General features: G+C 38.1%; 1 pseudogene across 1 annotated transcript; it reads right to left on the minus strand.

Annotated features, from left to right (window-relative positions):
• Positions 1-3,626: 3,626 nt before the first annotated feature.
• LOC311617503 (small ribosomal subunit protein eS1-like) lies at positions 3,627-55,881 on the minus strand (annotated as a pseudogene). The gene is made up of 2 exons: positions 55,631-55,881; positions 3,627-4,154 (listed from the first exon to the last, which is right to left on the minus strand). The product of its transcript is annotated as a small ribosomal subunit protein eS1-like (transcript).
• Positions 55,882-72,089: the final 16,208 nt, after the last annotated feature.

Below are 72,089 nucleotides of genomic sequence, written 5' to 3' on the forward strand. Positions count from 1 at the left end.
TCCATAGGATAATTGAAATTCAAGATAGAAAAAAAAATTATATTGGCTAGGAGTACAAAGCCAAAATTGGATGAAAAAAATAATTGTTGCTCAATTATAGTAGACAAGAGGCCCTGTGCACAAATTTGTGCATAGGTGGAATCCTTCTGGGTGGCCTGCAGATATCGAGCCTCAGCTCATGCCCCAGTCTCACAGCCCCATAGCCCCATCTGGCACTCTGCCTTGGCCTGGAGTTGCCCCCTCACTTGTTCCACCAAATCACCTGAGGGGTGATCAATTGGAGCCAGGCCCTCTGCCCTACTCCCTCTGCTCCTGGGAGCCAGTTAGTGGCTCTGCCCCCCCCCGCCCCCCCCCCCCCCCCCCCGACATAGCTGGTCGCCATCTTCAGGGTGATCAGTAGGGCGATAAGTCCCCCACTCACACCGCCCACTCACATGCTCCACCATCCTGCCACAATCCCATTCTCGTTGGGGCCCTCCTGCCCACAGCCAGTGCCACATCACCAATGCCAACCATGTTCCAAACCACTCCCTGGTAGTCAGCACATGTCATAGTGAGCAGTCGAACTCTTGGTTGAATAACCACCCAAGGGGAACATTTGAATATTAGGCTTCTATTATATAAGACGAGAGGCCTGGTTCATGAAAATTCATACATTAGGGGTCGCTCAGCTCAGCCTTCCCCTTCTCACAGTCCAGGAGCCCTCAGGGGCAGAAGACAACCTGGCAATCAGGGGAAGGTGATGCCAACATCACAACTCTTCTGCTGCCACTGCTGGGAGTACAAACCTTGGCCGATTCCTGGTTACCTGCCTCAGGCTGGCCCTGGGTGTCTGTGCAGCTGCCATCCGAGGCTTGCTGCACCTTGGTCTGGCCCAAGGTGGCTGGGGCGCTGAGGGAACTGGGGGACTCCGGAGGCAGGTGCGCAGAGTGGCTGGACTCTCCTGGGGGTGGGCCCAGCTGTGCTATGCACCTGCCACCCCAGTGGGGCTGAGGGGACTGGCACCACCATCTTGTGGCTATGGGCACCGCCATCTTTGTGAGGGCATGACGGTCAATTAGGACATTCCCTCTTTATTAGATAGGACACTTCTTGAAATAATGTTCTATCTCATTGATTTTGTCCTCTTGAATCTGTCACCAACATATCAGTCTCTGGAACTGTATTTCCACTATGTGATGCTGATAAATTCAAAGTGAGACATTTTACCCAACATTTGCCTATGTGATGCTGATAAATTCAAAGTGAGACATTTTACTGAACATTTGCCTTGGAAGAAATGTGAAACTATTTGAAATAAATAACCCACAGAAGAAATGTGATTTTGGTCATGTGACATTGCTTTCTAGTGAAGTGAATATGCCAAGGTCTCTAGTGTGTAGTTTGGATCCTTCTTATTCTAATAGTTGGACAGGACTCAGATTCTGTTATTTAATTCAGTTCTTCCCAGGCTTATTTAAACAAGAGTCATTTTATGTTACATGCAGCTAAAACAAACTCAACGAATTCCGTCTATGATAGCAGCTGAAAAAAAAGTTATAATACAAACTAGAGGCTCAGTGTACCATTTAGTGCACAGGTAGGGTCCAGCCCACCTGTCCTGATTAGGGCCAATGGAACTGGGTCAGCTGGGGAAGAAGAGGATGTGAAGGTTGGCGGGCTGGCCCCACCCTCTGGTCGAACTCCCAATGGAACTCTGGGTGGAACTCCCAGTGGAGGGAACAATTTGCATATTAGCCTTTTATTATATAGGATGGGCATTGGCCAATGAACAGATGACATCCAAACACTTACCAATTGCAGATTATACACTATATAAGCTGTTATGGAGATTACAACAAAATAATACTATGTCCTATTCAGCATGTATTTTTATTTAGAAATTACAAATAAAAAGTGTGAAGGTGAGAGAGGTTACAAGACTTTCCCAGGACCTTGTGACTAGTGAGTGGCAGTGGGCTTGGTGTCTAGGTTTTCTGAATTCAACTCTTAATTATTTTTCTCACTGTATTATGTAACTATAATTATCAATTCAAACAGTTTTGAAGCATTACTTAGATTTTGATACTTAAATTTAAAGTTAAATAAAGTATAACAAATTCATCCCAATGAGCTTTTAATAAAACAATAACAATATGAAATCTATAATGCTCTAAAATTTTGTATTAGAAACTCCATTCTTGTTCTCACACCTCTTTCTTAAAAACTGCCCTTTCCATAACCCTTAAGTGTGCAGCCGTGTGTTTCACATAAACTCAATCCTTTGGCCTTAGTTTATAGAATCAGGGACAAATGTCTAGCTTAATCCAGGCCTATCTGTTTCTCTCTACCAGGAATTGTGATTTAAAGCATACACACTAAGTTCCAGGCATAGGACCTGTACGAGCAAGTAGATTCAGGAGCTGAGATGGCAGTTTGGGTTGGACATTAAGACAATATACAGCGGAAACCGGTTTGGCTCAATGGATAGAGTGTCAGCCTGCAGACTGAAAGGTCCCAGGTTCGATTCCGGTTAAGGGCATGTACCTTGGTTGCAGGCACATCCCAATTAGGGGGTGTGCAGGAGGCAGCTGATCGATGTTTCTCTCTCATCGATGTTTCTAACTATCCCTCTCTCTTCTTATCTGTAAAAAATCAATAATAATAATAAAAAAGACAATGTCCAAATTCTCTGAATCAGCAGAGAATTCTAATCTGTAAAAGTAAAGAAGGTGAGCAGAGAAAAGCAGAAATGACCGACCATTCAACCTCCTAGAAGAGAGGGAGAAATTAAGTGGAAGTAGATGCTGCTGTTACTGTCTGTCTACTTCCCAGGTCTCTTTCCATGGAAGATGCAGCTTTACTTGCTGTTCTCAAGTTCTGTGCAAAACCCCTATATCCTTCCTCCGAATCCCCTTTCAGTGGAAATGGCCTTCTGTAATAATATGTGGCCTGCTTATGAAAACATTTAACAATTTTTGGCAAGTGACACTAAAATGTAATATATATTCACCTAGCAATAATAAGTGAAATACGAGTTTATGTCTCTACAGGTTTTATTTTAAGTGACATTTGATTGTATCTTCAATCTCATATACATAAATATTGATTTATTTTTAATAGATATTTATGAAATGATTCATGAAGTAATTTCCTATTATTGAGGCATTACAAAGCAAATGAAGCATATATAGCTTTGGCAAACCATAAATATTGATTGCAGGTTGGCAGTTCTCCAGACAAAGTAATCATGATCCTCTCTGTATTAATTGTCTGGGGCTGTCAAAAAAAATATAGGCAAGTTTGATGACTTTAAACAATAGTAAATTTATTACCTTATAAGTTATTGAGGCTAGAAGTCCAAATCTCTCTGAAGGTCCCAGCAGAGGAATGGTTCCATGTCTGTCTCTTAGTTTCTGCTATTGCTGCCAAGCTTTGTATACAAATCACTTCAGTCTGTGCCTCTGTTATAATATGGTATTCTCTGTCTGTCTCCATCTGTCTCTTCTCATAAGGACATCAGTCGTATTAAATTAGGGTGGGCCCAACTTAATTTATCCCCGCCCCCCCCAAATATAATCTGTCACCATTAAAAGTCTGAATTTTCAACAAATTCTTGGACTGGAGGCTCATACTCATCAGTTTATTCAACTTAGCCCCTGCTCATCCCCAGTAGCTTTTTAAAACTGCTACCTTCACTATTAATCTCCAGGAGTTTTCTTAATTCAAACTTTGGCTTCTTCAGCATTTGACTTTTCTTATACAGATATCATGGAGTGAATAAATGGATTGTCAAGTCTTTTCTATATCTTTTCCAATGCTAGCAGGAATCAATTTATTGACCACTTCTTTCAAGTCATTTGTCTGCACCTCTTGGGTCCTGATTTTCATCACCTCCTTCCAAATTTGGCAGGCCTATTGCTGCTGCGCATAAAAGGCTTTCTGAATTTGATTATTGTGTGTTTCAGTGAAACCAACACAGAACAGACAAAGCAAATAAGCATCAGTAATCTTGACATCAACATGTACTTCAATCATGGTCTGCCATTTTTTTGGGTCCTTGAACCATTTTTTTTCCATGGGTAAGATCCATGCCAGGAAAATTAGTCAGGCAGTGTTTGCTTTGGACATCCTCAGCAATTATATTAAATTTTCTAAATGCAACTTCATCTGTTCTGTGAATCAGACATCATTCCTTGTGATAAGAACTATAAGAATAGGTGATATGACCTGGAAAGAAATGAAAGTCGGATGTGTTAGGATAAACAGAAAAACAGTAATACAGTCAAGCTAGAATTGAAATAAATAAAAAAGGCAATGTTGAAAACAGGAATGTATAGGACAGGCATGAGAAAATCAAGTAAAATGAATTTAGGGAAATGGTAACTATGGAAAGGAAAGGAGATTTTAGTAAACATAATGGAGTTCTTGAAGGAACGATGGAAAAGTATATTAAAGGTTACAGAAGAAAGCTTTCCTCAGACGGAGTCTTATAAAAAGTTGATCCAGGTGCATGCAACACTGATTCATCCTGGTTAATCTTTTTGGACTTTAAAGATTTCTTGGGGGCATTTGGGCCACAAATCACATACAGGAAGGGAAAATCTCCATAATAGCATTTGATGTGAGAAGGCAGTGACAAATTCTACAAAAGTGCTTGGCAATAGTCATATTTTGCAATATGCACAAATACATGGGATATAGTGTTTGTGAGCTCTTCTTTAAAACAATTTAAACTTTGTAGTTAAGCAGAAATCCTTAATATTGATTCAAATCCTTATTTTTCCACAAATTTTGTGCTTTGGGGTCTTTGAAAATAAATCTCTCCTATCCCTAGATGAGGCTCTTCTATCTTGTCTTATTCTTCTAGAAAAGCTTACATGCTTTAATCCATGCTTAATCTTTTGCATACTATGTCTAGTAAAGACTGTTTGCTGCAGAGAATGTTAGTTCTCCCAATAACAATTCTAAGCAATCTATAATCATTTCTCATTGCTCTGTGTTATCATCATTACCATAATTTCAAATATATCAATTACATATCAATTAAAATTGTATATCCTGTTCCATTTGTTTCTCTGCATGATATTTCACACTACATCCATTAATTGGTCTTTGCATTGTGGCTTACTATAAAGAATGTGTCTCTGTTATTATTTTATTTTTAAATTCAAATTAGCTCTTTATGTACTTTTTTCTTGTTTTTTTACAAGGAGCAATGTGTATTCCAGCCAAAATTTTGATTGTAAGAGTATTGAATTTGTAGATAAACTTGGAGGAATTGCTATTTTTTTTGGTGTTAAATCATATCTCTATTGAATGTTATATCTTTTCATTGCTAAAATACTAATTTATGATTTTTGTTAGAGTTTTAACATTTTCTTTACATCTTTCATCTTAAAAATTAAATTTGCATAACATGTCTTCTATATTTTTTCTATCAGAAAATTGTCAGAGTAAAGTTGACCCTTGAACTCTGTGAATTATTTTCAATTAACATAAAGTGTGCCCTCCGTATATTTAGTTTTGAGTCCACAGAGCCAACCAATTGTGGATGTGGGGGACAACTGCATGTCTTATATTGCACTATCTAATAAAAGATCAATATGCAAATTGACAATCACACCAAGACACAAAATGGCCTCCCCCATGTGGTCAAAGATGGCTGCCCCCATGTGGACACAAGATGGCTGCCACAAGATGATCTGCAAGAGAGGGCAGTTGTGGAAAGTTAGGGGTGACAAGGCCAGCAGTTGGGGGTGACCAGGCCAGCAAGAGAGAGCAGTTGAGGGGGCCATGCCTGCAGGTGAGGGGAGTTAGGAGGCAGCAGTCCTGGATTGTGAGAGGAATGTCCTACCATTGGGATTGGGCATAAAAGGGCAGTTGGACATTCCTCAAGGGGTCCCAAATTGGAGAGGGTGCAGGCTGGGCTGAGGGACACCCACCCTGTGCATGGATTTCATGCACTGGGCCTCTAGTTTTACATAAGGGATTTGAGCATCTATAGATTTTCTTTATCCATGGGGGTCCTTGAACCAATTTCCTGCTATACCAAGGGCATTGTGTGGTTATGATTTTGTGAAGTTAGAAGTTATATGTGGATTTTTTACTGCACAGTGCATGGTGCCTCTAACACCCTTATTGTTTAAGTTTAACTCTATGTAAATATTTGGCAGAGATAATAATAAATGTATTAACATTTATTTCTCAAACCAAATATATTTCTTCCACTAAAAATATTATGTCTTTCTAAAATAATCTTAATAACTATAGAAAAATCTAGAAAAATACCAAAACACATGAAAATAAAACAAAATTTATCTATAATTTCTACAAGCAGATATAAATTTCCTATTTTTATAGATTCAAAATAATAGCATACTTTTAATACTATTCTTAAATTTGAAAATTCAAGGCACTTCAAACATAGTGGCTCTAATTCCAGGTTATTTTTATAAGATGGTTATAATTTTTCTTTCCTTCTAAAAAGTAACAGCTTAAGTTACTGTGACATTCCATAAGAGAAATAGTACAGGAATGATATTATGCCACATATAGCCAAATTGAGCCATAATTAGTTGGTTTCTGGTGCTTTATAAGCATTCACATTCAATGCAGATGATTGGCTAGGTTATAAGAAAAAAACAAAGAATGGCATGCAGTCCTGAAATGTAAAATTACGTCAAGTCAAAACAAATAAAAACGTTATAATGAATCATGTCACCTTTCCTATGTTATAAATTTGTGAGAATAAAAGCTTAAAGGTCTAGTGATAGATACATTTTTAACTTTTAACCATGGAATTGCTATTAATTATGAATTTCTTTTGATGAAAAGATCAAATAGTATGGGTATAGAAAAACATATTTACAATCTGTATTATACTAGAACTCTGACACTTATTTTAACATTTGAATGGAGTTTCTAGTGGTTTAGCTTTATTTTTTGTTTGTTTTGAAAAATTGCCACATATGTATAACTTGAATAATAAAACTATATATATATATATATATACATACACACACATATATGTATATGTATATGTATATATATATAAAACATGAATAATAAAACTATACATCATAACTATTTCTTTTATCTAAATTTTTATACTGTATAAACACTCTTACTATTCCCTTGGGATATGTTTCTCAACAGCTCAAAAAATGTGTTAGAAACACTGTTAGAGGCTTAGATGTCCTCTTTCTTTTTCTTCTTATCTATTTTTGAATCATGACTGACAGCTGCTATCAGAGATAAGTTGTCATTCATAGTGTATGAAATTTAGAATCATTTTATCAATAAATAAATATTTGGGCATTTTGATGTTTACCACAACAAAACAGCCATCCCTGACCAAAAGTCATTGAAGACTGGAGACCTACCTTTTAAAAAGGAACAAAAAGTACTATGTATTTAGAACAAACATCTAAAAGATAGACTGAACAAAAGAAAATACTTTGAAGGAATAAATTCTATAGAAAGCAAAAACACAAGTCATAAAGGAAAACGTTAATTTGCTTACAATTAATACAAGGCTTTTACATTTATTTTTATTTATGAAACACAGGATACTATAAACAAAAGGGCGAGCCACAGAAAGGAAACAATTTTTCTAAAGCACACAAACAAGGTGGTTTTGCTGTCCAGAATTGACAAAAATTTCTCTGTTAGTTAAGGACAAAAAAAAAAAAAAAAAAAAAAAAGTAAATAGCAGTATGTTGCTAAAGCAGTGAATCAGGAAGTGCACATACAGGAAAACCAAATGGCCAGTAAACATATTTTGCTCCAACTCATGACTAATCTTACTAGATTAAAATAAAAAAAAAAAACATTCCAATATTGGGCACTGATTTAAAAACAGGAATTCTTATTTGCTGATGAGCAGGCTGGATAACATTGTAGTCAGAACCTGGGTCAGGGCATCCGACTCTAGTGTTTCAAAACTGTTACAACCTTATAGTTTTGTCCCTGGAGCAAGCTACTTTATCTAACTGGCAAGCAACTCCCAGTGGGTCTGCTGCATATCTGCAGATCTTGTGAGGGGAGCACTTTGCTTAGAACCATCTTTTCAAGGATGCTTGTATAGTAAACAGCCTTTGAAGATACAGTGTCTTCCTCTGGAGCAAGGGGCAGGCATGCTCACAGAATATTAGTAATGGTTTCCTTAGCTCACTGTTCCTCTTGTAGGAGAAATCTACTGCATGTGCAGGTATTGTATTATCTGACCCTCCTTGCGAAGCCCTGTGGGAACTGGGTTTAGGGAGTTGGTGCTAATATGCTGGGTACTACTATTACTACGAGCAATAAACTGTCTTACCCAGGAGTCTCTTGTCTTCTCCATGTGTCTGTGAATCTTTGGCCAGCTAACTTTTTAGCTTTTAAGTAAGGTGAACTCTCAGACCTTCACAGTCCTTTGCAAATGTCTCTTTGCCTAATTTATTTTTCTCATCTGTAATGGAGTGTGTGTGTGTTTGGGGGGGGGGGGAGAGAGAGAGAGAGAGAGAGAGAGAGAGAGAGAGAGAGAGAGAGAGAGAGAGAGAGAGAGAGAGAGAGATTTTCTATACATAGGACATTACTTTTTTTTTTTAATCTGAATTGAAATGTGAAATGTTTAAAAGAGTATTTGGTATAGAGAAAATGCTTAATCTGTTTCTGTGTATAGGAAATTCACAACAATACAAAGCATTACTATATATTTTTTATAGCTGTATACATATGTAATAATAGGTTTTAAAAATATGCCTAATGGACTTCAAATAAATTGTAGTCATTCATTCTGGGAAGGCAAGAGGGGGTTAAATTTTTTCATAGGGTGCCTCAATTCTGTCTATTATGTTTTAAAAATTATCTCTATAGCAAATCGAAAAATAAATATGTTAAGATTTTAAAAGGCCAGATGTTGTATACATAGTTTTTCATTTTGTTGCCTGTATTTTAAAAACACTTTATATCCTTAGTTGGTTTGGCTCAGTGGATAGGGCATCTGCTTAGGGATTGAATGGTCCCAGGTTCAATTCCAGTTGAGGGCACATGCCTGGTTTGTGAGCTCAGCTCCTAGTAGGGGGTGTGCAAGAGGCAGCCAATCAAGGATTCTCTCTCATCATTGATCTTTCTCTCTCTCTCTCTCTCCCTCTCCCTTTCTCTCTGAGTTCAATAAAAATATATATATTTTAAATGATGCTGTGGGATGTCTCAAGGTTAGGTTACAGGAACTGTGAAGCTCCTACCCCATTTTCTGGAATACTCATTCTTGGAACCCTGAGCCATCATGGAGACAGACACACCACTCAGGATCTTGCTGTGATTAAGTCAAATGTTGGTATGTTGAGTCACCCCAGCCAGACAGGTGAGAGAAGAAGCCTACCTTATTCCTGCCCTCAGCCATTTAGTCATTTTCCCCCTCCCACTCCTGTCCCCCCTGAGACCCTTGACATAGTGTATCAGTGGCAAGCCATCAACACTATGTCCTCTTTCTGTTCCTGTGGACATAATATAATGGTTTTTGTTACTCACTAAGTTTGCATATATTTGTATGTGGCAATAGATAGAATCAAGCTCCTCTTTAAATACCTGGTTTGATAGGTACAATGGTGGTATAGCTGAGGTGAGTACATGCATGATTTAAACATATTCAATATTTGTTCAAAGAACAGGAGGAGTCCTACACACAATATAATTAGCACAATAGATGGATAAGAATGGAAGAAAATAATCGAAGAAACAGAAAACATATTCATAGCTGTATTGAACATGTTAATGTAGCTAGACACGGAATAACTGTCAGGAAATAAGGAGGACATTTTGTGATCAAATATCTTCGAACCAAGATGATCATAAGTGAAATGCTTAAGCATTTCATTATTACAGGCAAGGACACAAATAGGCCAATTTATTTCATAGACCAGGGTTGAATCAGGTTTTATTTTGGAGTGTTTGAGACTTTAGAATTTTCAGCACTTGAAATTATATAGACAGTGTGTACCAAAACATGTCCACACACATTGATTAATTATAAAGGCAATGTTTATTAAAATACACTTCATTTTCAAAATTGAGCTATCAGCTGTTAAGTGTGCATATTTTTTTGTGGATTGCTTGTTTTGCTTTTAATAGGTGGTTGGTAACAGGTGTCCTGTGAGTTTTCCAGTTTGAAATGTATCCTGAATCACACTTGACCAAAGAGATTTATATATCTTATCATTTTATATTGAATGCATTCTGAATTGCTTTCACTGAATAGCTCTATTTTCTGTTTTCAGCCAGCAAAGCTTTAAAATAGAGCTTTTTAAATTTTATATGATGGTGGCATCTCAGGTGCTGTTGTGGACACTGGGTAATATGTAATGAATACCCGCAAGAGAAATGTCGCCCACACTTTATTACCAGCAAAAGATGCATTTCTTCTGAATAAATGAGCCCATGGTGTCATTGAGGTTATTCTTCACCATTTTCTTTGACCACAGAGAGTGAAGAACCAAATTTTGGCCCCAAATGAAAATGTGTACAGGAGCATTTGTTCTTTTAAAAATTTTTGTTAACTATTCGATTTCTTTTTTTTTTTTTTACTTTATTCTAAATGCTTTGCTTTTTTTTTTTTTTTATCCTGCTATCAAACAATATTAGCACTGCCTCAAATTCACTTTTGCAATGATTTTCAGAAGGAAGAGTGACAAAAGAAAGGAAACCTAAAGTACATTAAGCCTGGTTTTGCTTACTACTCTTTATGAAAATATGGACAAAGTACACAATGTTAAGAGAAAAATCACATAAATAATTTAAGGGATCAAGGAAAATAAATACAAAGGACAAGAGAAATCAGGGAACTGTAAGAGAAAAGTAATAGACAACTTACTTTCTCCATTTAAACACATAGAAGTTTTTGCAAAGTCTTCTAATCTTTTATACGCTACATCTGTGACCTTGGGCGCTTAAATAAAAGGAAATCATGAATGATGGGTCATTGATGGCAATGAATAGAATTAGAATGTAGGTGAAGATTTTGTGCCAAGAGCAAAAGGTCTCAAGAAATGTAGAATTTTTGACCTAGCTGCTAACACTAGGAAATATATAGCTGGCCAGTATGAATAAAAAATGAGGGGATTTTTCATGAGATTGAAAAGGATGAATGACATTGTGAGAGGAATTCTGATTTGTCTGCTCTTATTTCCTGACCCTTGCATGTGCTGAGGGAGACATTGGGAACTTGAGGTTGGAGTAATGAGCATTAGAAAAATGCTATAATGGATGCTAGATCCTCTGGGAGAATCAAGGTTCCTGGCAGGGAAAAGAGAACGAGAATATTGTATAAAAAAGAAAGAACGAAAGATTTGAGGAAACTTGCTGATGGTACAGAGCTGCATAGAAGCATTATGAAGGAATATTAGTAGGAGGTAGGGATAGACAATATCACAAGAGAAAAGAAAAGGTATGTAGGGTAAGAGAAGAAGCAAGTTAGGCAATAGAAGTGGCTAAAATTGTGACAAGTGACCAAGGAGGTGGGTGTCCTAGGTGTAGATAGAATTAAGTGGCCTATGGGGATTGGAATAAAACTCTATATAAACATATTTTTGGTGCTAGGACTGTTGTCAGAGAGAGGCTGGTTTTCACCTTTAGCTTGTTCCCTACCTGATGGCTCATTTAAGACTAACATGAGCGCTGGGAGGAACACTGCTTTTATCAGCCTCTCTCTAGCATATTGATGATCAATGGCCTTCAGTAGGCCTTATTGATGGAGGAAGCTTAATCAGTTGGTTAAGAAGGACATACAATTTATTTCTTGTAGCACAGGAAGAATGAGATGATTTTGTTGTAATTAGCCAACACTATTTAGTATTTATTATGGACAAAGAACTAGGTTGTGCTCTTAGATTGATACCTAGGGCAACCATTTTTTAAAATTGCTAAAAATCCTAAAGTTAGAATTATTTACAAGTAAGAGTCTAGAGTCAAATAAGATCTAGAAGGTCATAAAGACCTTCATAAAATAATAAAAATTAGGACTAATAATAAAATGCAAGAACTACGTCTGTCTTTAAAAGGGCTATTTCGGTGACTCCACAGTATGTTTTTTATTTCTTGACTTTTGACGGAGTGTCTCAATTTGAGCTGAGATAACAGAATTATAGACTGGGTGGCTTAAAAGACAGGAATTTATTTCTCACAGTTCTGAGGCTGGAGATCTCCAAGTATCCAAACACAGAGGGTGCCAGTGTGGTCAGCTTCTGGTGAAAGCCCTTGTCCTGATTTGCAGATGAAGGCCTTGCTGTATCTGCCTATGGGTCTGTGTGTGTGTGTGTGAGAGAGAGAGAGAGAAAGAGATCAATAGTCTCTCTCCTTATTCTTCTTAAAGGGCTCTGCTCTCATGACCCATTTACCTTCCAAAGTCCCCACCTCCAGACACCAACACATTGGGGATTAGGACTTCAACATATGGATTTGGGAGGAAACATTCAGTCCATAGCACAGAGTGCCTAATCATTATGATGCTAAAATTTTAAATTTTACTGCAATTGCGCTTTTCTGTAATATAACTTTCATCAAATCTTTGTTGTTTGTATTTATTGTAATAATATATAACATACATTGTACAGTATACTTATATATTTTATAATATAATAAAACAGAATATAAAATGAATGTAATGTAAATAAAATAAATAATTAAATAATATGTATACCAGTATCCTAATATATAAAAACCCTGGGTCCATCACATCCACAATGACCAGGAGCTTGACCAACTGGAAGTCAGTCCTGCAGTCAGCACTGGGTTGCCTTGAGACCCAGCAGTGACTGCTGAGGGGGGTGTGAATCAGGCCTGGAGAGAGGCCTGAAGAGAGAAACAGAGTCTGATTCATAGCATCTGTGGCAGCTGTTCAGTAGCATTTACCTCTCTCTTTCTTTCAGGGCCTGGTCAGCAGCTGTGGCTCCATTTCTCTCCAGGGCTTCACTGGGGCTGCTGATCAGCCCCATGTTTTTGATCAGGCTCCTTTGATAGGCACAGAGACACTGACTGGCATAGAAACTGGCCAATCAGAACCAAATCTGGGTCATCTGTGAGAAGCCAATGGCTGCCTAGGAGATGGAGCTTTTGACACTGACTGGCATAGAAACTGACCAATCAGAACCAAATTAGCCAGCAGAGGAGGGGAGTTGGGGGCAAGATTTGACTCACAGGAGAGGGCAGTTAGGGGTGATCAGGCAGGCAGAGGCAGTTAGGGGCTATCAGGCTGACAGGTGGTGGTCGTTGGTCACAATTTAATGCCCAGGGGTCTTGATCCAGCATCTAGAAGGGTTGAAACCTGGAGAAAGGGCTATTCATAGATTAAATATGAGTCCAGAGACAAAACATAATTTTGAAAGGCATTATGGGGATGCAGAGGAGCTTGGCTAAAGAAATCAAGTTGTCCTTGTCTCAGGACCCCTTGCTTTTTTATTAACACACATTGTGTTAAGGCACTTCAATGGATAGGATTTCATACAGAATCCATTGTCAGATTGGGGAATTGTCTTTGGCTGTTTAGGTGTTTGGCCAACAGGAGGCAATAACATGTAGATTAAGATGCCCTGAGCTATCAGGCAGCAAACAATCAATTTAATGCATCCTTTTCAGGTATGGGGAAATGTCTTCAGCCATTCCACCAGACGATAACATGTATGACTCAGCCCTTATTGAGTCTCCAAGTTCCATCAATCTTTCGATGAAATTCTTGCAATTATGACACCCTGGAACTAGCTCTGGCAGGCAGGGAAGGACAGTTTGGGGTGATATCAGGCTGGCAGAGGAGGGTAGTTGGGGCGAGATAAGGCCAGCAGGAGAGGGCAGCTGGGGATGATCGGGCTGGCAGGGGAGCAGTTAGGTGTTAATCAGGCTGGCAGACAGGCACGCAGTAGGAGCCAGCAGTACTGGATTGTTAGAGGGATGTCAAAGTGCCAGGGTGGCTGAGGGATACACCCCCCGTGCATGAATTTTGTGCACCAGACCTCTAGTATTTATATAAATTTAGAAGGTACCTGCATCTACAAGTGTTTTATACCAATACAAAGGCCTGGTGCATGAAATTTGTGCATGGGGCAGGAGTCCACTCAGCCCTGCTTGCACCCTCTCCAATCCAGGACCCCTCAGGGGACGTCTGATTGTCTCTCACAATCCAGAACTGCCTGCCTGCCTGATTGATCCTGACCCCTTTGCTTGCCTGCCTGACCTCACTTAACTACCTCTGCCTGCCCGTCTGATCACCCCCAAGTGCTCCCCTGCTGGTCTGATCACCACTAACTTTCTCTGCCTCAGCCCGCATTGGGACCCGGGATTTCCTCCACCTGCCAATTGCAAGCACCCAGGATCCAGGCTGGTTTTGCCTGGGCCAGCTGTAGCTGCAGGAGACCGTGGGTGTGCTGCTTTGCCCGGGCCACAGTTGCAGGTGCTGATGCTGGCACCTGGGACTGCAAGGGGAGTAGCTTGTCTCTCTCCCAGCCCACAGGTGCAGCCGTTTGGTGCCTGGGACCATGGAGTGGGCTGCTTGTCCCTCTTCTGGGCTTCAACCCCAGCTTCTGACACCCAGGACCATGGTGCAGGTGGCTTGTCTCTCTCCTGGCTGTAGCCTGGTTGGTCCCCATTCCTCTCTTCCCAGTGTTGAGTGTCTGAGCCATTAAGGTGTGACTTCATGAGGGCATGATGATCATTGCATATTAGCTCTTTATTATCTAGGATTATATATGATATGGATATGCTTAGAATATTTGGCAGCATTGGAAAATATGGTAAAAATGATATAGGATATATCTGGCCAGTGTGGTTCAGTAGTTGAGCATTGACCCATGAACCAGGAGGTCAGGGATGGATTCCTGGTCAAGGTACACTGCTAGGTTGTGGGCTTGATCCACAGAACAACCTGTGTAGGAGGCAGTTGATCTATGATTCTCTCTCATTATTGGTGTTTCTCTCTCTCCCTCCCTCTCCCTTGCTCTCTCTGAAAATAAAATTACATAGGATAAGCTAATAAGAATCACTCAGCTAAGGGTTTTTGAAGGGAGGCATACTGGGGTGATGGAGAGAAGGACAGATGGGAGAGGTCCCCATCCCACACACATACATGCCACACATTACGCTCGCTCTCCTCCTTGCCAAATTTGCCAACACCTGGACACCAGGATATTGGCAACTTCAAAAGAGCAAATAACAAAATAGAATTTGGTGTTAGCTCCTAACTCTGAGCACATCTGTTCTAAATCAGTTTCTCAAAGATACATTTCATTACAATCACAGCCTTGCCAGCCTTTGTCATTTAGTTGCTAACTCGCTGTCACTCTCCCACAGTCGGCTCCTTGGCAGGATTTTGACAAGATCCAGAAGGTCAGTTAATCTCTTTGCTACACTTTTCCATTAATGGTTTATTAACTAGGCAAGGCTAAATATATTCTTTTCATTTACAGTGTCTCTAGCCAAACTGGCTCTGCAGCATGATACATTTCCTTCTAAAGCCTTGTCAAACTATCAATTATTTTCTCTTCCAGTCTCAAAAGAATATGCCTGCTGATCTTTTGACCTACCTTTTATAACATGTTTTTGGTTTTATTAACCATACTGGACTGAATAAAAGGTGTTTCTTTTTTTTTTTTTTTTTCTTCTGATAAAATCAATATTCTTTCCAGAGTTCAATTTGTTTGAAAATCTTTTCATTTTTCTTTCTAGGTTTTTAAAAATATTTTCTCCCAGAGCCTTATTTAGAATCTCTCTCAGCCGACGTCATTAAAATATCTCTCTCAGTTAACTTCCAATTAACTGAATGGCTTTAGAGGTAAACTGCTTCTGAAGCATGATCAGTGTGTTCATGGCTCGGTCTGCTCACTCTGCCTGTTGTACAGTATTCCCGTCACGCTAGAGCCAACACCGGTTATGCCCCTGCAGGCTAGTTCTAGGAGGATCTGCTCTTTCCATTGCCTCGGTCAGGCTCTATTTGAAAAAGCAGGGCCACCTGCCATCAACATATATTTTTAACAAAGAAATTATCTTATTTGAGTGGTTTCTGGGCAGAGCTGGGCAAAAGGGTAGAAAAATGGGGTCATCTGTAATAGTATCAACAATAAAAGTTAAGCAAAAAATTATCTTATTCATGGTAATATCACATTTTATTTCTTTATTCCTGGTGTGTACATTCCCTGCAGATATGATTTCTCTTTGTTTAGGTTTTTCTTTTCTTTCAAAGGATTTAATTTCACTCCAAGTGTTCCCAAAACAATAAGGTACTATTTAGTTTACTTTTGTGTTAAGAGACATGAACAGACTTGGGTCAGAGAAAAAAATTAAACAAATGCAAGAAACCAATAAAACACAAATTAACACAGAGTGCTTGATAATGTTCCGCCTTTGGACAAGTCCTATTGGTCCCCGTGAAGCTGCTAGGGAAGCTGCTTCAGTCTATTTATGGAAAGCCATGCCTTTAACCACTCTGACAAATGGCGTTCACATGAGAACAAACTGTCCTGCCAGACTTAAAGCATCGAGCACTCTCTGCTTAGTGAATAGAACTCATTTGTTACTGACAGAAATTGTTCCTAAATGTTCTAGCTTTCTTAATTATCCACCAAAAAACTGTAATTTTCTTTCATACTATTTTACACATTACATTTCAGGGTAACTAATTGTTGAGATTTAATTGTGTCTCTCCTCTCTGCTTATAAGTGGGGAATCCAAAAGGAACATCAAGGAAAATGTATCCTTGATTAGTTGAGAATTACCCTACCGATGGACTAACCACTAACATGTTAAGAAAGCAGAAACTGGGTCACAAAACATTGCCCACAAGAAAAAGAGATGAAGGAAGAGAAAGAAAGAAAAGTCAGTCTCAATAACCTTATAAAGAAATAAAATCAAAACGTTCAACTTTATTTTTCATCACAGACGGCAGTGTATGCATTTGGGAGGCAAAGGTGTGTCATTAATATATTTGCCTCTTGAACTTCTAAGGCACTTAATAGAGTTGATCCAAATGGAGACATTTCTTTTCAGAGTGAAACATTTTTTGTATTTGACCAGATGTTTTCACTTTTAAATTTGTTTGAGATGTGATATTGTAATTTGTAATAGGATAGACAGTAGTCCCCACTTGTCCCTGGTTTTGATTTTTAATTTTGGTTGCCTGTGGTCAACTGTGGTCCAAAAATAATAAATAGGAAATTCCAGAAAAAATATTTTAAACTGTATGCTTTTCTGAGTAGCATGATGAAATCTTGCACCACCATGCTCTGTCCCACCTGGGATGTGAGTCATCGATTTGCCCAGTGTATCCACTCTGTGTGAGCTTCCCACCCATAGGCACTTAGCAACCATCTTGGTTATCAGATCCAATGTTGTACTATTGCTGTTCTTGTGTTCAAGTAACCTTTATTTTACTTAATAATAACCATAAAGAGCAAGAATCGTGATGCTGGCAATTCAGGTATGCCAGAAAGAAGCCATAGAGTGCTTCCTTTAAGTGAAAAGGAAAGTACAGTATAATAAGAAATTTTGAGAGAAAGAGCTTTATTAGAGAATGTTTGATATAATTGTGCTATTTTATTTTAAAAATTATATTAGAATTTTATTTTATTATTAGGCTTGTTCTATTTTCTAAATAGAGTAGTTTATTATTCTGTTGTTGCACTTGCTGTCTGAAGTATGTGCAGGGTAGGGGAGCAGTTTTGCTATCCTGTGGAATCTGACGTTATCTTCAGGTAGATGGTGTCAGAATTGAGTTGAATTGTAGGACACCCACCTGGTATCCGATAATTGCTTGGTGCTATTGTGAAATGAATGACAAGACTAAAACCATTTAGTAAGATGGGGAAGTATAAGTTCCTCACAAGCAGTGAAACATTCTTCCTGAGGGAACTGGGGCAAGAGTGAGTGTTATAGAGTACTGGAGTCAGCGATGTGGAGACAGACGAGATTGGCTGCGTTTGCATATCTGACCTATTTAGAAAGATGAAGGAAAAGGAAAAGAGTATAAAGTCAAGAGTTGGCTTGACATAAGGGGCTTGGCTGATTGGATATCCTGTTTCTACTCAAGCAGAGCATTTATAAGCAAGTGAATGCGAGGTTTACTGAGGTGGCACCCTGGGAAGGAAGTCTGTATCTTGGTCCTAGAAATTATTTTTAACAGATTTTTTAAAAATAAAAAAAGATGCATCAAATTTAGTATCAAAATCCTAAGAGTTAATTGATAAGATAAATGTATTTAGCAATTACATTTTCTATACAAGAGTACTTGCATCAGACCACACTGCTTAAGTTTAATTTTGGCCATTGAGGCTTTGCTATTATCATTCTATCAAGACTCTCTGAACTTTGAGTTTTCAATGCTTTTCCTCTTAATCCATTGTCATCATCTCTTCTGATTCCCTATGGTTTTGTAAGAGGGCTCTCATACTTCTCTACCCTGTGTTTCTAATCACTTTGCCGAGAGATTTGTCAGAGTGTGGGGTAGGGGTGGAATAGCAGTGTGAAATGATCCCCGTTGATCATGATGCTCCTTCCTAGCCACACCTGTTTTGCCTGAGGAATATTGCTACTCCATCAACATCAAATGTCCTAGCATTGCATGACAGTACAAATACTTTATTATCCCTGCTGAGGGCCCGTAGACACAGATCTTCCTTTCTGAGTGCCTGCTCTTTTGTATCTTCTCTGTGGTGGAACCCATAATGAGAGCACCCTCTTCTAGCATAAGCTGATGTGGTACCTCACCCTGATTTCTCTGCTGCTGCAGCCACCCTGTGGCTTTTGTGCACTAGGTCTGCAGAAAGCTCCTTCTATTTCATGCTACTGCTCTGTTATAGAGCTCTTTCTGCACTATATCTTCGCTGTTGTTGGCCTCTGTTAGGGACACATCCTCTGCTAATTACTTAAGTAATGAGTACCTATGCAGGAGGTGTAACAAGGGGTGCTGAGAATAGCATAATGGACATGACAGGCGTATTCCCAACCCTTGTGAAGTTTCAGTCCTGCAGAACTGGTTATATTCTGAGGAGATTTGATTTTTATCTGGAGACATCTTTGTTTATTTAGGACTAAATTTCATTCTTCTGGGGATATCATCAATTATTGGTCTTTTCCTTATGAAGAAAAAAATTTAAAGTACATTTTTTGTGCTTCCCATGACTTTACCAAGTATGTATTATACTATATATTCTTTGACTTCAAAATGCCTTCAATCTAATTAGAGCACTGGTGGTGTATTACCATGGTAAAGTTTAAAATGTGGAAACTATCTGAATGACTTCTTACCCATTCAGGTCTCATGCTGCCATTCCCATGCAGGTCTGCAGTGTGGGCATGTCGATGAGGGCAATCAATTGTGAGATACTAAAGTGGTTAACCAGTAATCAATATCCTTGATGGAGTATTTATTCTCACTCTTACCCTCATTACCATTTACTATAGATGGCAGGTTTTACCTAATAAACATTACTAAAATCCATCACATCACCATCCATTCTTATCTTTTCCCCAAGTTCTGGCTTGGCTGGCATCAGTCCATAGTCTATATCCATAGTCTATATCTCATAATCATTACCCACATATTCCTTAGCCACCATTTACATACAACTTAAACCATGTTATTTTTTTGTACAACATTCATCAGTGAGTTTTCTCGATGCTTACAGGATTAATTCCAAGCTGTTTAAGGTACCCTGTGATCCTGTTTATGTCTGTCTCTGCTGGTCAGTGCCCTCCAGACAAGGGCCTCGATAAAAGTTGGATTTATTGCTCTACCTCAAGGAAAAGTGTGCACTATGGCTAACAATGGAAAGCCTCAGTAAGAGACTGGTTAAAACTATGAGTGCATGGTAGATAATTTGGGGGACGAATTAAGAAAGCAGGAGGTTTGCTCATCTTTGGGTGCTGGCAGGAAGTGGGCTAAATATAGGACTGGGCATCTTCATGATTTTTACCTATCCAGAGGGGATGGACGAAGCTGTGATTGGGTAGGAAGCAACATTTTCTCATTCCTGCTGACTAGGAAAGGAGCACGTTTAGTTGTTTTTGTGGTTTATAATGGTCTTTGCTCTCTATTCAGACATGATTACAGCGAGGTCTTATTTATGTCTCACTCCATTAGAGAGTGCCCCTCTGATGCTGGTGTTCTGTGGATTGTTTATGATTGAGTAGGGACTGTCTATGGACTGCCTGTTGTTGCCAGGCCAGTGTCCACTTCTCACTGGCAGAGGATTGAGGCTGCCTTTTCCTTGCTTGCATTCTCTCCACTCCAGCCACACAGTCTGCTTTTTAAAATGTGCTGCTTGCCTCTTTTTCATACTGTTTTCTCTACTGCATTTCTTACTCCATCTTTGGTTCACTAAACTCTACTAATTTTTTAAAGTAGACTTTTATAAAGAACAATTTTAGATTTACAGAAAAGTTGGAAAGATAATTGAAAAGATGAATGGATTTCCCATATACCTGCTCTCCTAATTTTCTCTAATTAACAGTCTGTATTGGATAGTACATTTCTTATCATTAAGGAAACAATGCCGATATGTTATTAAGTAAAGTCCATAGTGTATTCAGATAGTTCTAGTTTTTACCTAATGTCAGTTTCCATTCCAGGACTGCATTTAGGATACCACATTATGGTTATTTGACTCCTTAAGCTTATCTTGGCTGTGACAGTTTCTCAGACTTTTCGTGTTTTTAATGACTTTGATGATTTTGAGGAGTACTGATAAAAGATTTTGTAGAATTCTCTTCTATTGAAATGCATCTGACACACACACACACACACATATATATATATATATATATATATATATATATATATATATATATAATGAGTAGACTGAGATCATGGGTATTTGGGAGTAAAATAACAGGGTTGTAAAGTGCCAATTCCATCACATCATATCATGGGTATGTACAATCAACATGATCGATCTATCATTGTTGTCTACTGGCTGAAGTAAGACTGTCAGGTGTCTCCATTGTAAAAGTTTACTTTTCCCCCTTTCTGCACTATTATCTTTGAAAGGAAGTCATTATGCACAATCCACACTTCGGGAGTGGAGATTTATGCTCTCTCTCCTTGTGGGGTGAGTATTTATATAAATTGTTCCAAATCCGTAGGCAAAGGAGATTTATCATTTTTCACTCGTTTATTTACTGATTCTATCATTTATTTATGTCGGCGTGGCTCATGTACATTTAATTTGTACTTTGGATTACAAGTCCATATTCCTTTTTCAATTTTATTAATTTGTTGCTCACGTCGTTCTAGCCTTGGTCTCTGGGAGGTCTTGCAGTTGACCTCCTGTGCCTCTTGACATACTCCCATCCTGATCTTTTTTTTTTTTTTTTTTTAATTCAGCACTTCCACACTTTCTGGCTCCCTAAGATTCTACAAGTACTTGTATTAATTCCTGCACCAGGAAAATTATTTCTTAGAACCAACCATTTATTCTAGATTATAATTTCATTGGAGAGGGTTATTTGGAAATGAGATCTGAGCTCCAGTGGTACTCACTCATAATGTGTATTAGATACTCTCAGCTGATAGAAGTAGGAAACATACTTGTATACTAACCCACATATATAAACATATATATAGGGTATTCCCCAAATGTAATACACACATTTTGAGCAACTATAAATGCAGTTTTAAAAATTAATTTCATTTTCAAAATTGAGTTATCAGCTGTTAAAATGTGTATGCATTTTTTGGGGACACCCTGTATATATGTATGCACACCTATCTGTAAGTATTTCTATATGCAACTTTCTATAACTATATTAAACTAAACATGAGTTCATATCAATGTCTCCAACTCCAATCCATTATTACATGGCTCATTCTAACTCCTCCACAGGGCACAGCACTGCTATTGTGTGTTTAGAAATGCTGGACATCACTTTAGCCCTATGATAGGGGGGCAGTTTAAACAGAGAGATCACCAACAGAAAGTTAAAAAAATGCAAAAAACATAGCACCAAATAGACTGAGAAACAAACACTTGTTTTCAGTGTGAGAGCTAAACCAGGAAGGCAGGGTGTCTTCTTGTGTGACCTTAGTTGGGAATGTGTGTGTTGAGTAACTCAAATTGTTTCCAGCCTTATATATGTCTATTGATAACTGCAAAAGTGCCATGAGTAATGATTTTTTGAGTTAAAAAATGCAGTTACAAAATCTCTAAATAATAAGAAACAACTATATTAAGTATAGGAGACTCATAATTTGCATGTATGCTATTAAATCTGATGTAAATGCTTTAATGCATATTGGCAATAAAATACATGTTTTCCAAATAGAAAGAGTTGTTTCTAAAAGATAAACTTTTTTGTTTAGAGAAGTGGAGGGAACTTGAAATAGTAGTTTAAGAAGTTATCTGTAAAAGATGTCAGTTACCCTTGGCTGGTGAATTGGTCAGAGCACCAATAAAGAAAAAAAAAAAAAAAAAAGAATGAGATAAGATAATTTGTTTGTGAGAACAAAACTAATAATTTAGAAGAGAGAAAGGTACAACATCGAATTCTAGTGAATCTTAAAGTCTGGCAGAGGAATTTTAGCTGCACTCAATAATAATTACAATGGCTAAAATCTATTGAGAATTCTAGGCCTAGAAAAAGGTTAAAACATCACATGCCTTGACTCATTTTTCATTTCTTTGCAACACTCTCTGTGGATGAATATTATTAATTTCATATTTTAAAGAAGAGAAAACTGAAGTTTGGTGAGAAATAAGGAAAAGTGCTTAAAGAAAAGACAAGGTTAATAAAAAATTTAATTCTGGTCACTGAACAAATATTCAAATTAAAATGTTGAACCTCTTTTGCCAACAAATGTAAGAATGGTTTGACCAGAGCACATTGGGTCTACAGTTACTTATTCCTCTTATTAACTACATGTTGATAAGTTTACTTAAGGCCTCAAGAATAATATAATTTTCTGGTTTGGCTTAGATCAAGAGAAGAACCATTTGAAATAATTTGAGAAAACAATCCTTGAAAGGCTGGAAATAATTTGCTCTAGACCAGGGATGGCATGAAATCACCTATAATAGAAGTAAGACCCTAGAGAGTCAAACTGCAGCATAGCAACATAACTATGTCCTAGAGCAAAGCTCAAGAATGCCCAGCACTTAAAAATATAGTTATAACAATTCCTGATATCCAATCAAGGATTGCCAGGCATACCAAGAAACATAAAAACATGAGCCATAGTGAGAAGAAAAATAAATCAATTGAAACCAGCCCCAACATTTCACAACTGTTAGAATTAGCAGACAAGGGCATTGAAACAGTTTTGACTGACAGCCATATAAAACACAGAAGTGAAGTGGAGTTAATTGACCTGAAAATACAATTATTTAAAAATAAAGAGATAATTAGTTCTTGGACTAGAGCCACAATAATAATAGTACACAAGATAATCAAATATATTAGAAAACCAACATTGATGTGGGAAGATCCAAAGAAATTCTTATGGGATTGCTTAGGAAAGACAAAAATACTACTGTAGAGAAAGTATTAGATTTGGAGTCATTGGAGTCATTCCAAATAAGTTTCAGTTTCTACTCTGTCATATATGCTACTTTTGTGTCTTGGACAAAATATTGATCACTATGAATCTCAGTATCCCTATCAGTAATATAGGGATAATAATAATGATGTCAAACTGGTACAGATATGTATAAATATACCTTTATAATTATACACTTTACACATATACACAGGTGCACACACACACATACACACACACACAAAATATATGCATACTTTAACAGGTGATAACCCACTTACTTTTTATTTCTTTTCAAGTTTAATTAATTTGTAATAATGTGTGAAACCAGACTAAGCTTTGAACAAAGAAAATTATCCTAAAGTTTCACAGACATTTTTTTTCATGGGGGTACAAACAAGATAAAAGTTTATAGCACAAAGCCAGCAACAGTAAATGAATTGAGGGTTCACAAATACCAAATAAAGTGATTCTTGATGTTTGTAATTATTTTCCTTCGTATTGTCAACAGTGCCTGGACCAGAATGGTCTTCAGTTTGAAAACAAGCGTTGACAAAAGACATTATTTATTTCTGTAGGTTCTTTTAAATTTTGAAACTAAAATGTTAATAAACACTGATTTTATGATCATTCAAAGTGTGTATATATTTTGGGAGGACACCCACCCTGTGTGTATTCCTATGACAGTTTGACATGTAAAGGGCCAATAAACATAACAAATGAGTTCATCAAAGTCATGAAAGAATTGAGCGTAACTTTTTCCCACTAGCATTATATTATTAAGCAACAGAACTTTTCAGTTATTGTTCAGGACGTGTGATGAACTCAGGGGCTTTAACTATTAAAAGGGAGTAGAGAGAATGCTCATCCAACAGCTTACCAATACAAACAGGTTCAGGGAAGCCAACATGGTTACCCAAGCCAGAAAAGGAACCATTGTAAACCCCAGCAGGCTGTCAGCGTTATGACAATGGAAGACTCCAGAACAGTGTTAATGAATAAGGAAAGAGAGGAATGAGATCTGCTCCTGTTAGTGGTGAGGTCACAGTGGGGCAATCAGAATCTGAAGGTATATGATTGAAAAGAACAGAAGAGCAACTTAGGAAAGGCTGGGCTATGGATTTCCTCTATCGTTTCAGTGTTTGAGTTCTAAAGCAACCCAGAAAAAAAGCTTAGTTCTTGGAGGTGAGTGGGAGGAAAGGTCTTATTGGGTCAAATATTGTTGCATTTATTATTCCGTATAAGAAGAGGCATTTTTACAGAGTGAATTTATAGTTGTCCAACCTCAACAGGATTTATAAAAACATACCAACAAGCATTTTTGTAGAATGCATTGGCTATTTAAATACATGATAAGAATAAATCAGTGTTTTCCTCTGAGCAGTAATTTTATTTTCTCCATAATATGAACATAATTTTAATGAGATACTCGAAAGCAAGATTAGCTGAGAGGCATAAAAAATGTTCATGACATCTCAAAATGTCCCTATGAATTTGAATTTTTATCCTACACACAAATATGATTAAATAATGAAATTAAAATGTAAGCCAAGCATGTCCCAATCACAAAAATAAATAATTGTGCATGCTGCTATAGTTGGTTGAGTGCTAGATACCTTTAAAACATACTTTTTAAAATTGGTACAACTCTCACTCTCTCTGTGTGTCTCTCTCCATCTCTGTCTCTCTTTGTAAGACTAAAAAGAATACCAACAAGAAAGCCAAAATTAAGTGTAAATGTCTGCCATTTGTTGGATGTTGTTATTGATAGTATTACTAAAGGAGGGTTTCTGGGTTCTCTGGCTTAATTTTTATGCTAAGCCTGACTTGTTAAATTTAAGTAAAAGAATAGGCTGATATAAAACAAGAAAATGAAAGTTTAGCTGGATCGTATAATCTCTCTTCATGTATGCATCTATTCTGAAGTGCCTCAGAATCTTCTATTAGGATTATTTATTTATTTATTTACTTTTACAGTAATATAAGATAATATTGTAAGCATTCAGAATCCCCAGGATGTACAATTTACAACTGAGTAGTGCCATTCAATTTTAAGGCTATACTTGTGATTGATTGTCTTTTTTGTTGAGAATAAATAAATATTTATTTCTACTTTTTTAATCCTTACCTCCTGGAGACATGCTGAGAGAGAGAGAGAGAGAGAGAGAGAGAGAGAGAGAGAGAGAGAGAGAGAGAGAGAGAGAGAGAGGGAGAGAGATGTATGAGAGAAATATCAATTGGTTGCCTTCTGTATCCTCAACCCAGTTATCCCAGTTATGTGCCCTGACCAGGAATCAAACCTGCAACCTTTTGGTGCACAGGATGATACTCAACCACTGAGCCACTCTGGCTGGTTGGAACTACTAAAAAGTTAATGTGCTGCTTCTCCAACTGGGATCCTTACCTACTTGAGAGTTTAATAAGGTATTTTGGCAAGACCTTTGCTTAGCTACTTTCTAAAAGTTGATGTCAAACACTATTTACTTAGGACTCAGGTAAACATACCTCCCTTTCTTCCTCTCCTTCCTTCTGCCTCTCCGCTCCAGGGAGGAAAACAGTAAGTACAACAGGATGACTAGGATTGCTGACAAAGAAACCCGTGAAAAAAAATTCAAAATGTAAAGCATCATAATATCTATATGTTTTGTATTAAGTTGAACAGAGAGATTAAGTGGATAGTGATGGCATTTCATATGGATAAAAAAGGTAAAAGTCATCCAGACAGATGAAAGGTAAAGCAGTGAGTTCAGTGAGCTCTGCCTGACTTCTCAGCCCATGCTTATTTCACCTGGCATGTGAAAGATGTAGCACTTTTCCCCTTTAATGTCTTAAAATGTTTGACTTGCAGTACTTTTTATCCATTGTTTGGAACATAATAAATGAAATGGACACCTTAGTTGAGAAGAGTACACTATACCTTAAAAGTTATAATTCAAATACCTCAAGTAGAAAAACATACCTTAACTTTATAGAGTGTCGCCAAATATATCTAATTCCAGGGTTAATCTAAGCATTAAATGAAGATAGCATATAAATGCTCATTTCCCTCAAAATATCCTAATTTGGGGGAAATCCTCAAAACCGATTGCTTCTGACTCCCTCCCAGACCCATTTGCTCTATTGCACACGACTATTCTAGGTGATAATCAGGAATAAGAAAGCAATAACGGTAAGCATCTGATACTGTTGCTCTGACACAAATTGGCATGTATTACAAGGACAATGCATTCCTGTGATTTACTAATCTGTTTCCTTCTAAGCATTGGTCTCAGGGGGTAGAATTGGCTTCATATGATGGACATGCAGCTACATAATTAATTATCTACACTGACCTTGACCACTGTGCATAGAAGAAACAAGGAGTTGTGCTATACCCAAAGACTCTAGCATATAAACTAAATGTAACCTCCCAATCTTTTGTAAATAATTCAAATTAATGTCTTCATGTTCTCACTCTTTTCCTATAGTGCGACCCATCTGGGACTTCCCTCCTGACTTCCCCATGGTAGGGCTGGGTAGCCTGTCATTTAATCTCTCAATTCTACCTATTTCACTTGCATTTTCCTTATAATGATATTATTATATAATAGGAATTCTATTGCCATGGCAATGAGGAGTGGCAATATCATATTATCTGGAATGGAAAGAACCATGTAATAAGATCAACCAAGAATCTGTGCAATTATTAAAAACTAACTTCGGGCTCTGGCTAGTATGGCTTAGTCTCTAGGTCAATTCTTGGTCAAGGCACATTGCCCACGTTTTAGGTTCAATCCCTGGTCAGGGCAAGAACAGGAAGCAACAGATCTGTGTTTCTCTCTCACACCAATGTTTAGCTCTCTCTCCCCCTTTCCCTTCCTCTTTCTCTAAAATCAGTAAAAACATATTTAAAACAAAGAAAAAAACTATCTTTAGGAGTACAACCAGACAGAATAGGAGGAAGGTTTTAAAAAACAAAAGACAAACTCCCTTTATATATTAAGTTCCAGGTGAAATGGAAATCCACATATTAGAGAAAATGATGAACTGATACAATACAGCTGGAGGAACAGGCTGATATACCTGCTGTTCTCTGTATAAAGTATACTAGCTAATTAGCTAAGCTCTAAATTTATAAAAAAGAAAAATATCAATATTTTTACTAAAGTATGTCACCAGTATTGATAACTAGAGGAAGGGACTAAGGTGGCAATGTTTAAAATAGACAAAAGCATAAAATATTCCTGCCCTATTTCTACCCTTGGCTATTTCTGTTACTGTACAAAACACACCTGTCTTTTCTGGACTCTACTTTGCACATTTATAAAATGAGGAGCAGGTGATATGAAAAGGGCCAACTGTAATTTTAATATTTCCTTGATTAGAAAAATAATTTGAATATTCTTGAGATAATAAATGCAAATACAAACTTGCTCTTATAAGAAATAGAAAAAATGCTCCCCCAAAGTATTTCACTCACCATCAAGTAATTAGAACCCAAAATAAGCCATCCCTACTTTACTGAAATGTCTTGATGATACACCTTTTGAAGCTTTTTGTGGGGCTGGGGCATGTGTTTGAGTTTGGGTGCACACATGCGTATGCTCATTTAAGTATACGCAGGAGGGTTTTTGAGTATATGTAGGGCTATGTGTGTGTGACAGGGGTGGGTATTGAGTTACATCTAACCATACTGCATTTCATTTTCCTTTAGGTTTTGTTATTGTTTTCTCAACACCTTCATTATAGGACACATGTAATTCAGAAGCATAAACTTTGAAGTTCTTTTCTTAGTGCCTCTTTTTACTCAATAAAAAATTTTAAAGAAAAATTATGACTCAATATTTAAATAAAAATCATATATCAGGTCATATGTCATACCAGAATATTATCTCTTTTGAGAACTACATATTTAAGAAGTATCTGTTTGTTCATCTCTATATACTCTTGGGAAACATAGGAAAGGGAAGATTTTCTCATCTTTTTCCCCAAGCGACTACAGAATAGCAAGTCTTCTTTACTTCTATTTGTAGCACCTGTTTTTGTCAGGCATACATGTTATCATTCTTCCACAGCTCTTGTCGTTTGAATGAAAGTCCTGGGATAGAAAACAAAAGCAAATGAAAAGCAAAAGACTCTGGAAATGATGTAGAGTCCTGTCACTCGCTTTAGGAAACAGATTACAACTGGTGAAATTATTATTCTTTATTTCTTTGGCTTTTTACAACCAGGCCTGAATGAAGTAGCAGATTAATTTGCTTATAGAAGTGTTGTTTGTCTCAGGGATTGGAAAAACAAACATAAATACTTACCTTCCCCTCCCTCACACACTGTTATAGATGCCCAGCTAACCATCTGCTCTTGAGTCAGAAGGATTTCCTTAAGCCTAGATGGTCAGTGTGTAGATTTTCCCAGCTTTGCTAGCAATGTGCTCAATCAGTGAAACTGTATTAGAGTTTAAAAATTGTATTAGAAATCTATGACTCCCCACAACCAATTCAGCCAAGGTTGAGTCATAACTTCAGTTGTCAGGATTTAAGGGAGGGTAACCACTCCATCACTGAACATGAGTGCACTATTCCTTCATCAGCCACCTTGAAAGATGCTGTCAGCATAGGACAACCTTGGATCAACACAAACTGTGAATAACTACTAGAATAGAAGAAATTGGGCACAGAGAAAAAAATAAAGAATAGAAAGCTAAAGTGTAACCTCTAAAAATATAATGGTGCCCTAGGCAGTTTGGCTCAGTGGATAGAGTGTTGGCCTGTGGACTGAAGGGTCCCAGGTTTGATTCTGGTCAAGGACATGTACCTCAGTTGCAGGTTCCTCCCTGGCCCAGGCCCTGGTCATGGCTCGTGTAAGAGGCAACCAGTCAATATGTTCTCTCACATCCATGTTTCTCTCTGTCTTTCCCTCTCTCTTACTGTCCCTAAAATCAATGGGAAAATATCGTTGGGTGAGGAATATATTTATATATATCCCCCATCTAATAGGGAATATGCTAATTGACCCTCATGCCATCACAAAGATGGAAGCACACACAGCCAATAAAGGCAGGAATATGCTAATTGACTGCCATGTCCTCAAAGATGGTGGCACCCACAGCCACAAGATGGTGGTAACAAGTCCCCTCAGCCCTGACAGAGCAGTAGGCACACGGCCTGGCTGGGCATGCTCCTGGAAGGTCTAGCTGCTCCGCATGCCTGCCTTCAGAATTCCCCAGTCACTTCAGCTCCCCAGCCACAGGAGCCATCCAAGGCACAGGTAACCAGGGTTGGCCAAGGCTTGTGCTGCCGACAGTTGCAGCAGAAGTGGTGTGATGGGTCATCTCCTACCCCTGATCACCAGGTCACCTCTCACCCCTGAGGACTCCCAAACTGTAAGAGGGGCAGGCCAGGCTGAAGTACCCCCCACCCCCATCCAGTGCATGAATTTTCATGCACCAGAACTCTAGCATATCTCTTACCTAATAATAGATAAACATGTAAATTGACCATATCACCACTATGCCCACCAGCCAATGAGATTGGGTATGCAAATTAACCCATCAAAGATGGTGGTTAATTTGAATACACAGGTGCTCAGTGACTGGGGATGGGATGCTTGAGTTGTCGCCATGGCGACAATATAGGTGTTCTGCCCCACCCCCGGTCACTCAGAGACTCTGGGCAGTGTAGGAAGGCAGGACTGGATTGGAAAGAGGTGGCTCTGGGGCTGGGCTGCAGTGGAAAGGTGGTGCCAGCAGCTAGGGAAAGGAAGGCCCATTCTAGGATGAATCTTCCTGCCCTATATATATATATTGTGGTGACAGTAATAACTGCCCTATTTTGGGGCTATGTTATTCTTTACTACCAGTGGTGAGAATAAGGAGGAAGCTTAGATGCCTTTGAAAGAAGGATACAAAAGAGCCTGGTCTAGCTGGAATCTGAATTTTCAGGGACAGAGAAAGAATTGTGTCATTCTGGAAAAAAGGTCAGAGAAAGTGCCTTAGGCACATGAAGGACCGTATACCCATATTAACAGAGAAACCCCATATTGATGTTAAAGACCTTAGTAGCATCGCCTCAAAAGGTTCCTCGTGTTAAGAACCCAATGACTTCTTAACTTTGGAGAAGTGATTATACCACAAGATTCAGGGTCAGCCCTAAAAACTATATAAAGTACGTTTCTTCTCACACCAATATTTCAGTCTTCAAATGATATGTGTAATAAGACATCTAGGGGCAGTGACTAGAAGAAAAAAAAATCTACGCCAGAATCAGAATTTTTTATTTATGAGATTGAGAAATTATAAATGGAAGAGGTCTTTTAGCTGCTCTAATATATCTTGTGTCTGACAGGAAAATGATGCCCTTGCTTATCCTTACTTCAAACTGAATCACTTACAAAATATATCATCATTGAAAAAAAATAAATTATCCCTGTGACCATTAAGATTTTCTTAAAATGAGATTTAGTCTTTAACAGAAAATTGCATTACATTTAATCCTTCGAAAGCACTTTATGTCTGTGCTTGATATGCATTTGAATTGCCACTTTATGGGGAAGCCATGTTTCAAGTTGGGAAAAACATACCATTCTGGTCAAGTGGTCAATGCTCATCTTTGTGAAAGTTTACATAGAAGCTTTCATAAAATAAAAATTTTAACACATTTAGGGTGAGTCCTTTATCCATGAAATGGTAAAAGAACAGAAGGGATTGAAGAATTGTTTTAACTTATTTGTTTTTCATTCTCCCCCACTTCTCCTCTGACTTCCCACCCAGTCACACAAGGTGCCATTCAGTGGCAACCTAAATTCTCATTCCTCTGAGCAAGTCTCATCTTCTTTTGTGATTGGGTTATGAGGAGTTAGATGTGTCCATGACATTTTGATAGTTTTTTTTTTTTTTTTTTTTTTTTTTTTTTAACCTACGTAACCCCTTTGACAAAAGCATTTCAATGCTAGGAGATTTTTGACATGTCACTTTGATGTGCAACTTTGATTTGGGATTGTTTCTGACATGGCTTGAAAGACACTATTAAGCTTTCAGCTTTTATGATTACCAGCCTCACCTTCTTATTGAACTGACCTCTTCCATGAGGACGAGAGTTGAGGTGGGCTCTGAGCAGAGAACTGAAGCTTAGGCAGACTGTTAGAGATGGTGGGAAGGAGGCCCAATCCTATGCAAACTTCATGAATCAAGAAGTGGGTACTTAACCCCTTGTACATAAAACGGGACCCATCAACTGTTATAATAAACACATATTCATTCTCCTAAGACTCACTTGTATCCATGATTGCTTTATTTCAAATGTGCTGATATTTTTTCCTTTTGAACTTTAGGATCCATGGGTAAGTGGTATCTAAAACACAATGAGATCACTTATTATCATCTCCAAATGTCCTAGAACAAGCAGTTTTTTTTTTTATTACATTTGTAACAACTACTTCTCAGTGTACTAATACATCTTTAAACTAAAAATCTGAGAGATAAAACTTATACCCTCTTAGAGATGAACATATATTACAATTCTAACCTATATCTTCATTTTGTTTTTCTTATAAATATAACATCCACCATAGATATTTGTAAGTAAGGTATAAAATAAAAGCCTTTAGTAATCAAGGAAAAAGAAATGAGATTTAAATCTCATGTTTTAACAACATTGCGTTTTTTGCTATACTAAATCGATTATATTAAAACTAGAGGCCCAGTGCATGAATATGTGCACAGGGGCTGGGGGGGGGAGGGAGGGGGAAGGGAGGCTTGGCCTAGCCTGCACCCACTCCAATTGGATATTCCTCTCGCAATCTGGGACTGCTGGCTCCTAACCACTCACCTGCCTGCCTGATTACCCCTAACCCCTCTGCCTGCCTGCCTGATCACCCCTAACCTCTCTGCCTGGCAGCCTGCCTGATCACCCTCAATTTCCCTCCCCTGCAGGCCTGATCACCCCTAACTGCTCTCCCTTGCCGGCCTGATTGCAGCTGCATAGTGGCATGTAAATTATTATTTTATAAATAAACTAGATGTCCGGTGCATGAAATTCATGCACTCGGTGTGAAGGGGGTCCTTCAGCCCAGCCTGCACCCTCTGACAGTCTGGGAGCCCTCAGGGGATGGCCGGCTGTCGTGGAAATGGGAGAGGCTCCCGCCACTGCCTCCGTGCTTGCCAGCCATAAACCTGGTTTCTGGCACACTGACCATTAGGGGCCAGCTCCTACATTGAGCAACTGCCCCCTGGTGGTCAGAGCACGTCATAGCAACAGGTCGTTCTGCCATTTGGTCAATTTGCATATTAGCCTTTTATTATATAGGATGAAGAAAAGTTCTAAAGCTTTAGTGTCCGATGAGATGCCCTTTAAAGTGGCCTGAAACATTGATCTCATCCTCAGAATTGCGTTCAGCTCTGAGATAAAAATGATAGAGGCAAAAAAAAAAAAAAAAAAAAAAAAAAAAGATAAAGCTAATCTAATCTGATGAATGTTTCAGTAAAAACAGTCTCCATCTAAGAAACATGATTGTGTTATTAAATCATTGCCTTTTAAATCTAGAAATCTGATTCTCTAAAGGCCTTAGCATATGTATTTATACAAGACTAGAGCATCTACATACAAATGCCTACTTTGTTTTCTCCCATAAACATAAGGAAGTCAACCCAAAAGGGGGTGCGTGGGAAAAGCGCACAAGGAGAGGTACCAAATGAGGTCAGCCACTGTAGTTGGCATATGCTAATTGAGGGTTGGGTAGATGATGTTCCTATGGGTAAACTGAGTCTTCTTCTGGTCAGGGGAGAGACAGCACTTCTTTGTTCAGCTGAAGGAGTAGTAGCACAACCATGAAGTGATCTTATTTAAAAATTAAAGGCTCTGTGCATGAAAATTCGTCCACCTGGGGGGTCTCTCTGCCCAGCCTGTGCCCTCTCCCAGTCTAGAAGCCCTCGGGGGATGTCCACCTGCCAGCTTAGGCCCGCTCCCTGGGGGATCAGGTCTAAGCTGGCAGTCAGACATCCCTCTGGCAGCCTAGGACACCTCAGGGGATGTCCAACTGTGGCTTAGGCCTGCTCCCCTGCAGCCACCCAGACCCATGCTGCTGCCTCTTCCGCCGTCTCTGCGGAAGGAGGGGCTCTGGGACTTCCATGGCTGGCTTGGTAGCTTAGGCTCTCTGACCCCACCCCTCACCCACAGGTCGTTCTGGAAGGTCATTCCTCCATCCAGTCTAATTAGCCTATTAGCTCTTTATTATATAGGATTACCCCAAAGACAAAGCATAGTTCATTTCTTTATTTATAGATTTAATTCAGGGCTAGTTGTGGTTCTTCAACATCATAAACCTATACCCAGGTGTTTCACATTCTTCTTCATTCCAATTAACAAAACAAAACAAAAAAATAATAATACACAAGGTTTGGTCCAACACTTACATCATCATTACCCATTTTTGTACTACAATTTTAAGATTATTAATTCATGCTACACATTTATTTTTAAAATGTGGTGGCTATCCAAAGGGGAATATTATATATAGTTTAGAGATGAAGTAATGCCACCTGAAAAGGGATTTTTGAGGATTTTCACAGCAACATCCTTTCTATGGAGAGGTCCTTTTATGTGTAGTTGATTTTACAGTCACCATATGTTCTCTTACATGCTTTTTTAATTTTCACAACCAGCCTGCGAGGGAGGCAGAATGTGGCAGCTCTGGAAACAGCCTGGGCAGACAGGGGCTTTCACCTGCTGCGCCTGAAATAGAGATGCCACACTGCCCCTCTCCTCCCTCCTCACCGCTAGATAAAACCCGTGCAGCTCGCAGGAATCACGCCCGGTTTCTTTTCAAATGTAGTTCTTGTTTGTCAGGGCAAGAGTGACACCTGGACATGATATGAGCCTTCCCAGCCGGTCTCCACTCACCGGCAAGGTGATCTTCTGAGAGGCAGACCTGGGCACGTTTGGAGCTGCTTGAGAATCCAGTAGCTCACAGATCAGAGCACTGTCTGAAGGAGTCGAGGGGCAGTGGCCTTGGAATCTAAAGCCCAGCAACGTTTTATGATCGCTCTTCATATTGTTTTGCTCTCCCTCCCATTTCTCTCCCCCATGCTCCCAGCTTAAGTCCCCAACAGAGAGGCTGTCGTTTCCCTCTCTTTATGGGGATTACAAGAGACTTGAGCTGCCCTGGAAGGCGTGCCTCAACATTTTTATGTGCCATAATTTGAACACTCACTACAAAGCCACTCAAAATCGCTGCTGATGCCACAGGTTACTCATCTCCGCGATGCAATTTGAAAAGGCTTACGGTTCAGTTTCTAAAATATTTATCTCACATGGATGAGGTTCACAATGACTTCTCCCTTTATGTGCTTTAAGCCTTGTTTATTAGTACCTGTTTAAATCCTGGAAATGATTATATATTTTCACACTTTCTATTGTAGTTTCTCATGAGGAAATTGGAATAAGACATCTGAGGCTATAGATTGTAAATGAATGTTTTGTTCCTATAAATACACTTTGTATTCTGTAAGTTTTTACTTTATTTTTTAAAATGACACATTCTATGACACTCTGTTTCACATGTCATAAAATGCTAGCTTGCGACTTAATTCCTTTTGCATCTCTATAACCATGCTAATATCTCTGGCTGGACCATAATAAAGTAGTTATTTCTACACATGATTGAAAGCTGTAAAGTGCTTCGAACCAGAATCTGAATTCAGAAAACCCACGGTTGTCAGGACAGCTATGAAATCCTTTGGTGTTTCACAAAAGTATTGATCAAAAAGACATTTACAAACTGTTCTCAAAATTCAGTGGCCTTTATTGTCCCAGTTAACTTGAAAGTCCCTACTAGTAAAAATATCTATCTACAAAATTACGGAAGCAAAATCATAGAAATGTGTTACTGAAAATAATAGATTTACTTCTTATGTATTAGATGTCTCTGTTAATATCAGTTAATATTAAATATACTCTTTTTGAAAAATATGTTTTTATTTGTTTTCAGAGTGAGAAAGAGAGAAACTTCAATGAGAGAGAACCATTGATCTGCTGCCTCCTGTATGCCCTCTCCTGGGGATCAAGCCTGAAACCCCTGACTGGGAGTCAACCACTGAGCATACCAGTTCGGTGCCTCTAACAATTTTATCATGAAGTCTCTCCTCTCCAGTTAGCATGACCAAAAATACCAATTAACTTATTTCCAGAGTATGTTGGGTTCAATATTATTTCAGTTAGGACTAAAGGTCATTATATTAGTTGTAATATTAATTTAAACATTCTAATACCCAAATACGATGGTGTTTTTAAAGAATTAAAGGAAGTTAATCTGTTAATAAAGAGAAAAATAAGCACAAATATGAAAAAAATTGCAAATTTTTTTCTTGGATCACCATTTGAAATGGCAACAACTTGTAAGCAATCCCCTGTGTGTATAGCTAAAGTAAAAATAACATCAACCAGAAAATACCCATAAATGAAGTTTAATGTAAAAGTAATTTTAAAAATAATATAAAATGAACAAAACTTTTGTACAGATAAACAAAGTGATGCAAGTGGGTGAGACATCTTTAGACAGGGTTTCCTTTATTTGAAATATATGCATTCCTTAATATTGTTTTAATAAGTGTACTTTATTTAACGATAAGCAAGGAAAAGTGAACATTTTGACAGATAAGTGGTGACCACTATAAACCACTGTATTCACAGAATAAAGCTTATCAAATAATATCAGCTTTATTGAAACAGAGTAACTGTAACAGTTAGACTATGCTATTCATCAGTAAGAAAGCGTTTTCATTTTTGCCTACTCTGCAGCGAAGTGTTGGTTCCATATTCGTGGGGAGGAAATGATAGTTCAGCTGGCTTCAGTGTGGTGGTGGTTTCAATGTCGATCCCTTCAAAGCCTGTGCAGTACTATTCACTCACTACAGAGCTGTTAGCTCCATGGCCTATATGGACCACAGAGGTTTTCTGTTAGTTGAGTTCTCACAGTCTTAGTTTGCTGGCCAGGATCAGAGTCACGCAGGCACAGCTCCGGGAAAGGAGCCCAGGATTTTTATAAGTAACATTATGAGTTTTCTTTCCTGAATCCTCTGCAATTTCCCCAGTACTCTCTGGTTGTCTATGGGCTTCCATTTTTGGTCTTTACATGGCTGTGACAACATCTGGGGCCAAGACAAAATTGCAAAGAACAATGTCAAAGCTAATTCATTCCGCTGTTTGGGAGCCACAGCTGCACCAATGGGTAGGGATATTCTACTCTCTGATAATTTTGGTTCCTGGTGGGTCCCCTTGCTGGCAGGACTGCTGTAGTGCAGGATTCTGGGATCCAGGACCAGAGAATCTCTGGCAGAGCACTGTCCACTCTCTAGCGCCCACTTCCAGGTGTGAGGCTACATGGTGTTAGGCTGGAGAGAGTGGAGACAAAGAAAAGAGCTGAAAGCACCACTGGTTTCTTTTTTATTTTATTTTATTGTTTGAAGTATTACACATAGTAGTACATGTGTCTCCTTTTTTCCCCATTGACCTCCCTCTCTACCCCCTCTGCCCCCCAACCTCACCTACCCCCATCACATACTATTACCCGTCCCCCCCCCCCAGTGTCTTGTGTCCATTTATTATGCTTATATGCATGCATACAAGTCCTTTGGTTGATCTCTTACCGCTCCCCTTACCCCAACCCTTCCTTGCCTACCCGCTGTAGTTTGACACTCTGTTTGATGCTTCTTTGCCTCTGTATCTACTTTTGTTCATCCGTTTATAATGTTCCATGGGATTATTGATACTTCAAATTGCCATCTTCCCCAATTTACCTGTACTATTTAAATTTTAGAGGCCTCAGATGTCAAATCCAGGACTTCTGCATTCACAAGGAAAGACATTTTTGTAGTTGCATTCACAAGGAAAGACATGAAGGAGGGTGCCTACTCTGGACTTGGAACCCAAACAAATGCCTTTCAAGGAATACATTTACTAATAATCCTTGCAGTTAACACCTTTTCAAGTTCATCCCTTAGCTGTTCCTTGACTGTACAACTTAAATTAATAAAAATATTTACATATTGGTTAAATTTTTTTACTTTTTGTAAGAATATATTCATATTTATTTTGCACATTAAATTAGTGTCATGAGAATCAGTTTTCCTCAAGCTTTTCTTTGCTTAACCTCAGAAATGGTCCAGAACTAGTCATCTCTTAAGTGTGTCTGCTTGCAGTTCATTAATCACAATGTGCGGATCAAATCGATGACATTGGAAAGCTTTATTTTAAATCTAAAAAACGCTTTTGCATTTTAAAAAGCTTTAGGACAGACACTATTGGTCTAGATGTCAGAGAGTCTACTCTCTTCCTTACATAAGTCAATTAATTGCACCTGTACTAAATGTGAAACACGGGCAAAAGAAAGTTCTGAGAGTACAGAATGAACTAGCTAGAAATCTTTAAATAGGCACATGAATGTTGGAGTAACCTTGAGTGAGGGAGATGATTTACTGATTGGCATACACATATCAATCTGTACAGCCTGGACAGTGTGATATTCTCTTTGAGAACAAATTTAGACACTGTGGGCCATTGACTAGGGCCCAGGGGAGATGGTGTATCTGAACAGGCTGACTTAATTTCTTAAATTTAAACTTACTCTAAGGCCCAAATATTCATCTTGATATATGCATAACTAAAATAACATTGTTCATGAATAACAGGGGCTAAGAAGAGCTTGTATTTTTTCTATTCTAGATAGATATAGATATAGAACTTGACCACTTCTGACCATCTTCATGACTGCCTCCCTGGTCTAGGCCAATGCCATGTATTTATTGCCCTATCTTAGCAATAGCGTCCCAACTGACCACCCTGCTTTGTACCCGGCTCTGTACAGTCCAATATCAGCAGCAAATTCTTTTAGAACGTAAGTCAGGTCCTGTCAGTCCTCTGCTCATACCATCCAAAGGGATCCTTTCTTCACCAGAATAAAAGCTGAATACCAGTCTCTGCAATGATCAACACTACCCTACGCAGTTTGGACCAAAAATACTCTAACCCCACACATCATTTCCTACTAATGTTTTTCCTGCCCTTCCTCCTTCAGCCACATTGTCCTCAGCATTTGTCTGAACAGTTGGGACTGATCCTGTCTCAGGGTCTTTGTACTGGCTGTTCCCTCTGTGTTATCTTCCTCATTCCCACACCCACATGCGTCATTTTCTTCTCTGCTTCAAGTTGTTACTAAGGCCCTCCCTGACCCCTATTTCAATTGCAACTTTCCATTCCCTCTTCCCTCATTGTCTCCTTTTTCTGCTTTATTTTTCTATAGTTCTTACCAGTCTCCCTTATACTATGTGTTATTGTATTGCTATATTATATACATGTATTTATAACAGATTTAGGTATATCTATTGTGTTTCCCTTTCCCAGATGAAAGCTGATAAGGGCACACAATAATGCCTCGTTTGCTTACTGCTGCTATATCCCCAAAGCCTATCATAAATTAAAAAAAAAAGATATATATATTTTTTTACTGATTTCAGAGAAGAAGGAAGAGGGAGAGAGATAGAAACATCAATGATGAAAGAGAATCCTTGATCAGCTGCCTCCTGCATGCCCCCCTACTGGAGACTGAGCCCACAACCCAGGCATGTGTCTTTCCTGGAAATTGAACCATGACCCCCTGGTTCATAGGTCAACACTCAACCACCAAGCCAGGCCAGCTGGGCATACATTTTTGATAACTATTGATTGAGTTAATAGGTACATTTTAAACAGGTATTTATAGTCATGAAGGTATTATGCTTGCTAAACATGGACATCAGAAAGCCCAGCACTGATTCTGACAGTTTTCCAATAATGATGGATTTCTAGTCAAGAATACTGGTATTAGTAAAGGTCTTCGAATAAGAAAGTGGAGTCCTAGCTCTTCATGAACTTGCTTTGCAATACAAGGGAGTCTGACTGTAATTATATGGAACCACTGGGGTTCATCTCTGGCACATTTCTCATCTTTGTCTTTCCAGGCTTCTGGTAATTGCCCTAGTTTCTCTTAGGTGCTCTTAGCTGCTTTATTACAGTAAGTTCATAACTGATCTTCCTATCTTTCTTATCCCCCAGTCTATGATACCCATCGCTTTTTAAGTAATCTTCATAAAAGATGGCTCCAATTTTGTTCGTCCCCCTGCTGATTATTTTATAGCATTCAAGGCCTTTCATAGACTGTCACTTTTGCCTTAACTATTAGAAGTTATTTCTCATTTAAATATATTTTCTTCTGTACAATTTTAATTACTTTACTTTCTAAATCACCCTGATATTTTCCGTCTTCTCAGTTTTGTTCAGCATTTTTTCCATAATCCTTAGTTTGCAACCTCACCCAAGTCATTTTAAATCATAAATGTGTATATGGAATGGAAATCTACGTGGATGTCATTAGGACCACAGCTCCAGTTGCCTTTAAGTTACATGGATTGTCTAACAGGAATTATCTAAAAATTATGCTTATTCCATTCAAGCTGTCTGTGCACTGTGATTGTTTCCATCTTCATAGTCCAGGGCCTTTTTAAATACCTCCACCCACATTCCACAAAGAGATGGGGGGATGAGGGGTGTGATGCCCCTCTGAGTATGCCCCTTCACCAGTAGTGGGCATTAATAGTTAACTGGTGCTAATCTGAACCAGCTCAGAATTTCCTCCAGCCAGGTTCTTAGAAAATCACACTTTCATTATACTCAGATATGTGGTTCAAAAGTTTATATACTCTTTTTATTTCCCTGGCTTCAGGTTAGAAGTTGTGACTCTGCCTTTAGTAAACTTATTGAGGACCTCAAAGGCTAAATAGAAAATTATAAAATAAAAATCTTATTGCAAAGATATTTTTGTCATGTATTTAGCCTACAGGATGGAATAATTGACTCCACCTGAGAGATTGAGAAAATGTTTTAACAGGGTCCTGCCTCCTTTCTTCCCTTTTCTCTCTCTCTCTCTCTTATCTGTTCTTCATGTATGTCTAAATGAAAAACTGGGAACAGGGTGGATAAGCAGAGCATATGGCCTTAAAAATTTATGAATTAGCTTATAAGAAATAATTTCAGTGATAAATCAATAAGGAGGAATTTTAGGTATATGTGTAGAGATGTGAAGGTGAAATTAAGAAGTTAAAATGGAGGTTGGGGTTTTATTATAAGGCATGAATAAAAATTAAATTGGCCATTGTTATGAAAATGGAAATTTGCAAACAACCTGAAAATCATTTATAGGGCAAAAATAATATGTAATGCACATATAGTCAAATACATATGGTCAAATTATGGGTCATACAATAAGTAGCAGAAATATCCTATAACAGCCTGGGTGGTTAACTATAAGAATAGCAACAGTTATTTAACATGATGATTGGATTAAGAGCAAAAAGGAAGTGAGACAAAGTGTGGCATGGGGGGAAAATCTCTAGGTCTAAGTTTCTATTGGGTCTCCCTGTATACAATAGCAATTAGGGTTCCAAGGCCTGGCTCACAGGGCCATTGGCAAGATGAAATGAGATAATACCCATGAAAGCGTTTTGAAAAACTCCTATACTTTCTATAGATTAAGGTATTAGTAGCAACTAAAAAGACAGGGCACTTGCCATATTAAAAGGTATTAGAAAGAGGAAGTATTAATTTTCAAAATTAAATTTAAGACCACGTACAGTTATCCAGTTTTTAGTTTGTTAAGATGAATTCTAAGCTTGGATGAATTTGGTGTAAATCTCTAAAAGGCTAAAGGGTTGGGCTACTACTCCTTGACCCCAGATCGCCTAATGGGGCTCATACTGTGAGCCCAGATCAGACTCCTCTCTGTGAAGTCAGTGGGGAAAGGTTAGCATGATTGTGGGTGTTAACAATCCAGCTCCGGGAAAGTATTATTAAGGAATAATGTAATATTACTCCCTTTAAATGTACTATTGTTGGAGTATTTATTTTGCCATTTCTAATTTTGAACACTTTGTTCTCTTGGTTTCTTTGTGTTACTATTTATTTTATTGGGATAATAATGTAGAATCAAATATATAAAATAAATCAAATCAAAGTGATAATAAATAAATTAAGTAGACACCAAAATAGAACCAATCAACTTTGTTGTTTTTATTCTACCATTTTTATATTTTATTAATTATAATTATTTTTCATTATTTCTTTCTAGATTTTATTTTTTTATTTAAAAATCTTAATTTGAGCATTTCCTTTTTTCAATAACATTTCTTTAATGTTGAAGGCATTCTTGAAGATATCTTTTGATATTTTTTTGTTTTTTGCATTGCTTTCTAGTAACTGCAATTTTAGGTTTTTATTTATTATTTGACACAAAGCATATTTAGGATCATGTTTCTTAATTTTCAATGAGTCATGTGTTTGAGGTTAAATTTATTTTGTATTTCTACATTTTGAAATATAACTATGAGCTATGGCTTTATATTTTCAATTTTAGTAGTTATTTATACTAAATACATAATTTCTAATTTGGTATATTTTCATGACAAACCAAAAGTATGTTCTTTATTTCATAGATTCATTAAATATAATTTGGTGATCATATTTTTTCAGTCCTACCAAGTCCTTCTTTATTTTTAGCTGTTAGCTGTTAGTTCTGTCAGATTTTGGAATATTTACTAAAATGTTTTTATTTCATATTTATCATATTCTATTACATCTGTAATAGTTTTGGTTTAATATACTTTATTATAGTGTTTATATTCTTCTTAAGTTGAGCATTTTACCATTATAGAATTTTCCTGTTTACCGTATTTAAGAGTTTTTATCTAATATTGGTTTATTTGGTTATTTTCTTTTCCTCATTATACTTTATAGCTTTGCGAAAAAAAAATATATAGAGAGATATATATTTTTTTTCTCTCCTTTCTGCCTGCAATGTTTTGTCCATCATGTTTCAGCTCAGATTCTCAGGTCTCAACCATGACCTTCATTTATCTCTATAGTATTTTAATTCTAAAACAATGTTTTAATTTTCAAAAAGTATTTTATGCTGTAATTGATCAATGCTATTTCTATTCTTTTAATTTTTATTCAAGCTGTGGGCTGTCTCTTCATACCCTTATATTTATTTGGAATGGCCTCAGATGGCTTTGTCTCTCTGCTTCCCTACCATGAGCTTCAGTGGGACTCATACTTAGGTGCTAAACACTTAGGTAAAGGCAGGACCAGCATCTCTCCTGGGAGCCAGCTGCCCACAGACCTCAGGCCATTGTTTCCTGGTCAGGGCCTCAGCTGCCACAGCTGTCAAACCCGAACCCTCCGGATTCTGGAAGAATCTGCTGGCCTTTTCAGCTCTCTGCAGTGCTCCTGAAGCCAGATTGCCCCGAAGATAATCATGGGTATTTAGCTGCTTTTTTATTCAGGACAAGATTGCAATTTATAATCAGTTTTGCAAAGGAATTAAAGTCCAAGTCAAACCCAGCTGTTGTTCTCCTCCCTAAGCCTGCACACCAGCATTGCTTACCAAGTTGGCAAACCAGAGGAGATGCTCTATATCTAATCATTCATCCAAAACAGGCACTTTTTCTAGTTTCCCAAAGGCAAAGTATAGATGAGTATAGATGGGTAGAAGCCTGCCTTCTGGAGTCCACAGATTACCAAAAATCAACCTCAATCTCTCTCTCTCTCTCTCTCTCTCTCTCTCTCTCTCTCTCTCTCTCTCTCTCTCTCTCTCTCCCTCTCCTCCTTTCCCCTCCCTCCCTCCCTCCCTCCCTCCCTCAAGCTCATACTAATCCTTACTGCAGAATTTAAAATGCAAATCATCTGGCTCATTTTGGGGTCTGAATTGGGAGAAAAGAAGTGGAAATCCTTTACTAGTTCTTGCCATCCTGGATTCTTACAAGTCCAAATGTCTCATGTGAAACCTTCACACCACCTCCTTTAGAACTCAGAGGCAGCTTAGCTTAGTAGACAGAAATAACTAATTTTTAAATTAGGGTTGAGTATATATGGGCAACATGGACCCATTAGGGTGCCCTTTTCCTAGAGTCCCATGGACTCTCTCTGGATTTTAAAGTCTCAAAGCCTATCTCTTTAAGTATCATTACGGCAGCATAAACCAAGTAACACACATTACTTAAACCCAAAACAGCTGCCATTCACTTCCCCAGCCCTCTCTTGCACATCTCTTCTGTTTTGTTTTGTTTTCCTACTGAGCCAGCCCCTTTGGCCTTTTATTGGTGCCTCAAGTATTCCCACTTTCTCATGTCAGTCCTAAGGCTCTTCACCTATGTGCTCTTTATTCATGTTAATTCCTACTCATTGTGTCAACCTCAGAGCAGGAGACTCCTGTCAGGCAGGCTTTCCTGAACTCCGCCAGGTAAAGCCTTAGGGAGCCAGCTGCCCACACCCGTGAGAGCCTGTGCAGCACCTGGAATGGTATTGAAACAGCAGGAGCAATGGGATTTGTTGTATGAACAAAAACAAGCTGCCAAATCCTTATTTTTCTACTATAATTCTGAAACCAACTTAAAAGAAATAGGATGAAAGCTTGACATATATTTTGTATGGGTCTTTCAAGAACCCTTAAGTGACCTCAGACATAGCTCTACTTATGATGCTACCCAATGTTCTTGAAAATGTCAGCCATGATTTTGTGGCTGGGCGGCCTATGTTCAAACCTTGGCTCTGTGCCCTACTAGATGTACAGTGGTGAGCAAGGGACCATCTTTATGTATCTCAGCTTTCTCACCTGTGGAATGGAGGCAGTGATATTTTTTACCTCATTGGCAATGTGGTGTAAATTTAATGTGTTTATACATGTAAAGTTCTTAGAACATCACTTGGCTTATAATAAGTTCTCAATGAAATGAGCTCCCATGACTGGAGTTTGGCTGATGCAGATATCATTTCTATACTGTGGGACCTTTGTAAAAGTTACTTACTCTCATTGGGTTTTGGTGTTCATAGAAAAACATCCTATCTAATAAAGATGGAATATGCAAATTGACTGTCACTCTGCCACAAAGATGGCGGTGCTCATAGCCACACGATGGTGGTGCCCAGTTCTCTCAGTCCCGCTGGAGTCCCCCAGTCCCAGGGGGGCGGCAGCTGAGAGCAGCCAGCATGAGCAGCCTGGCAGAATGCTTGCTTTGTTGCTGTGGTGACAAGGCAAGTGTTCCACACCAGCCACAGAGGGCTTCTGGCCAGGGAGGAGAGTTGAGGGCATGAGGCTGGTTGGGGAGGGCAGTTAGGGGCCATGAGGCTGGCATGGGGGACATTCGGGAGCGAGCGGACCAGCATGTAGAATGGATAGGGACGATCAAGTAGGCAGGCAGATGAGCAGCTAGGAGCCAGTGGTCCTGGATTGCAAGAGGGATGTCTGACTGCCAGGTTAGGTCCGATCCAATGGGGACATCCCCCCACAGTCGGACATCCCACTAGGGGGTCCCAGATTGCAAAGGGTGTAGGCCAGGCTGAGAGACACACCCCCATGCACAAATTTTGTGCACTGGACCACTAGTTAAATAACAATATAGGCACACAGGCATATAGACAACGGTTTTTCTTGTTGACTTTTTCTTTGTAGGTTCCAGTTTTAAAAAGGCATGGCAGGATACATTCATTGTTAACTTTAGAAGAAAGATATAAAAGACACTTCTATTTCAAATAAAAGAAAAGTTACTTATGAAAAGTTAGATTCTCCAACACATTGATGCCCACCGTGATTGTCTCTCTAGCTGCCAAAGGCTAGAATTTTGGGAACCTCTATCCCAGAGAAGCTGTAAACACTGGCCAGAGAGAATTGAATACAGAGATCCCTGGGTTACATTCTGCTGCATTAGCATCAATTTCACCATATCTTTTCAGAGAAATGTGAGGATTAGATGTATTATTAAGTTTTTTCCCCCAATTATTATTATTATTGCTTGCACAGTTCACAGGAATGTATTTTGTTCCTCTTTTTTTCATTTAATTGCTTTTGAAGTCACTTATTTTAGAAAGTTATATCTGAGTAATTCTGCTTAAATTACTATCTTTTCTTTATCATATAAATTCTTCTCAATTTTATCCTCTGTGTATTTTACCTCACCAATTAGGCAAAACTTCATGAAACTACTATACACACTTTTTCCACTGGTGTCTATTAAGCAGAGGTTTTAGAATCAAGACTTTTAGAAACAGGCAAAGAAAATGAAAGCATTTGCCATGTTTTCTGTGCACATTTGCACTGTGAAATCACTTGCAACAGACTCACACACTAATTAGCAGATCTTTATTTTGTTCCGTTTCTGGCCAAGTCAATGTGACAGGATATGGGAAGCCATACCAATTAACAGGCCCCAGCAAGCTCCCCATTTGACAAACATTTAATAAGCAATAAAACGGGAACTTGGAAGTTCTGAAAGTCACTAATGAAAAAAGAGAGAGAAAGGAGCTCCATTGCTTATCTGGAATACAGAAGAAACTCAATTAAGCTAACAAGATACAAGCTGTAAATATTTTTATTCCAGAGTCGAGCTGACTTTTTAGTTTAGCAAGCAATTTTGAGAGGTCATCTTGTCCTTCCTTCCCATCCCAGTTTACATTAAAGCCTGCTCTCTTTCTGAATGGGATGGCTGTGGAGGAAGAGGAGATTTCTGTTTAAAATGCTAATGAAGATATGATTTTTCAAGACCTACTTTCAAATTTTTATAAACTTCTTATGATCATCTTTGAACAATCTCAAGGGCTAATTATGTCAGTGTTTCTCCTCGACTTCTTCCTAGTAGATCTGTGTGCACCTGATTCTTTAAAAACAAACAAACAAACAAACATATTTTATTGACTTTTTACAGAGAGGAAGGGAGAGGAATAGAGAGTTAAAAACATCGATGAGAGAGAAACATCGATCAGCTGCCTCCTGCACACTCCCTACTGGGGATGTGCCTGCAACCAAGGTAGATGACCTTGACCTGAATTGAACCTGGAACCGCTGAGTCCGAAGGCCAATGCTCTATCCACAGAGCCAAACAGGTTAGGGTAGTGTATCTGATTCTTATGCTCTTCCAGGCAGCTTACTTAATAAAATGGAAGCACGCCATCTATATATTCTCTCAAGGTATTTATTTCCTTATGAACAAGCCCTTCCTATTGTTGCTTTATCATCAATGTAAAGGTTCCATGTTTCTAAAGTCAATAACATTTTTAAATGTCATCAAGACCTTTATGACTTAAATATTAATATCTGTATTTGGAAGAATTTTTAGCTTACATTTTATCTACATCTAATTGTATTTATAACTGGTATCCATTTAAAAATTATAGAAAATGTGAACTGATAAGACAAATAAAGCAGAACCTCATTATTCAAATTAAAATGTACTTTCTATCAAATGAAGGCACTAGCACTTTTATTGCAATGTTTTAGTCTATCTTAGATATAGTTCAATTTATTTCAAAAAAAATTTCAACAATATTGACACCTTGTAACTTAATTCAAATATAATCATAATATTTTTAATTGCCCCAAACAAGGTTAAAAACAGTAATTCAAGATTAAGAATAATGAGTGTGTGATTTTTAAACAAAATTTAAAAGCAAATTTTCAAACATTTGTTATGTACTATTCAACTTCATGTGATGGGATTAAAAAATAAACTTATTAAACAGAATCTAAGTTAGGTTTCTTAGTAAGCATTAGAAAGGCATTTAAGAAAATAATTCAGAGGTAGCATGTGGGAGCCCTGAGATTTGGCTCAAAGTAATGAATTTTTGTTTTTCTATTGAATTGGTTTATAGTTATCTATTCTTTGAAAGCTCCTTATGTTTTATAAAGTATATATTGTAAACAGGTTCTGTAACATTCAAAGAAAGGTCTTAATATTGTAATTAGCAACATTATTAACAAGAACAGCAAGACTATGAATGCCTACTTTAATACAGGACAATAAATTAACAGTTGACATATTTTAATCTTTAGGCAGTGTCTTCCTTCAGACACCTTTTATATGGCACATAGTGTTCTTGTAGTCTTCTTATGGAAATCCATTTATGCTTTTTATTGATTTTCCAGGTGCAAAACTGATCTCAAATTCATTAATGTTAATATGAGAGCAGCAAGCTGGCTGAAAATCAAAGCAGTATTACAATTTGAAGGCAGGAAATTCCCTTAACAGTGAATTGGGAATATTCCCAGAGTGAAAGACTCCTAATTAAACATTATTCTTTGGTAGAGAATGTCTTCATTTACTTCAATAAATTTATGGTAATCACTAAAACTGCAAGAGAGTGTCTACTCAGGGCAGTTTTAGGAGTTTGCAAGGGGGAAGTTTAGAAATATGAATGCATCTTTCTGTACCTCAAAAACAATTATATCTTGTGGTACATTAAGATTTTTTTCACTTACTTTTTTTTATTGCTTTCTACTTCTGATTCTGCTATATACTGATCTCTAATAGATTTAGTCTTATGTTTACTAATGTCAGATATAAAATAAATTCCTTGTGCATAGGGAGGCATTAATGTCAGAAAGGAAAAAAAAAAAAAAATAAAACAGAAAAGAAGAGAGAGAGAAAGGAGTCCTAAGATATTCCCTTTTTTCTATGATGCCGTCTCAGGTACAATGACCACACAGCCATCTAAAGGGTTATGTTGTGGTGGTGGTAAGCTTGCTATCCACTGTGGCCAAAGTCACTAATACTGTATGAGGCAGCATGGAGAAAGCCCCCAAGCTATAGAGAGGGTTTTCTTATCAAAATGTTCACCATAAAGCAAATTTGGGTATTTCGTAGCTATTTTAATAATGATGCTGCTGCAAAGTTCTCCATAGACACTATTTATCTCTGAAATAAGTTTTGTATAGTCAGTGACAGTTATACTGCATCAGTGACTGAGCATGAACTTCTGGCTAATATGATATATATATTCTGTTTACGACAGTGGTACTCAACCTTTCTTATGCCGCGACCCTTTAATACAGTTCTGATGGTCTTAGGCAACCCTGATAGTGGTTCTCAACCTGTGAGTTGCAACCCAGAGGTTGGGAAACACTGCTGTAGAGCCTAAGACCATTGGAAAACACAGATATTTACATTACAATTCATTAACACTAGCAAAATTACAGTTATGAAGTAGCAATGAAAATAATTTTATGGTTGGAGGTCACCACAACCTGAGGAACTGTGTTAAAGGGTGGCAGCATTAGGAAGGTTTAGGGTAAAACTGTATTAACCAGTATAGAGGACCATATATGAGCATCCTGGAGTTTTCCATTTTCATTAGTACATTCATTTATTGCAGACAATCATCAAAAATTATGCTCTAATTCAGGTCTACTTTGGATAATTCACTTTTCCTTTCTTCCTTTTTTTAAAAAAAATCCTTACCACAGGATATTTTTTTTTCATTGATTTTTAGAGAGTGGAAAGGAGGGGAAGAGGTATATAAAGAAAAACATTGATGTGAGAGAGACACATTGAATGGTTGCTTCCTGCATTTTCCCTAACCAGGGTCAGAGAACAAGCCTGCAATAGATGTATGGGCCCTAGACCAGAATCAAACCCTGAACCCTCCAGTCTCTAAGCCGATGCTCTATCCACTGAGCCAAACCTGCTAGGGCTTTGCTTTTCATTTCAATTGAGATGAAAGAAAATTTAAATTGTCCTTACTAGAGACAGTTTATGTTATACAAAAGTTTACCAAGAACATTATATTGTCCTGGTTAACATGTAGTATTACATTTAAGCATTAAATAACCACTTAAAAGACAAATGTGAGCAATAGCTTCAAATCTCTGATTAACAAATGAAAATAAAGAGTTAAGAAAATGCTTTTGAACAATGAGTACTTACTACTAACTACGTTAGGTCATCTGAATTGAATTCCCAAATATTTCTCAAAGTTATTAATGACAAATGAAGAATAATTGCAAAGATAAAGGACCTTAAAATAAAATTTCTGAAAACATGCAATTTAATTCTTTACTTCAACTTTTTAAGTGAGCAGTCACTTATGTTAACTCAGTTATTTTAACTCAAGGTGGTTACATGTCTGGGATTTGACATTTAAATTATGAGTAATCATAGCTACAAATTTGTAGGCAAGGTTTACTGAGCATGGGTGAGATACCCAATGTGTGCGCACGCATACGCATACACACACACACACACACACACACACACACACACACAATGAATAGTTTTAAAAGAGGAATTTTAAAGGTTAAATAACATCAAAGCATTACATACCAGAGGCAGAAAGGAAGACAGAAAGTTAAGTTTGTTTTCTAAGAAGATTGTGCTGAGCTTCTGAAATATTTGAGCAAATACGCAAACATTTTCTAGTTCATTTAAAGAGTTAAAAATTTTAAAGTGAAGACACATATCTTTACCAAGTTCTGTTAAAAGACTTTAGAGCAGGGTTTGATTTAAAGTTCTAGGGTGATTATTTTCATGGAGTACATATGCACAATAGTAGTAGAGGACATTGTGTTATATTTTTACCCAGGACTTTCAAAACTCTGTCCCCTAGACAAATACCTTGTTCCTCCAGGTCATGGTCAATTGACAAAATTCATGCCTAAGACACTGTCCCATAGAGTTGCTGTGAGGATTAAAGAACTTTTAAATCATTTTTTAAAATTAAAAATCCTTTATAAATGCAAGCTATAGTTATTTTTATACTTATATTATTTTACGCTTATATTATTCTTTGCTAGTTTATGGAAGACTCTTTTTTTTTAATGTAGGAGAAATATACTACTACTCAACCTCTCCTATAAGGTTGGCAGCCCTGAGAACTCTTTTCATGTAGCATGTTATGGAGGTATTCCTATATGGAAGACTCTTATTCTGTGTTTGACAACATGTAATTAAAAAAGATAAATTCATGAGCAAGCTTTCTATCTAGTAGCTAGACTTCCACAACTAGTCAGATAATTTTTATTTTTGTATTGTTTTGACATACAGAGAGAAGAGAGAGGGGAAGAATCAATGTGAGAGAGAAGCATCAATCTGCTGCCTCTGGTGCCCATCTTGATGGGGAATTGAACTCACAACCTGGGTATGTGTTGTGATCCGGAATCTTTTTGGTATATGGAATCATGCTCCAACTAACTGAGTTATCTGGCTGAGGCCTAGCCAGAGCCTGTTAAAAGTGTTCTTGAGGCATATTTTCTCTTACACATGAAAATTTGATGTATGAGCTAATAATCATTGTAAATTATAAAAAAAATATATATATATATTATATTTATTCATTAAATTTCTCAAAAATTAACTGGAGATCTTTCCAATTAATTAAATATCCATTAAATATGGAAGAAAATCCAATTTATAAGCTTTGTTGTGAAAAGGATAACAGTGTTTTTAAATAAAATGCATTTTCTCATTAAATAAAATCATGTAATATTTATGGCATGCTGTGAGTAATTATTATACTTCCTGTGAAATAACCATCAAACAAACCTTATACAGATATGTTAGTTTACTATATCTGCTGTAACGAAGTACCACACACTGAAAGACTTACACAATAGAAATTTGTTGTCTCACAATTCCTGAGACTCAACCCAGATCCAGGTGTCTGCAGGGTTGGTTCCTTTTGAGGCTGTGAGGAAGGATCTGTTTCATGCCTCTCCTCCAGCTTCTGGTGGTTTACTAACAATCTCTGATGCTCCTCGGCTGGTACAAGCATCACCCTGATCTCTGCCTTCATGTGCATGGCAGCCCTTTTCATGAGGCCCCTAGGCATGTTTGATCAAAGCCCACCCTAATGTGTCCCTCGATTGCTTCTGTGAAGACTCAATGTTCAAATAAGATCATATTCTGAGTTGCTGGGAGTTAAGACTTCAACATATGAATTTGTGGGGAAATGCCAGAAGCCAGTTTCAGCATGTCAGCAGGGCTGAGTCATCTGTAGATGGCTGAGGGCATTTCCCCAAACCTGAAAAGGATGCATAAAATAATTGCTTGCTGCCAGACAGCAGAGGGCATTTCAATCTGCATGTTATTGCCTCCCACTGGCCAAACACCTGAACAGCTATAGGCAATTCTTCCAATCTGACAGTGGATTCTGTATGCCAAACCCTGGCCTTTGATGCATATCTACTTTGCCTTAGGTCAATTTGTGTTAATAAAAAGCAAGGTGTCCTGAGACAAGGGAGAACTTAGTTCCTTTAGCTAAGTCTTCTCTGGCTCCCCCAAAATACCTTCCAAAATTATGTTTCATCTCTGGACTCTGATCAATTTACACACAGCACCTTCTCCAGATTTCTGAACCCTCTAGATGCTGGATTAAGACCCTCAGCATTAGGGAAACAACCTATAATAGCAGATCACTAGTTTAAGGAGAACTATGATCTTATGAAATATAACTAACAATAAAAATCATACAAAAATTGTCAAAATTTACTCTATAAAGTGAAAAAAAATAATAGGTTGGCAAGCACAGAAATTCTAGAAATGCTATTTTTTATCATTTTTATTTCTGAAACTAATTATTTAAGAAATATTTTTCAGCATTTGCTTTGTATGATGAACTGTTTTGGATACTCATCATTATCAGTGGCAAATTCAAAAATGTTTTTATTCTTATGGATCTTAGGATGTGGCAGAAAATGTTTGTAGTTCTAATTTTGAAACTTTGAAGTTTTGCATGAAATTGAAAAATAGGAAATAATTTTAATGGTCTTAAGCTATTGGTTCAAGATGCCAATTACCCAAGTATTTTACAACTATCACACAGGACTTTAGTATACATGCTGGTAAGAGAATTTTATTTTTTAGGATATTAAATAGTGAAGTCTGCACTTTAACAATTTAGTTTTAGGTTCAGCTATTCTTTATCTTTTATTTGTATGTATACTTTAACAATTTAGTTTTAGGTTCAGCTATTCTTTATCTTTTATATGTATGTCACTTTTTTTTTTCTTTGCAAGTTAAGATTGGGAAAAATAACGACTTTCCTATTATATCAGAAGCCATTGCATGATAATGTTTTATTGAAACTTACTCTCTGAACAGACTCTCAGGCATTTGCTCTTAAACCTGAAAAACAAATATGGAATGTGCTTTTAATTCCCTGGTGAAGTTTTTATAATATTTCCATTCCTGCCTTTATGGAGACTTCAGAGATGTATTTCACCTCTCAGGCAATGATGGAACTCTTAATATTTCCTTCTATTGCTAGAGCTGGGGCGAGATGAGGTGAACTAAGTTGGCTGCCTGGGGAAATAGCATCATAAAACATGGAGGCTCAGCTCATGTTCTAGTCCGTGGTATTTTGAAAGCCTCTATTATCATAGCACAGCATAGTTGTACTTAGCACACTATTGAAATTCATAGACACAAAGGCAAGAAAGTAGAAAACAGTCAATGGGGGAATAAGGTTGCTTTTCATTTTATATCTCAGCCTTACCTATATTTAAATATCGCTTCCTTTTTTTTTTTTTCCATTTCTTAATCTTCATACAAATGTTTTGAATGACAGAACAATTAGAAGGAAACCAGATTGCAGTATCTATATCTGTCACTATAACTACACCCTGGCAGACATAAATTCCCTCTGATTTTTGCTGCAGTGTATTATCTGAGAAGTACCAGTAAGCTGAATCTTAACCCAGTGTTTTTCCATGTAGCAGTGCATTGGAAGGAATGCCTTCATCCTATCTGTAGGGTGCATTTTTTCCCGACTGTATGGTAGCTTTTTAATGGATAAAATTCTACTTAGTTTGTTACAGAAAGTTAGCATATATATATTAAAACACCACACACACACACACACACACACACACACACACACACACAATGTGCGATGGCTGACACAGGCAACTGTGCAGCACAGTGGACTGTGTGAAATGGACTTCGGAGTATCCAGTTAATTTCGGAGAAAATGAAGACCAGTGTCCAGGGCTATGAAAATACCAGTGCTCTCCCTGGATCACCAGTCCCAGTCCAATTTCCAAAGGCAGTTGCTCCATTGGCTGTTGTTGCTTCCATGATGCCAAAGTATATTTCTCTCAGCTTTTATACCTATTATTGTGACAGCCCTGCAAATTGAGTTAAATCAAATATTCTGGTACACACAGATGATTCTTAATCCACTGGCACCAAAATTAAGCTGAGCATTTTTATATGAACTATACTGGTAAATATGAACTCAGAAATATGTGGCTTCAGGAAGTAACACAAGTTGACTTTGTGTGTGGGTTCCTTAATTCGCTGATTTAAATTTGTCCTAGGTTTTAAGGAAAACTCCATCTTCCTCATCATGACATAAATTAAGGCTGGCTTGTTTTAGCTGTTGAGGGGATAAAGGTGGGTACATTCAGACATGGCAAAACAACGGGTATGAAAACTGCTCATCAGACATCAGTGTACATAATGAACGTCTTTGACCCTGCCAGTTGCATGCCCATAACTAAAGAGCTTTTCTCATTCATCCAATTAAGAAGATAACAACTGTTCATAATTATAGTTATATCTGATGCATCATCAGCCCCTTTCTTCTTTAGTTGAAAATATGTGTTATCTTGATGTCTCTCTGTTGCTTTGAATTGAATGAGCGCTTATGTTTTAGCCTTAATCGGTATTTCCTATTTCCTACCCCTTCCCAGGAAAGGCAAATAGAATTTCCAGGCACTTTATCTTGCTGCCGAGGTCTCAACTATCAGCTGCAGCAGGAACATTAGAGCTCTGTAAATTGGTGCAGATGGCCACAGCCCTGATTCTGCCACTTCATTCAGCAGAGCGCTGCAGTCTGGGGCTGGAACGCAGATGTCAGACCAGAGGCTTGGTTGATATTTGCTAGTGTTGCTCTCAACCTCTCTCTCTCTCTCTCTCTCTCTCTCTCTCTCTCTCTCTCTCTCTCTCTCTCTCTCTCTCTCTCATCTTCCTGTTTTTCATGGATCGTTTCATGAGTTTACTACCAAGAATTTAGATGCTTGGAGACAAAGATATGGGGCATATATTCAACAATGGTTTTTAAATATGCATTGATTTCTATATTACTTATTTTTTTACCCCAGAATATTCTAGATACAATAAAAAATAAATCTAGAACTTACAAATTGAAAAACACTGTTGAGGAGTAAAGAATGCAAGTTATAAAAGAAGCAGTCCCAATGATAAGGGAGAGATCCAGTAATTTGAAGATTAGGAGGTATATATTTTAAAAGAAGTGAAGTATTTCAAAAGATTGCTTAACATTTAGGAAATTCCTGCCTAATCTAGACACAGCTTTTGGTCAAATTATTTTTAAGCAAGACAAAGTGACAAAAACATTTTCTAAGGGAATAGAGGGGAGTTTAGTGCTAATATTCAAGTAATGCTTTCCACAATTTGAAAATAACTTTCACATGATAGTGTCAAAAATGTCATTTTCCCCCCTCAGCATTTGATTCAGAAAAAAAAAAAAAATCTCCCCTGGGCACTGTGACCTGTTTGAGTATAATAGAGCTAAGTGGGGGACAGGTTTTTTCATAGAAACGACTGACAAAGAGGTATTAGCTGTAACCAAATCATCAAAAGTAAGCTCTAAAGATGTGGAAATGTGGGCTGGGAGTTAATCACCTGCAGACTTTCATAATTCTACTGAAAGCTTTTTGAATAAATTCCATGTAGATCATTCAATCCAATGCTGCTCTCAAATACAGCAACATGAAGAGCGTGCTTCACATTCTCTTGCCAACCAGACAGCAGAGATGAAATCATATCAATTTGTACAAGATTCTGTCTCATTGTCTCTGTGGCTCCAGCCCAAGCAAAGGAACAAATTCTGCCTTCGAGTGTTTCCTGTAGGGTGTAAGAGGCAGATCTATGTGAAAATTCTAAACACTTATGCTAAGCACTTTAGGTCAATAAGTCTAGGTTGTAACATTGATAATAAGTGAAATGTTTAGTCCAGGAAGTCTTCCTTAAAACCATTCATAGTATTTAATACTCTTTAAATATGTGATAAGATTATTTAAAATTTGGACTTGAAAATGTTATCACCTTCATATCAAAAAGAAATTGATTAGAAATATAGGTGCAAAATAAATAGAATATTTTTAGTTTAAAATTTGGTGTACTGCATTAAGGAGTTTCAGAGAAAATGAAGGGCAGCATTTTATGAAAAGGACCCATACGGATGAAATTTTGTTTGTTCCCAAGTCATGCTTGAAAAATCATACACCAAAACAGCCACATTTCCTGTGTTACTACAATTTCTAACAATAAATATTATATTTATTTTATAACTAGGGAAAGCTCGTTACATTTACCTGAATATTTGAGTTACAGCAATTACTTGAAAAAGAACAATTAGAGCATGTAGGTCTCTGAAACTGTTAAGGAGGTTCCCTCTTTGTCCACGTTGCCCTGGGAGAAGTCCAGTCTGGACTTGGGCAGGGCCAGGATCAAGGGCACTGCCCAGAATGTCTGTCCATGGTAAAGCACCTGCCAGTTCAGCACTGGGCTGGTTTAGCTCATGTATCCAGCTGCAGGCCATTGAGTATGGGGTCTGCATGGCCATGGGCCATGAGGCTGCTTAAGGCCACATGACCATGGAGAGAGCAGGTGAGCACAGAGGCGAGTGAAGGTCATGGAGCAAAGGAGCAGAAGAAGAAGTGAGAGAGAACTCTTCATCTGGGATGTTACCTTTCCAAGATTTTGTGCATTTGCAGTGGCTCCACCCTCTTAGCCAGTCCATTGTTCCCCAGGCTAGAGTGACAGACAAGCTCCTCTCCTGTGGCAATCTGACCTCCCTGTGCATATGCCCATCCCCGCCTTGGTTTGATCCCTTCCCTCACTGATCTGTTGGGAATGGATCCATGATTTCTGGGGAGGGTGAACCGGTAACTTCCTGTTAAAGCTGCTCAGATGATCAAGCTTACAATGCCTGGCCTCCTCCTGGCTCTCTTTCTGTTATTAATATTAAGTAGCTTATTGCAATGATAACAGAACCATATTGCACCGCAGCAGTAGTCACCTGGCACTGAGATGTGACAGCCTACATTAAGTGTAACCCCCTCAAAGCACAGTCCCTCTCAATCTTTATTTTTCTTACTTATACTTACTTTATGCATTTCATACTTGTATTATAACTATGTTTTTATTGTCTAATGCAGAAATCCTATGAGGAGCTTCTCATTAGGCATCTGTTCAAATACATTGACATCTCTAATTTTATGCCTTCTTCCTGATAGCTAAAATGTTTTCTTTTTAATCTTTACCTGAGAATATTTCTCCATTGATTTTTAGACAGAGTAGAGGAGGGGGAGAGAGAGAGACACATTGATGTGAGAGAGACATATAAATTGGTTACCACCAGCATGCCCGCTGAGCTGAGGTCTAGGGATGGAGCTTGCAACCAAGGTCTGTGCCCTTGACCTGGAATCAAACTCAAGAACCTTTAGTCTTCATGCCAAAGCTCCAACAACTGAGCAAAACTGTCCAGGGGAATATTTAGGTTTTTTTCAAAACTATAAAATATTTAGATATATTGAGCAGCTATAAATGTGTTCTCCTGATAATTTTTTTAAATGTTAGCACATTTCCATATTTGATTGATATATTTAAGTAAAATTTCACAGATACAGATATTCTACCCTGCCCAACAGACCATCTACTTTCGTATTTTTTTTTTACCTCTTCTCAGCAAGTGGTATATATGCTCCTTGTGCAAATCTTAATTTTATACTGTTTAAAAAATATATGTATAAATCTATAGCCAGATGTATTTTTTTAGGATGGGTTTACAATTTATATGAAGATTGGCTATAATTAGATTTCTGTATGATATCATTTGATAAAGTGGATCTCAACTGCATTGAATATGAAAAAAAATTACATAGTAATTTTATCCTTAAGTCTTATCTAATATGTTTAGAAAGACCTGATATTTTTGGAAAATAATGCAATTACATGTAAAAGAGGTGTGAGCCCTTGAACATACTTTACCTATACAAAGGTGGCTTCTTTCCAGGTATTGATATGTATCAGAGAGGAGAATTAAGAATATAAAAAATGATTTATTGTATTAAAATATGTGGGGAGTAGGCAGAATCATTGTTTTAAAGTCAGTGTTTCTCTTGATGCTTTCATTACATTTATAGAAAATTTTCCTCAAAAATATTTATTAAAATTATCTGGAGAAGGAAGGGGCAGATTAATACTTCCTTAGAGTATCTATGAAAAGCATTTATTCAAAATTATCTGAGAAAGGGAGAGAATATGTTTTAAAATAAAAATGGTATTACTCTACCCACTTCCACATATATATGTATGTCAAACATACCAACCCGAGTCACAATGCCCTCTTCGCTGGGTTAAATCACAACAGAAATTGTTCAAGAAAGAACGGAAGACTAAATGTTTATAACATCCTGATTGATCACTAAGGATACTTTCCCTTGTTTGGAGTTGGAAAATATTCTCATGGAAGTACAGCATGATGTGATCTGGGTTTGGTGAGTGATACATCTTTGTTTTGTAAGTGACATCAAAGCTATTAAGAAATCATAAGATTTCTCAAACAGGTGAAATTTAGAACACAATCCATATGAGAGCTGAAGACATAGACAATGATTGCCTTAAAGCAAATTATTTTTGTTTACATGGGTTTTTTTTTATTTTATTACTATTGGTTGGAAAGTCTAGTTATATACACCCAGGGTACTGTATATTTCTATATCCTGGCTTAGAGAATTTGATTAAAGGTGCCTGTCACTTTATGGGGCATTAATCTGTAGCATTGTGGTTCTTTTCCTTATAAGAATTGCTGAACATCCCACGCTCAGGTACATAAATACTGAATGATGGAGTGATTCAAAATTGGATTTTGCTGGGTAGCTGAGAGAAATACAAAGGTGCAGTTGTTGACATAGAAAAAAAATGGATTGAAATAACATACCATGAAATTGATGAGGCTATAGTGGAGGCTGGAAAGTTCTGAAAGATTGAGGGAACATGCAAGGAATAAAAAACTTGAGGTCCCTGTGCGGTGAAAGAAGAGGTCTTCTGTAGTGACTATAAGGAAGCCTCAAAGGAAGATAGCAGATAGTTGTTGTTTTTTTTTGTTTTTTTTGAAAGTGGCATTGTTTTTTAATTTAACTTTCCAGAAATGGACCAATGTAGAATTAGCAATAGTGCTTTGATGTGGCATTGAGATTGGGTGACTAAAGAGGAATGGAGGAAGTAACAGAGAGAGAGAAAATGAAACATTTAAGAAGCTAAATTAAAATGTAGTCCATTGGAGCATCTCTGAATAGTGGAACTGTGATAGAGAGAAACGGGAGCCAGAACTAAAATGTTATCTCTGAGAGAGAAGCAGTGACCAGAAGGTCAGTAGTGACAGGACAAGGTGGAGCTCAGTCTGGCCTCAGTGTTAAAGGTAGAAGATTTTAATATGAATGTGATGTGGGAAGAGCCTGAAAGAAACACTCAGGAGAACAGGATGCTGGCCATCTCTTTGAAGCATGAGTCATGCAGTATAAAAAGCATCCGCTCTGGGAGGCTCTTTAAAAACCAGTGGCCCCAGGAAGGGACCAGGATCCAGTTAGGGCCAAAAGGTGGGAGGGATTCTTAGTAGAGTGGTCAAGGTAAAATACTTTTTCTTTTTAACATTATTCTTTTAAATATATGACTTCTACAGCCAAAAGGGATGTTTTAGGAAATGTGGTAAAGAGTTTAGAAGAAATGAGAATTGGGACAGGGAGAAGGAAGTATAGATTAGCTTGAGGACAAAAAAATCAGGAAAAGACAAATGACTGGGGAGGTTTATATACTTTTTTAATTTAATTTCATTTTTATTGATTTTATTTTAGCGAGTGAGGAAGGGAGGGTGGGAGAGGGAGAAAGAGAGACGAGAGAAACATCAATTCGTTGCTTCCTGTACATACCCTGGCTGGGAATTGAATGGAACCCACAGGACAATGCTCCACCCATTGAGCAACACCAGCCAGTGTGAAAGTTTATATTTCAGACCATGATCAAGACCTGCTGGGTTTAGCCGAAACCGGTTTGCCTCGGTGGTAGAGCGTCGGTCTGCGGACTGAAAGGTCCCTGGTTCGATTCCGGTCAAGGGCATGAACTTGGTTGCGGGCACATTCCCTGTACGAGGGTGTGCAAGAGGCAGCTGGTCGATGTTTCTCTCTCATCGACGTTTCTAGCTCTCTATCTCTCTCCTTTCCTCTCTGTAAAAAATCAATAAAAATATATATAAAAAAAAAAAACCTGCTGGGTTTAGTAACTGGACAGATGGCTAATAGCAGTCACCTCAGACATACACCTGTAGCGTGTGGTGGCAGTCTTATTTCTAGGTGCTCGGGGCTGAGAGCTTGAGGTTAGTCATGCTGCTGGCCGTGCGGTTGATCTGGGGAATATCTTCTGTGATGGGGGGGTTTTGATACCAGTAGTAGCATTACAGAAAGCCTGGTACTCAGCTTCCTAGTGTGGACACTGAGGTGGGCCAAGCATTATCCAGAAGGCTCAGCTTCTCCTTTGTCAGTGAAGAAATGCAGTTGCCAATGAATGCAGTGAGTCTCTAGATTGGCTCCAGAGAGTCTCCATCAGTGGTTCTCGACCTTTCTAATGCCACGACCCTTTAATACAGCTCCTCATGTTGTGGTGACCCCCCCCCCCCAGCCATAAATTTATTTTCATTGCTACTCCATAACTGTAATTTTGCTGCTGTTAATGAATCGTAATGTAAATATCTGTGTTTTCCGATGGTCTTAGGCTCTACAGCAGCAGTTCTCAACCTGTGTCCTTAGTTTATCAAACGATTTGTAGTATTTTTAAATGTGCTTTAATAGCACTTTTGAATGAAATGCATGTAACAAAAGATAGAAAGTTGTGAGAGACTCAAATGGAATCTACCACCCTCTGTAAAGGTTTTATTATTTTTAGGAAGAAGGGGAAAATGTAAAAGATTGAGTAGGCCTCAGGGAACTTTAACTCGCATGTCCAATACTCACTGACTTTGGCTGTTTTATGGGGGGTCACATTTTATTTTTGTACAGACAAACTGTTCAACAATATATGCAATGCATTGGAAGAAAAAGCATTTTTCTGCATTTATCATGCTCCTTCTACCCCCTGCTCAGTGATGTGTTCATTTCTTTTTTCAGCTTAGAGCAAGACAAAAGTTCAATGAGAAAATACAGTCCATACTTCTTACCATGAGTCAGAGATTTCATACAAAATTTCCCTAGCTAGAAATCTTAACTCATTCTTCAACCTACAAGAAAAAAGGCTTCACAGCACTTTAACACATCCTTTATAGATTTTTTTTTTTATTTAACTGCTTGTAGTGAAAATAAAATAATCCTGAATAGTAAATCCTCTGTATTTTATTAATACTAAAGCATTCTATAATGGAGTTTTCCTTTGTTCAGTTGGTCACTTTGATTCTCATTATCCCCACCCTTTTAACCATGTGTATATAGTGATATTTTTTTTTCCACTTGTGTCTCTGGTTCCAAAGGTTAGTTTTGTAATAGAGAGATGCACAAACAGATGGTGTTCTCAAGTAACCAGTGTGATTTTCACTTGGGATAATGCAAATTCAATAACCCTCTAAAAGCATTTCTTAGGAACTGAAGGATAAAAAATAAAGGGATCCAATCACATTAAATGCGCAGAGTAGTCTCTGAAATCATCAAATCTTAATGAAGGAAGGAGTAGCTAAAGAGTTTAGACTCTATTAAATTTTTTGGTGGGAGAAAGTTTGTCTCCGTTTTATTTGCAAAGACCACAGTTAGCCATGCCAGGAAGCTGCAAGAATAATTGTATATTTCTAAAGGCAAAATGTAGCTTTTGATATGCTGCCAATTGAATTCTATGTTAATCCTATGATAAGTCACAGAGTCAGAATAACCCTGACCTCAATTTCTTTCCCTTGTGCATTCCTGTAATGACTTTTCAGTCCTTGGCATTTCTTGAATTTTCAGTTATACGGTGACAATAGCTTGCTTTTGCAAAGTATTTTTTTTAAGGAAGATTATATATATGTCTTCATAACATTGTATAAACCAATCCTTACTGAAATTTAAAATGGTACTAAGATTGATAAAAGGCTGAGTTGTTGTTTGCTTCTGCTCATTACTCACCTGCATTTTCCTGACCTTTTGTACAGTTGTAGTGGAGTTTGCCAATCCTGTTGCTGTGTTGACTACATGGAATTTAAGTGACTTTCCTCCAAAACTAGGATAAAACTTTAAATTTATTTAATACAAGCTTCTTTAAAAATATGTGATTTGTGCTACCATAATTTTCATTTCTGTGCCTTCACTAATATCCTGTGAACAGGTTTACTGAACACACACCAATTCCTTCTGTCCCTCTGGCTGGCCTAAGAGTGACAGAGACAGGGAAACATGAGGGAAGAGATGAGTATTGATTTATTTCTCAATATCACAATTGACTTCTCTTGCTTATATTGCCATTTGTAGCATTGCATTTAACTGTTATGTTTTATTAACTTGTCAGTTTAACATAATAAACATTTATTGAACATATACTAAATGACAAGTTGCTATGCCTAAGAAATAGCAAGTTCAGAAGTCCATGCTTCATCTTTCAACCCTACTTCTGGGTAAATATCCAAAGGAAATGGAAATAGGATCTCAAAGCAATGTATGCACTATGAATGAATGGGTAAAGAGGATCGGAGGTAATCTATATATCCATCTATCATCTATCTGGCTGGCTATCTATTTATCTATCTATCTATCTATCTATCTATCTATCTAATCTATTCATGGAAAGGAAATTTAGACATTTGTGACAACATGAATGGACTCCAGTGGCATTGTTCTAAGTGATGTAAGTCAGACAAAAGACATATATTCTATGATATTTCTTATATATGGAATCTAGAAAACCAAATTCACAGAAACAGAGTATAAAGTAGTAGTTACCAAGGACTAGGGGTTAAGGAAATGGCTGGTATTGATCATATGTATAAGCTTCCAGTTATAAGATAAATAAGTTATGGGATCTAATGTATAGCATGGTAACTATAGTTAACATACTATATTATGAACTTAGAAGTTGCTGAGAAAATACATCTCAAATGTTCTCATTACCAAAAAAAATTAAAATTATGTGATATGAGAGTGGTCTTAAATAATACTCTGGTGGTAATTATTTGGCAATATACAGTTGACCCTTGACCAACAAAGGTTTGAACTGTGTGAGTCAACTTCTATATATTGATTATTTATTCAATCCATATACAGCCAAACTCTTATATTCCTAGGTCTCTACATCATAGATTCAACCATCAGCAGATTGAAACAGTTTTGTTCCCCCCCGCCCCCCATAGTTGGGAATCCAAGGGTGTGGAGGATACCACAGGCATTGTTCTGAACCATTTTAAATAAGGGACTAGCACATCTATGAATATTAATATCTGTGGGGGAGTCAAAATTTTATACACATGTTTTACTGTACTGGGTACACTGTGTAACTAACAACACATTGCATACCTTAAACTTACGCATGTGTTGTATCATTTATATCTCTATAAAGATGGGGATGGTGCAGATCTAGGGGAGGAGACAAACTCAAACATAAATATTCTGATTCAGCAGCTACATATCACAAAATGCTATGAAAGTGTTCAGTAGAAAGAACTTAATTTTGTCTGGAAGGTTCTGAAAAGGCTTCATAAAGAGAGGGAGGTTTGAAGCGCTCTGTATTCTTTACCCTGCTTGTCATGTCATGCAAATTAAGAGGGCCACAGATTGACATGCTGATTTGTCCTTTCACTGGACAATGGTGTATTCCAGAGTCAAATGCCACCCTTTCCTGAGTGGTGTGGAATGGGAACTGGACTCTTAGGAACAATGAGTATTACTTAAGTCTATCAAGTATACTTCCTCCAAAACAAAAAAACAGATAGAATTGAAATAGTTGAATTGCAAATAATGAAAGGAGTTTGAGATATCAATTTAGAAAAAAAAGAATGCATCCCTAGCCAGTTTGGCTCAGTGGATAGAGCGTTGGCTTGTGGATTGAAGGGTCCTGGGTTCAATTCTGGTCAAGGGCACATGCGCAGGTTGCAGACTCCATCCCCAGTAGGGGGTGTGCAGAAGGCAGACAATCAATGATTCTTTCTCATCATTGATATTTTTCTCTCTCTCTCCCTTCCTCTCCGAAATCACTAAAAATACATTTTAAAAAATGCAAAGAAAAATGGACAGCAAAACTATTCCTCAGAACTGCCTTGCTTATTCCATAACATGAAGGGGCCTGAAGCCTCTGCTATTTGCCATCAAAAGCCATGAACTCAACCTTGTATTACATGTGTGATTTATCTTTTATAGATTAATTTTCAAGACACCATTCTAAGAGCCTATAGCTCCAGTAAGAGTATTTTAGGAAAGCATCATCAGTCAACAAATGGCAGTCATATTTAGACTAAGGGTTCATTGTAGAGGGAGGTGATGAAGAAAATGGAAAGGTGGGTTGGAAGTGTTTGATGAAATGTGTTCTTTATTCAATAGGTAATCCCTTAAATATTTATTTAAGGCCTGTGAAGAAATAAAAGTAGTGACACAGCGGATATAGATTTTGGTTTGCCTGGCAAAGGCCAGCTTTATGCTATAGTTCAAGGAGAGGTATTCTAACTAGACTGACAATATAATTAATCCTAGACGTTGGAATACTTTCTGGTGGCCTCTTTCATTCTCAAAAATATTCCAGTTTGTAGGATCAATTAGATGGTCAGTCTAGTCAGAATACTTCTCCTTGGGAGGCGATTTATTATTTCTTTACATTTGCCTGTGGATTATTTTAAAGCGCCTGTAGTTAGTTTTTTTTTGTTTTGTTTTGTTTTTTTATGAAACACCATGCAAGTTGGAATCAATATGAACAGGCAGATATCTGAACTTCTTGCTGTTCCTTTGGTTCCAACTCCTTTGATGCACTTACTGAAAATGTTTAATTTTCAAGCACACGCTGGGACTCCTAGGCAGTGTCTCAGCATAGTAATTAGTCAAATTTGGACAATAAATGGCCTCATTAGTTCCCCCTTTAAGCATTTGCAATGCAAATATCTATTTGTAGAATAGATTTTTTTCAGCTGCTAATAAATTTGTAGATGATAAAAGAGAGCTGTATTTTTGTTAACAATTAGCTTTCCTTGCCCTGAAATAAATACACTGAAATGTTGGTGGCCTGAGGCTGGAAAGGCAACAGCCTTCACTATCCTATGGATGACAAAGGTAGCACAGTCATCTCTCCCACTGCACAACCTCCCGGAATCATGGGAGGCATTCTTTTGTTATGCAAATGCCCCATTTAAAGATAACATGTGTACAAAGGAAAGGAATGGAAGGTCATTTCTAAGATTGGACAGATGGATGAAAAATTCCACGGGGTGCTTTGCCAAGCACCTGGCATTATCTGGATGACAGCTGATGATTAGAATCCCAAAGAACAATTTGTATTATCACAGGTGACGGTGGGACTATTGGAGAGGGTTGCTTATTATGCAATTGGTCCCTTTCTGTCCGCCTGTACTCAGGGTCCAAGGGCTGCGGAAAATGAACACACAGCATACAGTGCTTTCTTAGGGGAACCAAATGAGGGCTGAAGGGAGAGGGGAGGAAGTCTTGCTGAGGGTGTAAAGACTCACAGCAGGCTTTAGATCTGTGCTGCTGAGATGATGCTCGCAGCACCGTCTCACAGATGCAGAGGAGAGAAGAGATAGTATACCTGAAAACAAACCTTTGTCATTTTCGAACAGCACTGGACCACAGCTTCGTTTTGGGAAGGATGAGAAATCTGATGCACTGGGGCCTCATTAGGATGTGTTTCACTGTTTTCTGGAGAATAGCACGCCACCAGGCATCTTGGCTGGAGATGACACCAGTGCAGAGTTGTCAGTGTCTGTGCCTCCATCAGAATGTTCAGAGGCTTCACATCTTTCAAAGGGGTTTGCCAAAGGCTTCCCCGAGCTGTTCGCTCTGCAGCTTTGTCTCGCCTCCATGCCTTATTGAATCTATTAGAAGACAAACACATCTCCGAGTCATTAGACTTCTTGCTGACAACACCTGTCAGTCTGTCACTCCACTTCAGAGAGAGAAACACTGCAGGGCGTCATTTGGCAGAATTAGAAAGAAAATGGGAAGAAATATAGCCGAGACCATCATTCTCATGAAAGGAATGATACAGCTATTATTATTTGAAAATAAATTCAGTGAACTACTTCAGGCATTAAAGATTGGAATGATGTTAACCCTGGATACTGATCAGTGGTGTTACAAATCATGTTGGGTTTTTAAATATAGTCAAGAAACTTAAAAAGTCTTAGATGGTTTGGATCAATAACTGAGTGTTCTTTTTCAAAATTTATATATATTAAAGGACAAACATTCTCATAGAAATTTTTTGTAGAGTTAGAATATGAAATATTTAATTGTGAACATAAGTTTTAGAAAAGTAAGTCACTTTTAGAAAAGTTTTGAAAATTTATCTTATATAGCAATTTAAAACTTACTAAGTAATAGATACAACCAAGAATAATAAATTTTAAAACAGTGTTTTTAGAAATTTCTACTATTGGCTATTTGTGTATTGGTTTATCTTTTATTTAGTCAGTGAATAGTAACATCAATCATAATGTAGCATATTTTACAATATTTTCTACAAATGTGAAAGAAATTATATAAACATATGTAGTTGAGTTTCTAGTCATTGTTTTACAGCTATTTTTTCTTTAAACTATTACATAATCAGTAAGCTTTAACATTAAGATACACACACAGATAATTTAGGCTTTTGTATTTAATTATTGTTATTTTTCTCTTTTTTTGTATAGTTTGCTTTGCATTTTAGGAATCTATTTTAGATAGGAGAAATTGAATAGGAAATATTACTTTGTCCACATATTACACATATTTTCACCTATGAATCATGGAGGAGTGAGTTGTACCTGTGACAAAGATCTTTTTATTTTTCTATTTTTTTTTGTTGGTTGGGTATTTTTGTGTGTGTGTGTGTGGGGTTTTTTTGTGTGTGTTTTGTTGTTGTTGTTGTTGTTTTGTTTTTTGTTCATTTTTCTTGAGGCTGAAAGGTCAACCATAACCTCCACAAGGAAAAAAATGTATAAATGAATGAAAATGAAACCAAAGCAACCTGTGCAATATGGTCTTTTCTGAAGTGACCTTTAGAACGTAATTTTCATAGAACTATCCCTATTAGCTATGGTTTTATTATTTCTTATTAATATTTTTCTTGACTTCAAAGAGGATGAAATATGTTGGTTAGACATGTAGGCATCCTAAGAAAATTATCCCCCTAAATATTATGTTCAGCATCAGAAAATAATGGCTAAATTGCATTAAAGATTTATGACCTTTTTTTTAATACAAATGACTTAATTTTATCTACATTTATATAAGAATATGTTTCTACAGTTTGATTTGTTTTTTAAAAATATACATTTTTATTGATTCCAGAGAGGATGGAAAAGGGAGAGAGAGATAGAAACATCAATGATGAGAATCCTTGCTTGGTTGCCTCCTGCACGCCCCCTACTGGAGATCGAGTCCACAACCTGGGAATGCGCCCTGACCAGGAATTGAACCCGGATCTCCTCCTGGTTCACAGGTTGATATTTAACCACTGAGCATCTCTGACCAGGCTCATATGCTTTTTTAATGTTTATGCTCATATATGTACTAGTTATCTATCCATATGCCTGTGTCTACAACTCCTTTCAATATGTTTTTTTGTTTTTGTTGTTAAGGAACTTTTTGCAAATGATAATTATCATAATGACAATAAATCATTTTTAAGTTCATAAAAGTCATGAAATTTCCTAATGCTGCTCTATGTTATAGCTCCTTCATTAAAATAGTTCTTGTCAAAATAAATCCCTTTATTTTCTGAGGAAATGTTTCTAAGTCTAAAGTTGCCTACTTGCTCTCAAAGTCCACCTTTAATGCCATTCTTCAAAATAAAGCCATTACCATATTACTTTAATCTAAAATAATTGTCAATAAGAAATCATTTAACTGAAAAAGAAGAAAAAAATAAACAAAATTTCTCCTCAATAAGTTCTAAATCAGTGAAGCAGAAATCAGAATCACGGGAAAAGGGACCCAAGAGCTTGTCTTTAAAAATATTTCGGCTGAGTGCAGCCAGTGTGGCTCAGTAGTTGAACTTCAACCTATAAACCAGAAGATCATGGCTCAGTTCCAGGTCAGGGCACATGTCTAGGTTGTGAGCTCCATCTCTTGTGGGAGACGTGCAGGAGTCAGCAGATCAATGATTCTTTCTCATATTGACATTTCTATCTCTATCCATCTCCCTTCTTCTCTGAAAGCAATAAAGATATATTTAAAAAAAAAACACACTTCAGCTGATTCTAATGTATACTAGTATTTGACATTCACTAGTCTAAAGAATGTTGATCTTTTATTTTTAATTTAAACCTCACATTAAAGGTGCTTTTTGAAGGTACCTAGTTCATTTCATATGAATATTTTTCTCATTTGCTTTTTGATTACTCACTGTGCTCTATCCTACATAATAAAAGGCTAATATGCAAATGACTGAATGGTGGAATGACCAGTTACTATGAGGGATGCTAACCACCAGGGGGCAGACGCTCAATGCTGGAACTGCTCCCTGGTGATCAGTGCACCCCCACAGGGGGAGCACCACTCAGCCAGAAGCCGGCTTACTGCTGGCAAGCATAGTGGCAGTGATGGGAGCCTCTTCCTCCTCTGTGACAGCACTAAGGATGTCCAACTGATGGCTTAGGCTCCCGGACTGTGATAGGGTGAAGGCCAGGCTGAGGGAACCCCCCTCAAGTTCATGGATTTCATGCACTGGGCCTCTAATCTCAATAATACCAGGGTTTTGTTTATAATAGTTTTTCTTTTCTATGACTAGTTTCCTAAAGCTGCTTTTTCTGAAAAAGAGTCATTTTGCTTAAGTTCCTACAAGTACTCTTTTCTAGAGCAACTTTTAAAAAACCTGTTTCTCTTTTTTTTAGCTTCTATCTAGATCTTACTTCTAGATTTTTCATTACTCTATATTTGTGCATACATGGCAATTGGTGTGGAGGTGGGTAGATGCATTAATGTGATGCAGGTGCTTCACAGCATCATTACATTAAAACCACAGTGTCTGTAGCTCATCATTCCAGGTACTTGTCAATGATCTGTGTCACCTCATCTGCTCTCTGACATTGCAGAAGGCCTTATACACTTTTATCACCAGTATTTGCAGAAAACTTTTATGGAGTTCTTTGTAGATGATGAGCTATATTTCTAGTAACATCATGTGAAGTATACATCTAACAAGACCAAAAATAAGATTGTGAAAATTTGAAGTCTACTATCTGACGTACAGCCTTGGAAGTACCACAATTTTGGCCATTCATCAGCTTTCACACAAACATTTTGCCCAAGAAGAAGTTTAGTTAACTTGTTAGGAAACCACAAAAGTGTGCCCTACCTAAATAATTGTTGTTATTACAAAATAACTATTTTTTTTTCTTTAAGAAATATATTTTTATCAGTATTTGTTGATGACCAGGACCATTATGTTTAATGCTTGATATAAAATGAACATAACATGGAGACTCTTGATTATTCCCTGTCATTTTAGCTATATAGTAATATAAATATCTAAAGTAGACTTGAATTTTTAGTCTTCCTTCTTCAATCAGTTTGATCAAGTGATTCATTTACTTTGCAGCTGAAAACTTGTCCCAGGATTGATGTTAACATTGGAAGTTAAAAATAATTTGAAATAGGAGAGCTGGCAGACATTTGACATCAAACATGGGGGAAATGGTTGAAAATGTGATAAGAAAGATGTATTCATTTTTTATTTGCTGAGAAATTTTATCTTAATATTTTGCCAAATGATAAGCTAATTTCTTGTGATTCTAATAACCTTTAACATATTGTAAGTCCACCATTAAGAGTGAACTTCATAAAAAAGGATTCTATCTTAATAGAAAATCTGAGGGCCAAGATGTATATTCTCCAGAGCAAGAAGCAGAAAAAGTAATGAGACTTTCAGAGAAAATATATGAAGTAAAATTGACTTTCATATAGAATTTTGGAGGAAGACTATACAACAAGAAGGAGAAGTTAGTGACTGTATTTCAGTTCAAATAACATCAGTAAAACAGAACTCCAATTGTGATATCTATTTTGTAAGAAAAAATATTTATCCCCCCCCCCACCCCCTGCCCCAAATTATAGACCATCTAGTGGGACCTCACATGGAGGCCATTTGACAGATGGTCAAAGGAAAATGCAGGCATCTGTCTTTTCATATTTATCAATTCTGACACCTAATTCAAATTCAGAGACATGATCCTTAATTTCAAGAGGAAAAATTGCAAGGCATATGTATCTAATAGCTACCAGACCTAGCTTTAAAACTCTTTTCTTCAAATGACCACAACCTGAGAAGTATCCTTAGATTGAGAGTAACTGTTTTTGCTGCAGAAATGCATCAGATCAATTTCAGTAGGAATAGTTTAAAATATTTATTTAGAAATCTATTAAGCCAGATGTTTACAAGTATCAGACAGAAGTTCTGCCCAGTTACTTTCAGTGGTTTAATGGAAGGAGCCATTGTAAAGGGAATTTATTTTAAATATTGAATTTAATGTAAATCAGGTAATAACATTTACAAATCTCTGTGTACCTTATAATTCATCAGACTTTATATAGTACTAGAGGCCCGGTGCATAACATCCGTACACAGGCCAGGAAGGGGAGGGACCTCAGCCCGACCTGCAGCCTCTAAGCCAGCATGTGGACATCCCCAGAGGGGTCCTTAACACTGCTGCAGAGGCAAGAGAGCCTCCCGCCACTGCTGCTGCACTCACCAGCCCTGAGGCAGGCTTCTGGCTGAGTGGCGCTCCCCTGGTGGTCAGGGGAGCACACTGACCACCAGAGGGCAGCTTCTGCATTGAGCATCCGCCCCCGGGTGATCAGTGTGCTTCAGAGTAACTGATCATTCAGCCATTTGGTCGATTTGCGTATTAGCCTTTTCTTCTATAGGACTAGAGGCCCGATGCACGAAATTTGTGCACAGGGGATGGGGGAGCGTCCCTGAGCCCAGCCTGCACCCTCTACAATCTGGGACCCCTCGAGGGATGTCCGACTGCCAGTTTAGACCTGATCCCAACAGGCAGTTGGATATCCCTTTCACAATCCAGGACTGCTAGCTCCCAACTGCTCGCCTGCCTGCCTTCCTGCTTGCCCCTAACCGCTTCTGCCTGCCAGCCTGATCACCCTCTAACCACTCCCATGCCAGCCTGATTGATGTCTAACTGCTCCCCTGCCAGCCTGTTTGCCCCCAAATTCCCTCCTCTGCCTGCCTGGTAACCCCTAACTGCCCTCCCTTGCAGGCCTGGTGCCTCCCAATTGCCCTCCCCTGATGACCATCTTGTAGTGGCCAACTTGTGTCCACATGGGGGTAGGATCTTTGACAACATGAAGGCAGCCATATTATGTGTTGAAGTGATGGTCAATCTGCATATTACTCTTTTATTAGATAGGATGGAGGCCTGGTGCATGGGTGGGGGCCAGCTGGTATGCCCTGAAGGGTGTCCCGGATCAGGGTGGGGGCTCCCTTGGAGCATGGGGTGGCCTGAGTGAGGGGCCTGTGGTATTTTGTAGGTCGGCCATGCCCCCTGGCAACCCAAGCAGAGGCCCTGGTATCTGGAATTTATTTTCCTTCTACAATTGAAACTTTGTTGCCTGGAGCAGAGCAAGCCTCCTGTTCCATCTGTGGCTGTAGTCATTTTTGTTTGAATTTGTTTACCTTCTGTAATTGAAACTTTATAGCCTTGAGTGGAGGCCTAGACCAGCAAGAGTAGGCAGAAATCTTGGCTTCCTCCATTGCCTGGGAAGCCCAAGCCTACCTCCTGCTCTCTGTGGCTGTAGCCATCTTGGTTGGGTTTATTTGCATACTCGCTCTGATTGGCTGGTGGGCGTGGCTTGTGGACATAAGAGAATTATGGTCAATTTGTATATTACTCTTTTATTAGGTAGGACGAGAGGCCTGCTGCATGAAATTCTTGCATATGTGCAGTCTCAGGCCTGCCAGGTGATTGAACTGCAAGCATCTGGTGTGGAAGGGCAGGTCCCAGCTGACCTCTGAGTCCTGGGCAGCACCTGGGCTCCTGGGCCCCCACATGCCCCCCTCTGCCTGAGTCACTGCACCCAAATACCCATGTGGAGATGCTGTGAGCATGGCCAGACGCCATGCACCTGGATGCAGCGTGGGCCTCTGGGCCACCTAGCGGCATCGCCCTGAAGCCAGGTGGGCAGTGCACTTTCTCCCGGCCAGCACCTGTGTGAACCCAGCGGGAGCCCGACCAGCCCCTGTAGTCCTGGCGACTGTGGCCCGGCTCACCCAGAAGAGGCCTGAGAGCTGGGGCTTCCCCCAATCAAGAGCACTGGCTTCCTGGCGGAGGGTAGCAGGGTGAGTGAGAGCGAGCTCGGTGGACACCCCACATTCCCTCCACAACTCCGTCCCCATCACCCCCATCCTCAGGTAGCTGGCGAGAGGTTGCAGTCCCTTGTCTGGGCAGCACTGGAGGTTGGTCACTGCCACCCACTTCCAGTTCCCCTTCCCAGCCCAGGGCCTGGCCCCTATCGGACAATCAGGGCCTGCCAGCCTCTGGTTACCATCTTAGGATGATCAATTGGGGCCCAGCCTGGGTTCCTCAGCACTTGGGAGCTGGGTAGC

This window comes from Pipistrellus hanaki (assembly GCF_964339955.1).
Source record: "Pipistrellus hanaki genome assembly, chromosome: 2".
NCBI classification, from domain to species: Eukaryota; Metazoa; Chordata; class Mammalia; order Chiroptera; family Vespertilionidae; genus Pipistrellus; species Pipistrellus hanaki.